At 44.9% G+C, this 70624-nt stretch overlaps 5 protein-coding genes across 7 annotated transcripts in view; 3 read left to right on the forward strand and 2 right to left on the reverse strand.

Moving 5' to 3' along the window:
- The window catches only part of LOC146662863 (ectonucleotide pyrophosphatase/phosphodiesterase family member 7-like), a 13605-nt gene extending 5120 nt beyond the window's left edge, over positions 1-8485 (forward strand). The window contains exon 5 of the mRNA XM_085417330.1: positions 8409-8485. Within this exon, the coding sequence (XP_085273456.1) occupies positions 8409-8485 (77 nt within the window). The remainder of the gene's footprint in view (positions 1-8408) is intronic.
- Positions 8486-16788: 8303 nt separating this feature from the next.
- On the forward strand, positions 16789-25896 carry LOC146662864 (DNA-directed RNA polymerase III subunit RPC4). Of its 3 annotated transcripts, none has more exons than XM_085415432.1 (8): positions 16789-17541; positions 18583-18629; positions 18701-18828; positions 18950-19068; positions 19757-19853; positions 20365-20636; positions 21544-21693; positions 24876-25896. In XM_085415432.1, the coding sequence occupies exons 1-8, from the start codon at positions 17362-17364 to the stop codon at positions 25014-25016; spliced, it is 1134 nt and encodes a 377-aa protein (XP_085271558.1). In that variant the 5' UTR covers positions 16789-17361; the 3' UTR covers positions 25017-25896. The 3 variants fall into 3 exon arrangements, with proteins under 3 accessions (XP_085271558.1, XP_085271556.1, XP_085271559.1); XM_085415430.1 differs by having other exon boundaries at positions 18701-18855; positions 24876-25894; XM_085415433.1 differs by lacking the exon at positions 24876-25896 and adding an exon at positions 21900-23629 and having other exon boundaries at positions 18701-18855.
- Positions 25897-26956: 1060 nt separating this feature from the next.
- tfam (transcription factor A, mitochondrial) lies at positions 26957-33504 on the reverse strand. The gene is made up of 7 exons (XM_085415434.1): positions 32500-33504; positions 31462-31604; positions 29097-29167; positions 28387-28536; positions 28078-28173; positions 27431-27487; positions 26957-27346 (listed from the first exon to the last, which is right to left on the reverse strand). Exons 1-7 carry the CDS (start codon positions 32580-32582, stop codon positions 27068-27070), a joined length of 879 nt encoding a protein of 292 aa, XP_085271560.1. The 5' UTR covers positions 32583-33504; the 3' UTR covers positions 26957-27067.
- A 151-nt stretch (positions 33505-33655) lies between these two features.
- Positions 33656-40375, reverse strand: ube2d1b (ubiquitin-conjugating enzyme E2D 1b). Its single transcript, XM_085415435.1, has 7 exons — positions 40176-40375; positions 38980-39043; positions 38267-38298; positions 37914-37991; positions 35711-35816; positions 35423-35516; positions 33656-35333 (listed from the first exon to the last, which is right to left on the reverse strand). The coding sequence occupies exons 1-7, from the start codon at positions 40197-40199 to the stop codon at positions 35288-35290; spliced, it is 444 nt and encodes a 147-aa protein (XP_085271561.1). The 5' UTR covers positions 40200-40375; the 3' UTR covers positions 33656-35287.
- A 12256-nt stretch (positions 40376-52631) lies between these two features.
- Positions 52632-69096, forward strand: ipmkb (inositol polyphosphate multikinase b). Its single transcript, XM_085415436.1, has 6 exons — positions 52632-53847; positions 57782-57867; positions 59582-59678; positions 60226-60398; positions 65357-65438; positions 65929-69096. The coding sequence occupies exons 1-6, from the start codon at positions 53616-53618 to the stop codon at positions 66681-66683; spliced, it is 1425 nt and encodes a 474-aa protein (XP_085271562.1). The 5' UTR covers positions 52632-53615; the 3' UTR covers positions 66684-69096.
- Positions 69097-70624: the final 1528 nt, after the last annotated feature.

Genomic DNA, 70624 nt, shown 5'->3' on the forward strand with positions numbered 1-70624 from the left:
ATCTGGTATCAAGCCGGCACTGCTGGCTGACTTCTGGCATGATAAGCCGTATGTCATCCAGATGTGGGCCAGCCCTGGCGTAGATGGCACTGTTTATGTGATGGCATGCCACATCTGGCTCGATTGTCGTTTGGTGCATGTGGCCCAGGCTCATACAAAACAGGTCTTCCCTGAGTCCGGCATCAAGCTGGTACTTCTGACTGACTGGTGTCATGGCAGAGTGTATGTCAACCAGATGTGGGCCAGGTCTGGCAATGATGGCACTGTTTATGTTCCTATTTTCCCATTTTAGTTAGAAGACCCAAATGCCATGTTGCAATACTATACTGCTATGGTAGCCAACGTTTCAAATGCAGGTTTGACAGGTTCATGAGTGTACACTTTATCCAAAACCTAGTGAGGGTTTACTCATGTTTGCCAGTGGGTGGCTGTAGCTCAGGAGGTAGAGCAGGTCACCGACTGATTGGAAGGTTAGTGGTTTGATCCCTGGCTCCTCCAGTCTGCATGTCAATAGTGTGAATGTAGTTAGGAAGCACCCAGTTTAGAGAAAATGGGTCAATGTGTAATGAGTACTTTGAGTAATCTGGGAGAGTAGAAAAGTGCTATATAAGAATCAGTCCATTCACTGAACAGAGTTTAGTCATGTTGCTTTTGCACTATTATGTTCCAGCACATGTTGTTATTACATGGCTTGATTAAGCTACACATTAGGCTGACATCTGGGGCCAGAGCTGAAACTGTTCTGGGCCAGCAGTGTGTCTGCAACTGGCTCATGGCTGCACACAACTTACACATGGCCCACATACAGCAAAGAATGACAGCCCTTTGGTGGCCCAGATCGGGTTTGCCAGAGGTAATCCGCACATGGGCCAACACAGGACCACCAGTGTGTCTGCAACTGGCCTTGTGCTGGCCCATGTGTGGGCCACATCTGGCAAACCTGATCTGGGCCACCAAAGGGCCATCATTCTTTGCGGTATGTGGGCCATGTGTAAGTACATTGTGTGGGCCATACCAATTTTGCTATGTGGGTATGAGCAAGTGCTTTGGCGACAGTGGGAAGGAAAAACTTTTAACAGGAAGAAACCTCCAGCAGAACCAGGCTCAGGGACAGGCGGGGCTATCTGCTGTGACCCGTTAAGGTTAGGTGAGGAAGACAGGACAAAGACACACTGTGGAAGAGAATCACTAATAATTTAGTGCAGTCAGGTGTATAAACACATAGTGATTGAGAAAGGTGACTGAAGAAGAAACACCCAGTGCATCATGGGAATCCCCAGCAGTCTACACCTATTGCAGCATAGCTAAGGGAGGATTCAGGGTCACCTGGTCCAGCCCTAACTATATGCTTTAGCAAAAAGGAAAGTTTGAAGTCTAATCTTGAAAGTAGAGATAGTGTCTGTCTCCTGAATCCAAACTGGAAGCTGGTTCCACAGAAGAGGGGCCTGAAAACTGAAGGCTCTGCCTCCCATTCTACTTTTAAATACTCTAGGAACAACAAGTAGGCCTGCAGAGCGAGAGCGAAGTGCTCTAATAGGGTGATATGGTACTACTGTCATGGTCCTGGGCCATGTGGGCCCAGTATTCTTAGTTCCTTGTATTTTTGTATTTCGTTCCTTATTTAGGCCATGTTTTCTGAGTTGCCCTGTTGTGTTGTTCCCTAAGTGTTTTCCCTTCGTGGCTTTTACCCCCTGTGTGCCCCTCTGTGTATCTGTGAGCCCTCGTCTCTCCTTATGTTTTATTCCATGTTCCCCCTGCCCATTATGTCTAAGTTCTCCCCGTGCTCTCTCCCCCCTGTGTGCCCTCTATGTATTTATGAGCCCTCGTCTCCCTTTGTGGTTGTTTCATGTTTCCCCAGCCCGTTATGTCTGTGTTTCCCCGTGCTCTCTCTCCTCCTGTCTGAACCTCTGTGCCTGTACATGTCATGTTCAGTTCACCCCGCCCTGTCTCGTTATGATTATCAGTGTCACCTGTGTTCCCCGTGTGTGCCCACTTTCCTCGTTTACCCTCTGTGTATTTCTGTCTGAGTCTCCCTCTGTTCGGCGTCGCGTTCTCCCTCATGCCGTGTGTGGTTCTCCCCGTGTCTTCCGGTATATGTTACTTTAGCTTTTCCCAGTTTAGTGTAGTTTTGCATTGCTTTTGTATCATCGTTATTGTTTATCACCTGTCAGCAATAAAGCTGCATTTTGAGTTTATCCCCCGTGTCTGTGAGTTTGCAATTTGGGTCCTCATCCTGCCTGCCACACGGCCGAATCATGACAACTACAAGGTCATTAAGATAAGATGGGGCCTGATTATTTAAGACCTTGTATGTGAGGAGCAGGATTTTGAGTTCTGGATTTAACAAGAAGCCAAAACAGGAGAAATCTGCTCTCTCTTTCTAGTCCCTGTCAGGACTCTTGCTGCAGCATTTTGGATTAACTGAAGTCTTTTCAGGGAGTTCTTAGGACTTCCTGATAATAATGAATTACAGTCGTCCAGCCTGGAAGTAATAAATGCATGAACTAGTTTTTCAGCGTCACTCTGAGACAGGATATTTCTAATTTTAGAGATGTTGCACAAATGGAAGAAAGCAGTCTTACATATTTGTTTAATATGTGCGTTGAAGGACATGTCCTGGTCAAAAATGACTCCAAGGTTCCTCACAGCGTTACTGGGGGCCAAGGTAATGCCATCCAGAGTAAGAATCTGGTTAGATACCATATTTCTAAGATTTTCAGGGTCGAGTACAATAACCTCAGTTTGATCTGAATTAAGAAGCAGAAAGTTAGCGGCCATCCAGGTCTTTATGTCTTTAAGACATTCCTGCAGTTTAACTCATTGGTGTGTGTTATCTGGCTTCATGGACAGATAGAGCTGGGTGTCATCTGCATAGCAGTGTAAATGTATGCTATGTCTTCTAATGATGCTGCCTAAGGGAAGCATGTATAATGTAAACAGAATTGGTCCTAGCACTGAACCCTGTGGAACTCCATAACTAACCTCAGTGTGTGAAGAGGACTCTCCATTTACATGCTAACATAACTGAGTGCAACTGACTAATACACAGAGCAGTGAAAAGTATTTTCTCTTCCAAATTTCTTATTTTTTTAAATAAAAAGAACCAGAGTAAATACAAATGCAATTTTTACAGTTTTAAATGATAATTTATTCTCCATGAATCACTACCGTACTGTGGTAAATGGGCTTGCGCTCCTGTAGGCTCACCAAATGCACGAGGCCCCGTAGGGAGCAGCTACAGAGAAGAGAAAGTGTACTTTATTGGTCCCCGTGGGGAAAATCCCTCTCTGCATTTGACCCATTCACTCAGTGAAGCAGTGGGCAGCCATTGGGCGCCCGGGGAGCAGTGTGTAGGGACGGTACCTTGCTCAGGGGTACCTCAGGGTAGCTGTTCAGGGGAATCGAACCCCCGACCTTCCGATCATGGGGCCGCCACTCTACCTACTGAGCTATCCCCTACAATGTGTGTTGGACAGCAGTCATGGGCAGAGGCCCTGGCAGCTATGGAGGTAGTCTACTGGGACATGGAACATCACCTCTCTGGTGCAGAAAGAGCCTAAGCTAGTGCGTGAGGTTGAGCGACACCAGCTAGTCGGGCTCACTTCAACGCACAGCTTGGGCTCTTCAACAGCATTCTGAGAAAGGCTAGGGTCATTGAGTCTGAATGGAACCAGATGGTGGAAACCTGAGGTGAAGGGATGATGATAACTTTAAATCATGTCCACTGATAAAAAGACAACTGACATTTTTGAGTTGAAATGACAGAAAACACACTGCAGCTTGTTCTTAGTTGAGGTAGATGATGATATCTAAATCTACATAATAATTATCACTTTGTTATCACCTCACAGATGGAGTGTCACAGTGTAACACAGATGCAGTGCCATTCCCAGTCAGTAAATATAAATGTCATTACTGTTGTTACTACAGAATGGGGGAAGTTTTATATTCCCAAACAAATCCCTTAATCCTGCCTTCTCTGCTCAGATAAGAGCACCAACCTTTTCAGATATGTGTGAGTGTCTTTGTGTAGCTTTGTCTCTCTGTCTTTTGCGTCGTAACTATTCATGCTTTTCTGTCTGTCTGCAGATTATGAGGTAAATCGTCATCATCAGGCTTTCATTGGCTTATCAGCAGTGGCTGGGTTTCTGGTTCTGATTTTTATAGTGGGAACTTCTTATACTTGGTGTTTAAGGAGAAAAGCAAATAGGTAAAGTACTATAATCATGTAATCATGGATACATCTATCAGTGTGCTTGTTGCCAAATCAATACATAAATACAATTTACATATTAAGGTCAAAACTTTAAAGCAAAGGAAACCCAAGAATTCCCCTTTAAGCAAGCAATAGTAAGGTTGGGTTTGGGGAAACCTGCAGTCAGCTGAGACTGAAAACAAAGTCCAGATGAACAGAATCAACCTTCTGGGATTTACTTACCTGGATGACTGAGCGAGCATCAAGACACCTCTCCTTTTAGTTTCTCTCAGTACTCTTTCTGTAACATTTTGGGTCAAATAAAGGTTTTCAGAGAGTAAAGAAATGACAATACTCCAGCCTAAAAGAAAGACATACATAAGAGTCACCAAGGTAACTCTGAACTTGTGATTGGAATGTGGAGATATTCTGAAGCAATAAAACAGTGAACATAAATCCTGTTAAAGTGCAAATATTTCACTGTTAATTTTGTAACAAAGCTGATGCTGCATCCTGCTATCTGACACATTCTTTTTATTTTTGTCCTCTCTTCTCAGATCCAAACCAAAGCATGCTGCTCCTGCTGGTGGTGCTGCTGCTGATGATGATGATGATGAAAAGGCTGACAAAATGCAAACTGTCTTTTAAAAATTTGTTTTACATAATAATCTAGTTTGAGAAATCCTCTATTGTTTAATACAAATGTGAAAGTACAGCACAGAAGCACTTCTTAATCAAAAATAATAATAATTCATGAATCACAGCAGTTCGGTGATTTTGTTTGTTCTCCATTTTTCATTGTAACTCTGATCATTTGTGAACATACTTAAATATACTATGAAAATGTTTCCTTCCATCTGTCCACATTCTCCCACTTATCCAATTCAGAGTTGCAACCCCTACAACCCCAACCCCACTATACAGGGAGTGCAGAATTATTAGGCAAGTTGTATTTTTGAGGAATAATGTTATTATTGAACAACAACCATGTTCTCAATGAACCCAAAAAACTCATTAATATCAAAGCTGAATGTTTGTGGAAGTAGTTTTTAGTTTGTTTTTAGTTTTAGCTATTTTAGGGGGATATCTGTGTGTGCAGGTGACTATTACTGTGCATAATTATTAGGCAACTTAACAAAAAACAAATATATACCCATTTCAATTATTTATTTTTACCAGTGACACCAATATAACATCTCCACATTCACAAATATACATTTCTGACATTCAAAAACAAAACAAAAACAAATCAGCGACCAATATAGCCACCTTTCTTTGCAAGGACACTCAAAAGCCTGCCATCCATGGATCCTGTCAGTGTTTTGATCTGTTCACCATCAACATTGCGTGCAGCAGCAACCACAGCCTCCCAGACACTGTTCAGAGAGGTGTACTGTTTTCCCTCCTTGTAAATCTCACATTTGATGATGGACCACAGGTTCTCAATGGGGTTCAGATCAGGTGAACAAGGAGGCCATGTCATTAGTTTTTCTTCTTTTATACCCTTTCTTGCCAGCCACGCTGTGGAGTACTTGGACGCGTGTGATGGAGCATTGTCCTGCATGAAAATCATGTTTTTCTTGAAGGATGCAGACTTCTTCCTGTACCACTGCTTGAAGAAGGTGTCTTCCAGAAACTGGCAGTAGGACTGGGAGTTGAGCTTGACTCCATCCTCAACCCGAAAAGGCCCCACAAGCTCATCTTTGATGATACCAGCCCAAACCAGTACTCCACCTCCACCTTGCTGGCGTCTGAGTCGGACTGGAGCTCTCTGCCCTTTACCAATCCAGCCACGGGCCCATCCATCTGGCCCATCAAGACTCACTCTCATTTCATCAGTCCATAAAACCTTAGAAAAAACAGTCTTGAGATATTTCTTGGCCCAGTCTTGACGTTTCAGCTTGTGTGTCTTGTTCAGTGGTGGTCGTCTTTCAGCCTTTCTTACCTTGGCCATGTCTCTGAGTATTGCACACCTTGTGCTTTTGGGCACTCCAGTGATGTTGCAGCTCTGAAATATGGCCAAACTGGTGGCAAGTGGCATCTTGGCAGCTGCACGCTTGACTTTTCTCAGTTCATGGGCAGTTATTTTGCGCCTTGGTTTTTCCACACGCTTCTTGCGACCCTGTTGACTATTTTGAATGAAACGCTTGATTGTTCGATGATCACGCTTCAGAAGCTTTGCAATTTTGAGACTGCTGCATCCCTCTGCAAGATATCTCACTATTTTTGACTTTTCTGAGCCTGTCAAGTCCTTCTTTTGACCCATTTTGCCAAAGGAAAGGACGTTGCCTAATAATTATGCACACCTGATATAGGGTGTTGATGTCATTAGACCACACCCCTTCTCATTACAGAGATGCACATCACCTAATATGCTTAATTGGTAGTAGGCTTTCGAGCCTATACAGCTTGGAGTAAGACAACATGCATGAAGAGGATGATGTGGACAAAATACTCATTTGCCTAATAATTCTGCACTCCCTGTATTAATGGCAGCAACATGACTCATAAAAAATAGTTTCCCACTGTGAGGCATCCCATCTTCTTTTAACAGCAGCCAGTAAACATCTGGGAACAGAGGAGAGCAGCTGCTGGGCTTTAGAGAGAGGACTGTTGTCCCTTTCTTCCCTGACAGCGGTTTCTCACTGCTTTGCCGTATTTTTCATTTCATGATGTATCAGATGTTTCGGGTTAGTCAAAGGTCTGGACTGCAGGCAGTTCAACACCTGCACTCTTCTATGAAGCTGTGCTGCTGGAATAGCTGCAGTATGTGGTTTAGTATTGTCCTGCTGAAATATGCAGGTCTCTCCTGAAAAATACGTCCTCTGTTGCTCTTAAACCTGTATACACCTTCCTGCATTGATGGCCTCTCCAGATGTGCCAGCTGCTGATTCAATGAAGGCTGAGTGCTGGTAACAAAGCAGACTCTTCCTCCCGTCTTTAGTCCAAACATGTCGTTTTGGCTGACCTCAGAACAGTTTCCCACTTTGCCTCAGTCCATTTTAAATGAGCGTTGGTCCAGAGAGGACAGCAGAGTGTCTGCATCGTGTTCACATGTGTGATCTGTGGATGGCAGAGCGAGCTGTGTTCCAGCTGAAACCCATTTCCATGACAGACTCACAGGTGTGAGTCTCTGTGTGCAAGTTTCAGCCTTGCACACAGAGATTTCTCCAGCTTTAACCGCTGGGCCCTCTTTCATTCTACTTTTAAATATCCTAGAACCACAAGTGCAGTGGAGCTGATGGGCTGGATTCATCAGGCAAGCTCACTTCAAAGAATTGCCCTACGTCAATGTGTCCCAGCTGCCAAAGGGCAAGAATGTCAAAGAACCATTAATTAAATATGCAAAGATTACAAGAAGCTTCAAAGGAAAAATCCCCTTTGGCAGTTCAGTCCATTTGACCTGCTGCAGTTTAACTGTCAGCGTCCAGGCTCTTCACACACAAGCATGCACACACATACCTTCCCTGTCATAGCTCCTCAATCCAATGGCAAAGATTTAAAACGTGATTATGAGCAGATAAGTACTGACTGATATGCCTTTTAAAGTAAATGCATTCATTCGGGGTGTATCCACTAACACTGTGCAAAACAGTTTCTCTTTCGTCCTGGAGTGTTGGTCATACTTGTATATTACTGGAAGTCACTACAAAAGCAGGAAACATTAAACTGGAGCACAGTGGATCGTTGGTAAAACTACAGCACTGTCTAAATCTTTGCTGCTCCCCTGGCTTTCTGCTCTCTGTCTGATTGTCAGCTCTGCCTGCTCTGCAGCCTCACTGCAGAACTCTGAACAGTCACTTTTCAGAGGATCTACCAGGAACAAGCTGCTGCTCACCTCCGCCGAAGGCTGGGACTACAACCTAATGTGGATAAAATGGCCCTGGATGGGGTCAAAGCCCTTTATGCTACTCCACCCTTCACCATCATCGCCAGCCCCTTTTTCAAAGCTAACAGATAAAACCAACATAAGTGGCCCCAGTAAAATCTGAATGCTTAACCGTACAGTCCCCAGGACTCACTGTACAGTGTTGGATTGTGTGTCCACAGGTGTTTGTACTTTGCGCCGTAATAAAATGACGGTAAAAGGCTCCGCCCACATCCCATCCAGGTCTTACCATGCAACGACTCTGTGAATGCACTGGAGAAGTGTAGTGGTAGAGTCCTCCGTCAGGAATGAGATATGTGTGTCGACTTTTTATTCTCCCTTAAGATTATCGTGCCATAACGCTGCCCAGAGCAGCTCTGCTAACAGGTTATGGGCCCAGAGCAGCAGGAAAGAGATCCTAGAGATCCTGTAACTGCCAAAGGAAGGGCAGCGTTTCCTGGAAAGCCGCAGGTTACCGGCAGGTGTTAAAAGTTTGGCACGATTGAGTGAGTAAGCGTTTTTGTGCATCATGAGCAGACGCACGGCAGAGTCGGGCAGTCGATATTCCCGTTTGCAGTTTGATGGAGATGAAAGGAAATATGAGATATGGGAAACGAAGTTCCTTGGTCATCTCAGACTACAAGGTTTGAAAGATGTCATCTTAAAGGCTGAGGGTGATGAAGAAGCCGATGGTGAAGATGATGACAAAAATGCAGAAGCATATGCAGAGTTGATACAATTTCTGGATGACAAAAGTTTATCGTTAGTTATGAGAGATGCAGTTGATGACGGACGGAAAGCCCTAAAAATTTTGAGAGGTCATTATGCAGGAGTGGGCAAGCCAAGGATCATAAGTCTGTACACCGAACTTACTTCTCTCACAAATGAAAAGAATGAAAGTGTGACGGACTATATTATCCGAGCAGAAGCAATTATCACAGCAGGCAGGGATAGCTCAGTAGGTAAAGTGGTCGCCCCATGATCGGAAGGTCGGCGGTTCGAATCCACTTAACGGCTACCCTGAGGTACCCCTGAGCAAGGTACCATCCCTACACACTGCTCCCCGGGCGCCTGCTTAGTGGGCTGCCCACTGCTTCACTGAGTGAATGGGTCAAATGCAGAGAAAAACAAGTAATTTCCCCATGGGGATCAATAAAGTATCCATTATTATTATTATTATTGTTAAAAAATGCGGGTGAGTCATTAACTGATGGACTTCTGATCGCAATGATAATGAGAGGTCTACCAGAGACGTTTAAACCCCTGATTGTGCACGTTACACAGAGCGAAGCAAAAATCACATTTTCAGAGTTTAAAGTAAAACTCAGAAGTTATGAAGAAACCGAGAGAATGCGTGCGGCTGTAACTGATGACAACGTAATGAGGACAAAAGTGCAATTAGACCAGGATTCTACTTCATGGCGAGCAGATGACCGAAGATCAAAGAATAATGAGATTGTGTGTTTTAAATGTGGACTAAAGGGACACACTGCAAGAACGTGCCGATCCAGAGTATGGTGCAGTTTTTGCCGGAGTAGTACACACAAAGATGCGACCTGTAGAAGGAAGCTAAGACGGGATGAAGCGAGAGGGGTTGTGGAGAAGGACTACGCGTTCAGGACGGGCTCCGAACCCCAGAGGGTCCCGGACGGCGGCCAAGAGATGCTGAATAACCAGCTACTGGTGGATACGGGAGCGACGTCACATATCTTTACGAAGATCGAGAGTTTTAAGACTTTTGATGACACATTTCGACCCGAGGCTCATTGTGTAGAGTTGGCTGACGGAAGGCGGAGCAGAGGAGCTGCAAAGCGGCGAGGAGATGCTGAGATAAGTATGATTGACAGTAAAGGACGCAGTCACAAGGTCACATTGAAACAAGCACTCTACATTCCATCGTTTCCACAGGACATTTTGTCAGTAAAAGCAGCTACTAGTAACGGAGCCACTGTGGTTTTCAAACACGGGGACAGTTTTCTTAAACATGTTGATGGAACAAAATTCCCTATATATGAACACGAGAGACTGTTCTTTATAAACACTGTGCAAGAGTTTGAAGAGAAATGTAATGGATGTTTTGATATGCAAACGTGGCATGAAATTCTAGGACACTGTAATTATGAGGATGTTCAAAATCTGCAAAATGTCGTTGATGGAATGGAAATTAAGGGTAAAATCAACAAAAATATGCAATGTGAAGCCTGTATACAAGGGAAGTTTACTCAAACTAGGAACCGAGAACCAGATGAAAAGGCCAGGGCAGCATTAGAGTTGGTACATACGGATTTAGCTGGTCCGATTACGCCAAACTCTAAAGAAGGGTTTAAGTATGTTTTGTCGTTTGTTGATGATTATTCAGGTGCAACATTTGTATATAATCTGAAAAGCAAAAGTGATACAACTCAAGCAACTGAAAGATTTATTGCAGAGGTGGCGTCATATGGGAAAATCAAGTGCATTCGTTCTGATAATGGAACTGAATTTACAAGCAGACAGTTCAGAGATTTATTAAGTAGACACGGCATTAGGCAGGAAACTTCGGCGCCATATTCGCCTCATCAAAACGGAACAGCAGAGAGGAACTGGCGTACACTTTTTGACATGGCGAGATGCATGTTAGTTGAGAGCGAATTGCCAAAGTCTTTATGGCCATATGCAGTACAAACCGCGGGAGTGATTCGGAACCGATGTTTTAACAAACGCACAGGTCAGACAGCGTATAAGATGTTAACTGGAAAAAGACCTGATCTTTCTAGAATGAAAAAATTCGGATCATTGTGCTATGCTTATAAACAAAATAGGGGAAAGCTGGATCCAAGATGCGACAAAGGTGTTTTCTTGGGATATGACAAAAATAGTCCAGCATATTTGATTTATTTCCCAAAAACCGGGAAGGTTGAAAAGCACAGATTGATAAAAATACTAAATCCCGCGACAATGGATCAACAAACACAGAGTGATCAGATGTATGAAGATGAGGTTTATGAATCCAGAAAAGATGGTGAACCCAAACAGACGAAAGATGAGGATATTCCAGATGGTAGTGAAAGCAGTCAAACTGAGTCAGAGGTTAAAACTGATGATAAAGTAGATGCTGGAGCTACACGTTATCCATCCAGAATCAGAAAGAGACCTGATTATTTGAGTGATTATATCACGGATGTGAAAGAGTGTGAAAATGAACAGATGCAAACCAGTGTTGATTATTGCTACAGATTGTTGTGTGAAATACCCACATCATTTAGCGAAGCTATTGTGTCAAGTGAGTCAAAAGAATGGGAAAGAGCGATGAATGAAGAAATTCAATCCCTTAAGGAGAATGACACATTTACTTTAACCACTTTACCAGAGGGTAAGAAAGCAGTGGGGGGTAAATGGGTTTATGCCGTTAAAAAGAACTCAGACGGATCAGACAGATATAAAGCTCGATTTGTGGCTAAAGGTTTTAGTCAAACAAAAGGAGTTGATTATGAGGAGACTTTTTCACCGACTGCTAATTTATCGAGTGTGAGAGTTTTGATGCAGAAAGTGGTTCAGGATGATATGTTGGTTCACCAGATGGATGTAAAAACCGTCTATCTACACGCACCAATAAATGAAGAAATATATATACAACAACCAGAAGGTTTTGAGACAGAATCAAGTGAGACTAATAAACTGGTGTACAGATTAAAGAAATCACTTTATGGGCTGAAGCAATCGGGTCGTAACTGGAACCAAACCTTACATGACTATTTAAGCAGTTGTGGATTTAGACAAAATATTGCTGATCATTGTGTGTATTCAAAAGAAACTGAAAGTGAAAAAGTAATCATCATAGTGTGGGTGGATGATTTACTCATTGCAGCTAACAATGAAAATGTGCTTTCAGGCGTGAAAGAAATGCTCTCTTCTAAATTCCAAATGAAAGATCTGGGGAAACTTAACCATTTTCTAGGAATAGATTTTATTCAAGAAAAAGAATGTGTCAAAATGTCACAGAAAATATATATTGAGAACATTTTAAAGAGATTTAACATGCAAAACTGTAAGCCAAGGTTAACACCCTGTGAACAGAAATGGACTCATTCTGATAAATCCGAGACATTACCAGATGTGAGGAGATATCGTGAAGCGGTAGGATGTCTTATTTATCTGAGCTATTGTACGCGACCTGATTTAAGCTATGTTGTCAGCAAACTGTCACAACACTTCAATGCGCCAACTGTTGATGATTGGACAGCAGTGAAACATGTTCTGAGGTATCTAAAAGGTAGTCGAGGAAAAGAACTGTGTTTTAGGAAATGTTCAAGTGGAAAACTAGGTCTACAAGCATACAGTGATGTAGATTGGGCATCCGATGTTTCTGATAGACGCAGTATGACAGGTTATTGTGTAAGCCTAAATGAAAATGGTCCTTTGATATCATGGAAAACCAAAAAGCAGTCAACTACAGCACTATCAACTTGTGAAGCCGAATACATGGCATTAGCAGCAACAGTTCAGGAATGTATGTATTTGACTTATTTGATTCAAGATCTTGATGAGTTTGAGTATGAAATACCTATGATATTGGAGGACAATCAGGGAACAATCGCTTTGTCAAAAAATCCAGTGAACAGACAAAGATGTAAACACATTGATGTGAAATATCATTTTATAAGGTCAGCTGTACATGAAAGGAAAGTGCTCATTGATTACTGTCCAACTGAGTCAATGGTAGCAGATATGATGACGAAACCAGTTTCAAAGTCTAAGTTAGACAAATTCTCTGTATTTGTGTTTGGAATGTAAGATGTTTTTTCCGGAGGATTGTTTTTCCCCAACCTGTGTACAAGTGGGGGTGTTGGATTGTGTGTCCACAGGTGTTTGTACTTTGCGCCGTAATAAAATGACAGTAAAAGGCTCCGCCCACATCCCATCCAGGTCTTACCATGCAACGACTCTGTGAATGCACTGGAGAAGTGTAGTGGTAGAGTCCTCCGTCAGGAATGAGATATGTGTGTCGACTTTTTATTCTCCCTTAAGATTATCGTGCCATAACGCTGCCCAGAGCAGCTCTGCTAACAGTCCCCAGGACTCACTGTACAGTTTTAGAGTAAATATAAATGATTTTAATCAAATCCAATGTCTCCACACTCATTAGATTTCAACACAGCTGAACGCTATAATCATAACACAATAATTAAGTAAGCAAATTTATTTCAAAAGAGTTTTATCATCAGGTCCTCACACTACCTCCACCATGTTTGACTGTTGCTGTAATTTCCTTGTTTCTGTAATGCTGTGTTCATTTTAAACCAGAAGTAATAAACCTACCAGAAAGTTAAATGTGGTCGTGTCAGTCCACAGAAGTTTTCCCACAATTTTGGGAGGATCATCAATGTGAGACGGGCATTTGTGTTGTTTTGGGGCAGCAGTGGTTTTCACCATTTTTGCCCATCCTGTTTGTTATTGTTGACTCTGAGTGGCATGAGTCCTGCAGTTTACTGAGTTCTTCTGTGACCTCCTGCTTCAGTTGTTGATGTAGTGTTGGAGTAATTTTGGTATGTCACTCCTGGTTGGGCTGAAGGACCGTGATGATTTTAAAGGTATGACTGAACATTTTTTGGAGGATTTCTTCGTATCAATAATAAGCTGTGTTCTGTCTGTCTCTGCAGTGTCTACTTGAACAAAATACACGAGACTCGCGTGAAATGTCACAGGTGGAATCCAGCCATGCTTTTCAGTTCTATCGTCTATATTCTCAAACCTGTCATAGCAGATCAACCCGGCGTTACATGACAGACACTTGAACACTGCTGTCTGACTCTGAAAGTAGAAGGAACCTGGAGAAACACTGTTTTTGTAGGTTGAGTTTATTTTACCTCCAACAACAGAGTTTGATATGATAAGAGTGTTTCCACATGTTTCAAGACTTACACCAAACACAGTCTTCAAAGACAATTTATGATTTAAACTATTTCACCAACGTGCATTAAAAAGTTCAGTTTAAGAGACACGAGAAACCTCAGCTGGTGCTGCATGTCTTTATCGTGTTCATCATGTGTTAGGACCAGAGCATGGCAGCTTTTAACGTGACTGCAGAACCAAGACGCTGCCTGGAGGTTATTTACTGCCACTGCTGAAGTAAACGCTTGTGTCACTTTGATGGATGCAGAACACTGAGAGCAAGCTCGCAGTCTTTCAGGTAAATGCTCACATGACTCCGTTTTGTTCTGTTCAGCAGGGTTCATCCAGCACTAGATGGGTCTCAGTAACTTATATGTGAAACATGAAGTACTTTTTAGTACTTTAGTACATTAACATGTTACTGTTACTGATAAATGTCAAGTGATTAAGACTGAAAGGAAACAAGAACATTTCTCTGGTGTCCGCGGTGTACAGTCACAATGAAACAGCTGCATTTTAATGAAGTCTGAACAGAAGCTGAACACAGCCTAACGTTTATTACATGGAAACATTTTCAGCCTTTTGTCTGTTGGACTAAAAACTAATCGTTTGCAATAAAGATGACTGGATTCTGCTAGGGTGGCTAAGTTGAAGGTGAATTCAGCTGTCCCTGCAGTATATTGGTGAGATAAGATCTCTGTCTATCCCAGCGATAGCCATCAGCTGACTTGAACCCTGACATCAGACATTATCTAGTACATTATCCAGTTTTATCCAAGTCTTGTAAAGTCATATCTTATCTGTGTAAAAGGTTACCTTTCCTAAGATACCATGAAGCAATTGTTTTTTTGAGGTGGGGCGGAGGTTGTTTTTGGGTGTCATTGTCTGTTGTGCTCTTGTGTAACTTTGTTTTGTCTCTTTCTTTTCTTTGTAGCTGCTGTGATGAATATTCAGAGGTGCTCACTGCTCTCTCAGCAGTAACGGGGTTTTGTATTAGTGTTCAGTATTGTCATTTCTTACACCGTGTATAAAAGGGATGCAATATTTAACAGTGAGGTGAGCCAAACATTTGCATTTAAGCTTCTGCTTTTATTATGTAGTTAAAAGAGGATTTCTCGTCCCTGTTTCTATAAATCTAGCTGTTCCTAAAATACCAAAATAGTTATGTTTAATACTAATTTTGTAAATCACTAGTGAATGATTGAAGCAGCATAATTTTTGTGGTCAATTGGTGCATAAATATAGTCTGTAAATCTGGAGTCAAACAAAGCTGTGAGAGGTAACAAAATATGTTTAATGCTTTTATGTCTGTTTAAAGTGATAATAAATTGTATTCTATAAATACAAAAATAGGAAATGTCATTATTTTGGTGGGTTCACGCTGTTCTGTTCGCTTTCCAATCTCATATAACGAGATGATAAACTCTCCCTTTATGTTTGCTCCACTATTGTAGCGTTAGCTTGATGCTGGAGAACCGCAACCGCCACATATGGACCTCGGCACTCATTCAAAGGAGTATCAGTCCACATTAAGAAAAAATTATTCTATTCGTAATTCTATTTGGAGAAAAAGGTTGAAATGTGGAGATAACAGCTGTACCCTCTGAGTTAGTAAAATCATACTTCAGAATCAGTTTTACAAGGAAATGATTTTGCTTTTAGCTCATAAACACAGAGTGTAGCAAACAAGGTAGTTTGTCCTGAGACAACAACAGTAATCTCCCCATTTTGACTTATTCCAGTCACAGAAGCGTTGGAGGTAGTTCGTAAGAGATTACAGGATGACCCCAACCTCAGCAGCAGGACCGCTCTCAGCATCGACCAAGTGTGTTTGAACTGTGTCTTCATTCCACCTACTTCACATACAAGGGTCAGTTCAACAGACAGAAACATGGGTGTGCCATGGGCTCGCCAGTTTCACCCATCGTGGCCAATTTGTACATGGAAGAAGTGGAAAAGAGGGCTTTGCTATCCTACCCTGGAACACCACCAAGTCATTGGTTCAGATAAGTGGATGACACCTGGGTGAAAATCAAATCTCAGGACGTACCACAATTCACGGATCACATTAACTCGGTGGACCAACACATCAAATTCACCAGGGAGGATATGAAAAGTGGCAGGTTAGCCTTCTTAGACTGTGAGATTTCCATCAGTAATGGGGGACATCTAAAAGTACCGTAAACCTACACCTACGGATCAGTATCTTAGGTTTGACTCTCATCATCCACTGGAGCACAAACTGGGCGTCATCAGGACGCTACCACACAGAGCGAACACCATCCCCACTGACACAGCAGCCAGGGAGGCAGAAGAACATCAAGAAGGCCCCGAGTAAATGTGGTTATCCCTGCTGGACTTTTGTCAAAGCTGGGAAGGCTCCTAAAGAAAGCTCCGATCCAGGAGAGAAGGACAACCGCTGCCTAAGAGAAAACCTGTAGTGATCCCGTACGTGTCAGGAGTATCGGATTCATAGATCAGGGAAACCAAACAACCTCTGACTAAGCGGATGGCACAACACAGCAGAGCCACCTCGTCAGGCCAGGACTCTGCAGCCTATTTACACCTACAGGCCAGTGGACACTCGTTCAGTGATGAGGATGTAACATCCTGGACCGGGAGGAACGCTGGTTTGAGGGCGGAGTCAAGGAGGGAAAGACCATCTCTGGTCATTTTTGTATAGCATATCATAAATATAAACATATTTATAAAAATAACTCGTGAAAAATATATTAACCACTTTCACTAAATGGCACCATGACCCACTGCTTCCGTAAAGAAACTGACATGCGTCACATTTCGTGGCTACGCAGACATCGCCATCTTGTGGTGGCTCCGGTGTAGTGCTGCTTGAGAACAATAGCAGCGAACTGCGGAAGGAAATTAGAGCCGTTTAACCGGGACAAATACAGCAGGCGGCAAAAGCAAAGCGGTGTTGCAGCCGTTTCAGCGCCTTCGTGCAGTAAGTGCGTCGTGCTTTGTTGGCACCGTTGTTTGCAATTGATTTATTTTGCATCCACCGACAGGACACTCCGTCGGTTACGGCTGAGAGGACATCTGCACGCAGTACACTGTTTATCATCACCGCGACCCAGTAACCGCGGCAGACGGTGTTGCGTTTGCAACCAGATTGGATTAACTTCCTGCTGCGATATGGCGCGTGGAAACAACACGGAGGGGAACGAGCTGCTATTTAGCTTAGAGGAGCCCCGCTAAGGATCACTGTTACCTCAGTGAAACAAACTAGTTCTGAGGCACACCGAGGGACCAGTGGGGCATGAGCTGTGGGCGCTCGGCTAACAAATACCGGATTTTAACAGCCCTATTTTCAAAATAAAAGCCGTCGTTTATTAACAGACCTGCGTGAGAAACAGCTGAACGGACACGCATTAAAAATACTGAGAGGAAGCACAGCAGGTATCGCGACATGAGCGACTCCGGGGATGCAGCAAGTGTTCCCGGCTTCTCCTCCCCGAGCAGCGGGGCTGGGCTGGGGAGAGCACTCGCGGCCCGGGTCAGGACTCTGACCTCCCCACCTCCGCCTGGAAGACTGACGTCCCTCAGAACCCGGGACCTGACGCTGGGGGGAGGCTTCAAAAAGACTAAGGTAACCGAGCACAGCCCCGGTGTTAATAATGCCGCGTGCTTATTTTGCGTGAAGTGGAAATAATAAAGCACAGTCCCGTGAGTGTAATCCCGGGGTCATAAGTCTGCTGACACGTTCACGGGCGTTCTGATGGCGTTATCGTGTTACGATGGGGGGACTCGGTGGTCATGTGGCATGTTGTGTCTCTCCTGCAGTCCACTCAGCCAAGCCCCGCCCCCTGATCACGTGTTACAGTAACACTAATACTCAGGCTATAACAACCCTGCACACATTTGTTCATTCTGATTTGTGTTTCTGTATCTGCACGCAGTTGCTGTATAAAATTCGTTTGTGTTTACTTACTCATATAGAGATGTTTGTGTTATATATACTGGAACAAATTGCTCGTTTGTGTACAAACATGATACTCGGAGAACACGTAGAAACCACACGCTCACAGTTCCAGATAAACCAACAAGTATACAACAGTGTAAATACAAAACATGTGAGTTAGGTTCGTCAGGGGCTCTGAATGGGCCATGGATGTGAAGCAGATGAAGGCAGAGAAGAAACAAGTTAGATTAAATTAGATTAGATGAAACTTTATTAATCCCTCGGGTGGCTTCCTCTGGGAAATTCTGTTTCCAGGAGCACAGCACCGACAGAAGTTACAAAAGGATGTAAGCAGAAATAGAAATATATCACATATATAAATACAGAGACATGTATGTTAAAGGTGTTATTTAAATGCTAACTTAGCACTGTGAACATTTGCAGACAGTAGCAGTCAGGACAGTGACTGCAGCTTGGTCAGTTTGGGAGTTAAAGGAAGTTTTTCTGTTTTTTTTAATGCAGGATTTGATAGAAACAGGGAAAGAGGTCAGGGTCAGCGCTACAGCTCACATTCTTGCTTTGATGCCTGTTAACTCCTGGTCAGGTTTTAAAAGTAAGGTTTATAATTCATAATAATATCCATGTAGTTGAGTAGAAAAGCATTCACACCTCGTTTGAATCCTAATGAGGACATACGTGTTTCTTTTCTCTCCTGGTTTGTACCAACAGAAAACCTTTGAGCCTAACGTCCACGCCGTGAGGAAGAGTAAAGACGAGTGAGTGACGACAGTATGAGAATTTCATCTGTGTATGCACTGTGTCATTTAATGATCCTGAACACCTGTAGGCTAAAGGAGGAGATCCACGTGGCTCCGAAAAAGGAGAGAAGAGATAGGAATGAGCGGAGGAGAGAGAGCAGAGGGAGGAGGAAGGAGCGGCCTCAGACCATCCAGTCCCACTCCATCTTTGAACAGGGTCCTGCTGACAGCGTGCGCAAAACAGGTGCACACCCACAGCCCTCTTCTCATTCTGTTGGATGTCTTTCTCCAGACTGCATTTCCTCTTCATCGCACTCAATCAGTGCTTCTGCCTACAGGCTGGCATGGTGCTACACACCTGCAGGAGTCTACCACCTCTCCTGTCTGCAAACTGCTCAAGAAAGAGACAAAGGAGGAAGAGGAAGATGAGATACTCAGTAAACTTCAGCGAGATGATGTGAGTGCTTCCTGTTTCGTTCCTGTGAAGCTTTAAAGATGAATTAAAACTGTAGTCAGGAGCCCATAAACGTTAGCTGTTCTCACTTCTCGTGTTTATTCTGGAACGTGTTCACATTGACTTGGAAATCATTGTTTTGACATATTACAACAAGTAAAAAGGTGTGAGGGTATGAACTCTCCCCCTCCTCCTCCTGTTCATGCATGTGCAGTGAAACCGCACCGATGCAGTCGTGTGCGTCACAGACACCAAAAGATTAAAAGAACCCAACAGATGCAAAGAGCTCCACTTTTCATCTTTATGGATCGACCCTCAGCTGCAGGTCAGCAGGACCTTTGCCTCAGTGCTTCACCTGATGTATTGGCAGGTCACATTTGCAGATGTGTTGGTAACGGCCGGTAAATGGAAACAAAAAACGTCACACAAGGAAGCACATTATGAGCGTTAAGGTTGCATCGTTTGTCCACCAGAGGGCACTCTCCAACCTCCCTGTTGGCAGCAGGTGTCTGTAACACCATCAGCTGATCCGCAGAGCAGGTTTATGTGTGTGAGCAGTGTTCAGACAGTTTAATGCTGTAAGAGTTTGCACCACTGACCGTCGGCCTGCGAGTGAGTGCAGTGTTTCATGACAGTCAGCTGATAATCAGCTGACCATTGGGAAACTAATGTTATGCATCTGTACCTACAGTTCATCGATGATCCGGGTCTGAGGAATGATGCAAAGCTGAAGCCCATCCAGCTGCCTCTGTGTCAGTCCAGCAGTCGCACTCTGACCTCCAGGACACGTGAGAAAACCTCCCACGCTGCACAGCGTCACAAGCAGTTCACTCAGTCACAGCACTGACGTCAGAGTTTAGGCTCTGCTGTTTCCACTTCAACAATAACGTGACTGTTAATGTGCCATGTTTGGTAAGACGTGCAGGAAATGTGTCAGTCAATGAATGATAAATGGAAAGTAATGATTCTTAATCAAAGATGGTGTGATCAGTCACGAGGAGATGTAGATGTATGAAGATCTATGATCTGTTATCACTAAATAGTCACGCTGACCTGATGAATGAGGGTAAAGCAAAGGGAAGTTAAAAAAGGAGGAGCTGAAGGGACCTGCGTGGGCAGCAGAGGGAAAGATGAGCTACCCTTTGCAGAGCTGCTGAAGGTGGAGGCCTTCATGAAGGCAGGCAGCAGAGTAGCAGAGCTCACTGACTTTGCACTGAGTGATGTGGTGGATGACAGTGTCCTCACTGAGCTCCTGCATGTCTGTCTGTGAGTAGTGATCACTCTGTGTTGTGATGGCAGGTCCAGAGAGGCCCACTGTGTTCAGACCTCAGTCCTGTGCAGGGACCAGCAGGACCGAGCGGCCTAAATCAGAGCAGCCGTCGCTGGTAGAACTGCTGCAGGATCTCAGCCTGTCCGGCAGGGAGGAGCTCTTCTTCATGCAGCTGCCCGACTGCATGCCAGGCAGAGCGTCTGGAGCGAAGGTCGACCTGGCTCCTGGGCCTGCAGCAGAGACGCCTGCAACAAAGGAGGGCAAGCATGAAGTGAAGAGGACTCCACATCTTCAAGCAAAAGTGAGTAGACGGGATAAACACATGTTAAAGGACTGACCCATCCAGATGTTTGAGCGTGATTCCTAACATCAGCCCTGAAAGCTTTGTTTGCATCTATCCATAAGCTCCTCGGCCATTTTTGTTTGCATCTTCTGCTTCCAGCCTAATACAGTGGTACAGCATGCAGTCCTCTTCCTGCAGACGTCCTTAGTTAACGGTCGCTGACAGAAACAGCTAAGCTGTGCCAGTGAGGTCAAACCTAGAGCTCAGCAGTGTTTCTGCCTGACAGCTGTACAGGTGTTTCCTGCAGCACAGAGGCGGTGAACACCTCTCTCATCACAGATATTTATGTTATGCTATGTTAATTTAATTTTACAAAATTATGTAAAGCAGCTGCTGGCGAAATTCACTGATTTGTGGAACAGATTCCAGGACTAAAATCCTCCCTTTGGATTTTGTTGCACGTCCTCGTTCATTCTCAGGTGTTTTGGAAGCGGCTGAAACAACGCTTCATCCGTGCTACCCACATAAAGATTGTTGTGGACCCAGCGCTGCCCTCCAAGGCAGCAGCAGCTACCCCCAGCAGGACGCTGCCCTGCAGACCATAAAAACATAAACAAGCTGCCGCGTACTCCCTGCATAGGTCACCAACTCATAACAGTACTAACACAACAAGCTGTTACACGCACATCCACACCGATGTCTAATTCAGAATCCCCAAATCAGCCACAGTCAGGTTCAGACACCAGGGCTCCTAACATCTCACGCGTGGCTTTGACTTCGCATTTTACCCACTGCACAGGAAACACTCAGCCTGAAACACCATCACGTGATCTGTGGTCTGCATCGTCAAGCCTCACTGAAGCACAGTGGACTGTTGTAACTGCTTCTAAAGAGTGTGCGTGTGTGTGTGTGTGTGTGCACTCAGAGTGCAGTGAAAGAGGGCTGTCCTGTGCTCTCGCAGTTCCCAGAAGGATTTCTGGGTAAGCTGCAGATCAGGAAGTCAGGAAAGGTGGAGCTGAAGCTGGGTGACATCATCATGGACGTCTCAGAGGGAGCTGCATTCTCCTTCCTGCAGGTAACGCGTTTGTGTTCTAACATTATTTTTGCATTGCAATCATTAACTAGTGTAAGCAGATCTGTCAGACCTGTGTGGTCATGGATTACATATGATGCTCAAATTTCCCACCAAAAAAAGTTCAAATAAACAAAAGGATAATATGACACTACCTTTAGTTTTACATAGTATTACAGCAGGTTTAGACATTTTTATTATTGTTTCAGTCATGTGACCTTTGCAGTATAATTTGTGAGTTACAAACACCAAAAGCTGCAGACACCGGGGACCACGAGCTGGTGAGGTGTCCTCTGGATGAATGGGGAGGGTTGCTCATCCAGTTTGGCCAGTGTCTGGTTAATGAGAGATCTCGTGTGAATAAATCTAAATGCCTCCACTTCCTCCATGACCTCTACTTTCTGTTTGTAACAGAGACTTGGCTAAGTGTCGGGGAGCGTCTCCCACCTCGTCCACCTGGATGTACACGTCTAACTCTCCTATATGGTTATGGTTAATGTTAGCTGGAACAGGTGCACCACCTTCCTCACATTCACCAATATGAATGCTGGGGTGGGGGCGGACTAGGAGACTGTAACTACTCCTGCTTAATGGTTTACTGTCACATTAGCTAACAAAAGTGAAATGGTGACGTCACAGCTCCAGCCGTGCACAGCTGGCTCTGCTTTGCACAGTTTGCATTTAACTTTGCTTTCTGTGAAATGCTTTCACATTTTTTAAAATCTCAGTTTCCGTTTTCTTCCGTCCTCCTGCTTTGCCGGTCGCACTGTGTTCTTCTTCGTTGGTATTAAATGCAGTCTTGGCAGACAGTATAGGTGATACTGCCCCATAGCTGCCTGTAGTGTATTACAGTTATAAAAACACGTATGACACGTCGACAAGTTTTTATAGTCAGTATCATGGATGTTGATGAATTGTTGCAGCCCTGCCTCCAGCTTTGACAGATGTCCACGTTTACTCAGGGCCTTGTTGACCTGATGTTCCTCCCTGCTGCTGTCTCTGTGGGGATGGTGTTCAGATTCAGAAGACTTTATTTATCCCCCAGGGGCAATTAAGAGACTGACCGTGCCGACCGTACATGCAATACACAAACATCACATTGGGGAGACAGGTAGGTAGCTGGCCGGTCAGCAGCACGAGCAGCGACCCAGAACCGAACAATGGAAAAATGCACAACATGAGGAAGGACAAGGAGGAAAAAGAACCCCCCCCAGACTGAGCTCCAACAGGGAGGTCAGTTTGAGAACAGAAAAAAATCACCTCAGCGCATAGCACATGAAAAGCTCTTAATACACCATAGAAACACATGACAAGCAACAGGGATGAGTAAAAGGAGAGAGCCGTGTAGACAGCACATCCGGGCCTGCAGCATATGTGCTGCTCCCCTTTGAGCCACCGTAAGCATCGGAGGCGTTTGGAAGGGGAGGGGGGATGAGTGTATGTCTGCATGGCTCTGTGTTGACACCCAGGTTGTGCTCCATTCAGTGACGAGGGTCAGACCTTAAATACTGATCCGAATGCTTCCTGGGGCTCATAAGTAGATTTTCTCCTGTTAGTCTTTCTGGTCTAGCAGAACTGTGCACCTACCCTTGTCTACTGGAAGGATGTTGATGTTTGTGAAGTAGTCAGACTCGAACGTCAAGGAAGGTGGTAGGGAAGCAGACTATGCCGACAGTTCAGGTTTCCAAGGTGAGCAATTTATTTACAGTGAACTTAATTTAATGTAACTTAACAAAACTTCCTCCCCAAATAAACTCTATTAACATAACATGGCTCTGGTGACACAGCTCACCTCTGCTCTCTGCTGCATCTGGTAGAGACTGGCTTTAAATAGGGCCATCAATTTCCTTCCAATTGCCCAGCCAGTACCACTCACTCAACTGAGGGATCTAAAACTCTACCCAGATGATCGAAAAACACAAAACCTCTACACACTTCTAATATGCACATTTACACAACTAAATGGCAGTATTAACGAAAGGAAAAACATTCAACAAATCCCTTTAAACCTTAACACAAACAAAAGGAAGCATCTCTCTGGAAAAACAAACCCCTCCACTTGGTTTGATCTGCTGATGTCATGTGTGACATCATCAGGACTTTAAAATGAGGAAATGCCAGGTGGGCGTTTCCCCACGCCTGACCCTCATGAAGACTGAAAAGACAAACAGAGTAAGTATGAACAAATGACTTAATCTGTAACATAATAAAGTATAAAGAAACATGTACTTGAGTATTTGTCTTAATTTGCAGAATGTTTGATTTGCCGGCAACAAAACGCTTCCACAAACAAACCCGGGATAGTGAGTGAAGCAATGTTACTTGACAAATAGCAAATACATAGAAACAGAATAATGTGTACAATGTGCAAAAAAAGGTAAACACATATGGGACAAATGGAGAGCATTGCAACTGCTCCTCTGCTTTGTCACAATGTTGTTGTCATTACTAAGTGATGTGAGTGCCTCCCTCTTGTCCATGCTGATGTTGGATGCTGGCTTTGCATTGCTGCTCTGCTTCTACAGCTGTAGCGTTGTTGTTTCTGTGGCTGGGATCAAAGTTCAACCCTTTTGAAAGGATGTGATCAGTCTGTGTCATCCTCGGTGGGGCGTCCTTCTCTACACGTTAGACCAAACCCCGAGCCTTGGCTGAATGATATCAGTCGAGCTGCCACACGAGGAAGGATCAGCTTCAGGCGTCTCACGGTGTTCTTAGTGAACGTTGGCCCTACTGTCAAAGCTGAAGACAGGAAACATTTCACTGATATTTAAAATACTTCTCACAAACCTCATGTCCTTCAGTACAGTTGATTATTATCTGAAACCTTCCAGTACACACCCTTTGATGCTTCTTCTGAAGAAGGTTGCCACATTCAGAGAACATACAGTGGCTTGCAAAAGTGTTCGGCTCTCTTAAACTTTCCCACATTTTATTGGAATTCCAGGTGAAAGGCCAACACAAAGTGGTGCACACGTGAGAAGTGGAACGAAAATCATACGTGATTCCAAACATGTGTTACAAATAAATAACTGCAAAGTGGCGTGTGCGTAATACAGCAAGCCACTGTATCTGCTCAGAGGCTGAGGAGCAGCACTGACAGCAACACACGGGCGTCCACGGTGAAGGAAAACAACCATTCATTACGTCACTGCCTATTCACACGCCATCTCTCCCTCTTTCTGCAGCAACTGGTGTCTGTGCGTCTGTGTGATGGGCGGACTGGAGATATGATGGTGCTGGGAAACGTCCATCACAAACTGGTTTTATCTCCGGACTTCCAGGCTTTACTGGGCCAAGCTGCATCACAGCAGCCTCCGGGCCCCTGAGGGTCTCCCTGCAGGTGACCCGTAGACACTGTAGGAGGAGAAACTGCAGTAAATGTGTTGGGAAGAACAGTCTGAGGGTACACTGCTGAGAGTCACCATCAAGGTAACATGCATCTGTGTTTAAATCATGTGAAGTCTTTGAAATGAATCTTTTTAAAACACAGACGTTTCCCTCTCTGGGATGAAGATATCAGCGCAGTAAAATGGGCCATGAACCATCAGCCTGCTGACCACAAGGACCGTCATAGTGTGTCACTCACACGGGCTGACACAAGGCCTGATGCAGCAGTACAGTATCTGGATGCTGAGCTGTAGTAAAAATGTCACCACAGGGTTTTTCCCATTTAAAGAGCAGCTTCTGCAATGACCCAGGATGTGTGACAGACTCCTCCCACCAGAGGATGGCTGTGGGTCTCAGACACATGGGTGTGTCTTAATGGGGACCAGTGCCTGCTGAGTGGTTGGATTCAACAACAAGTACTTAACCACCAGATGACACCACCTGGCCCTCTCTCCTCCACCCAACAGCCTGTTACTGAGTGTTGCTTTGAGTGTCCAGCTGGTATATTAGTATCAGCTGATTTGTGTCTGGTGCTAGGACATTGACCTTCGTAAATGAGGTCATTTGTAACCCGTCCACTGTACATGTGTGTATGTAGTCCAGTGCAGCAGCCTGGTCGGAGCGAGAAGCCTTTCTGTTGAACCCAGGTCTGTTTGTCAAAGTAAAACTTTATATAAACTGTTTTTGGTTGACTTTTATTTGACAGGGAAGCTTGGGGACCGTTAGAGCTTTGTTTGTTATTTTGGCATTGCTCACTGCTGACGTCAATAAATGGCTGCATAGCATTTTGAAAAGCGCTGTTTTGGCTCTTACTTTCGATTTACCCCTCGGCCACGAACGTAACAGCGTTTCAGGAAACGAGCTGAAGAACAAGCAGCCTGTCAGGACAGCAGGTCATCGTCAGTCACAGCGTTCCTCATTTGTTCGACGCATGTCTTGAGCCAGAAACTTCAAATGTTGCATGAATGTGTCACACAAAGAACCACAAAGCCCTGAAAGGTGAAGTCAGTAACACAGATCACTGAAACGCCTCGTCGTCATACGGCTGACATGTTGTATCCTGCCTGACACTGGGGGCTTCATGCACACATGCAGAATCATTTCAGGCCATGTAGAAGAAAACTGTATATGAAGGTTTACTGAGGAAAAAAAACACCATACAAGGAAAGACATAATAAAGCAGGATGAACATGGCAGCACAGAGACCTGTGCACTCTACAACACAAAGCAGCTATCAGTACTACACTATGCTCTTCATAATAACAGAACAGACCAAATGTTACCGGACGTTAGCCGAGTACAGAGTGTAAAGCAGCTGGTTTCATTCAGGGTCACGGACACACGTTAAAGTTGCTACTGAAGCAACAGGCGTGACAGTAATGACACTAAAATGCAGTCAGGTTTCTTGCATGTGAACAGCGGTGCTCTGATCTCAAGAGGAAATGTGGGACCGCCCGGAGCGCTGCGTTTAAAGCTGCACACTCACCAGCACCAAGTATGGATTTATGTCAGGTTCAGGTAGAATCAGTGGACCTTACAGGACACATTCAGACTCATTCATTGTTGCAGGATTTTGTGTGGATGTGTTGAAGTAAAAAATGCAGCCCACATTAATCCTGCAGGTGTTCTAGGACGGCAACAGGAACCCGTTTGTTCCTGTCAACACCACAGCGGTACACGTCAGCGCTCCGACGCCAACAGGCTTGCTTCATTTGGCTCTCACACTTTTAAAGTCAAACTTGGTATTTTACTACTCCATCTAAGCCTGGAGGAGTGAGTCTGCATCACAGGGAAGGACTCAAACTCACAGGTACCTTTTTTACAAATGCTGCCATCGCGGTTTATCTGGAGACATCAATGATGCGGATCTGTCTGAAGGTTATCAAAGTTCTGTCCTGTCAGCTGAGACAGCTGACTTTCAAGTCAGAGAAAAGCGAGGCCGAGCTCCGCCCGAGCCATCACAGCTCCTGTCACCTCCTCTGGACGCGTCTTATGTCTTCTTGGTGGACGGCGGGCTGACAGTTTTCGCCGATCTGCTTTTTGTGGTCTTCTTGGAGGGTTTTGACGTTCCCGTGGCTTTCTTCACAGTTTTAGCCTTCTTTGTTATCTTCTTTGTTGCCTTCTTGGCTCTTGCAGCAGGTTTCTTCTTGGTAGACAGGGTCCGCTCTCGGATCAGGTCTTCTCTTCCGATCTCCACCATGTGGTCCTCCCACGACTTCATCTCATTCTTGTAGCGAATCTTGTCATCCTCAGCGAGCTGCGTGTAGACCTGTGGCACAAATACAAATGTCAGAAGACCCGACAGCACTCATTAGCATTCCAGCTACAAGGATGAAAGGTGCGTGTTGCCGACCTGTTTCTGATGGCTGAAGAGATTCCTCCAGTCCTCCAACAGCGACTTCATCTTAGCCTGAAACAACGACAGGAGCAACTATTGGCCAAAACAACCCTGCAGTGTCTGCTTAGCTGCTGACCAACACAGAACAAGAGAAATGACTGGAGCAGCTGTCAGGGTGCTGCATCAGCACCCTGACAGCTGCTCCAGTTTCACCTGAATCTGTATTCCATCTCAAACTGGCATTTCCATTTAGTCCAGTTTCTGCAGGTGCACTTCATGTCAGAAACTCTGGCTCTGTGTGTTTGCTGATATGGAAAACGCATCCATACCATCGTCATATAAAATGACCTCATTTGTACTGGTGCTAATCTTTTTTCCGCTCACACTAGCGCCTCCTGCTCCTCACACCATCTTACAGGAGCTGATGTTACGTGGTGTTACTGTAAAGTGCAAGAGAAGCTTCCCAGCAAACATCAAACGTGACAGACGGAGAGAAGCTGCCGGGGTAACGTCCCACCGGCTGACTTCACTACACGTCATTAGTCATCTGTGCCGCGCCAGCGTGCCGGCATAAACACCAAACACTGAAACTCTGATACCTGTTGCAGGTTTTTAAATCAGGGTCACACTGACCCTGGATCAGTGCACGTGTACTTCCTGACCTGAGACGTAATTCCTTTAGCCTCCTCAAAGTGCTCCGACATGAAGATGTTGAAAGGAGAGCGAGGACGTTTGGGCTTCCCCAGGTTTGTCAACTCCTGGAAAACACGTGTGCACGCGCGCGCGCACACACACACACACACACACACACACACACACACACACACAGTAAAACTCTGCACAGTTCACATTCAGTGCCTTAGAGAGTTTGAACAGGAGAAGCTAAGGATTGAACTACCAACCCAGCAAACCCACGATGAGTGCACAGGAGATAAAAACCAGCCTGCTCTGGTCCTTTCTGTCTTTCTTACCCTCTTCTTGCGGATGGCCTTCCTCTTGGCCCTCCTCTGCCTTTTCTCCTGGGCTTGTTGCTGCAGCTGTGCAGGAGTCAGCTGGGCTTGATAGCGCTCTAGATCCACCTTGAACTGTTCCCGGGCCCGGAGAGAAGCTTCCTGAAACGGCTACCAAACAAAAGACTCGGGTCACAACAGAGAGGACTTTTCCACTTTCACCGCTGGTAACGCCGTGCTATTGTTACCTGTGTGCGACAAACACAACCTGACAGAAGCATATTTTCATTTATCACAGTTGCACGTGCCCGCCTCGAGCTACCGAAGCAGTTTATTAGGGATGCAACGGCTCGTGAGAAAAGCCCGACCCGCTCAGGTCACTCGAGTCTACTTTTCACTTTATGCCTTTGATGTTCTTCACATCTTCCTGTTTTATTTAATGAGAAAATGTTTGGAAGAATCACAGTAAATGTATAAATACAGTATAAACTTCAGGCTTTATATTCTAAACAGGCCCAAAAGTTCTGGATGACGATCAAGAAAATGTATTCTTTTAGTTAAGATGTAGAGAATGACTATCAATGTACTTCAGAGGAATTTAAGGAAACGACTTTAAACATTGTCGTGTGTGACGTGTAGTCCACGACCACAACCCGTGATGCCACGGCCCAACCATAGATCTGGTGAACTGTTGCACCCCTACAGTTTATACACACACAGAAATGAGATACCTGTTTCTGTTCTGGGCTCAGTGATCTCCACTGCTGGGCAATCGTCTTAATCAGATCCACTGCTTTGATTTCTGAAGAAAATAATGAGGAAATGTTTAATGACAACAAAAATGCATCACTAGAGGAAGGACAGAGAAACTGTGACTGATCTAGAGTGTCTCACAGAGCTGCTGCAGCCACACAGGCTCATTCACAAACTGTTCATACAGATCTGGGAGAGAGGGCCGAGCCGGGCAGCTGACAGACACCCGTGTTACATCTACAGCTCTGCACTGAAAGGGACTTTGGCCTTTAAAGGCAACAAAGTGCAGCACAACAATCTTCATAATCTCGTTTTCATGGTTGTTAGAAAAAGTCACTGAAAGTAACATCTGCCAGTGTGGGCCCGGTCTACTCTACACACCCAGACTCTGACAATTAGCCACAATTCACAGTTTAGTTTTCCATTGTTGTCCAAGACAACACTAGGGCTGCTCAATTAATCGAATTTTAATCTCGATTACGATCTGGGCTTTCAACGATCATTAAAAATGACTGAGCCGATTATTAGCCCCTCCCTCGTGCTTTACTCTCGCGCTGCTCCGTGTGGCAAATCGAGCGCACCTCTCTGCATTTCGAACACGTGTCACAACAATTAAGAGGACCCGAGGGAAGCTCGGAAAGCTCAGCAGAAGTTATTTGGAGAGGAGAGTGACTGCTGTTGGCTGAAAAGAGGTAAAAAGCTTCAGTGGTGTGGAAACATTATGGGTTCAGTCAGACGTGGATCAAGTAGACACAGTGTGTAAACTTTGCTACGGTGTCGTAGCTGCACCACAGAGCAACACTGCAAAGTTCACTAAACATAGATGTTTACATTTTTCATTTATTTCTTATATTGCAAACATTTGCACATTATTTTATAGTATTTTTTTAAAGTCATTATTCAATACATTGTTATTGTTAACCCTTTAAATCCCTGTAGAACCTGAACCGTGTAAGCTAGCGCAATAATTTGTTTTGCATATGAAACCGGAGGAGTTGTACTTACATCTGATGCCATCAGCTTGTCCTCGGTCACAGTTTCCTTCCACACATAGCTTTGCAAAAATTGCATAAAAAGGGATTTAAAAATAGCTACACAAAATGGAGCGTGCTGCTCTGACCGGCTTTAAAGGGTTAACAATGACTTTAAAAAATAATATAACATAGTGTGCAACACCACTGAAGTTGTTTTTTACCTCTCTTTTCAACCAGCGGCAGTCACTCTCCTCTCCAAATAACTTCTGCTTAGCTTTCCGGGCTTCCCTCGGGTCCTCTTAATCAGCGGTCTCCAACCTTTTTTGCGCCACGGACGGTTTATGCAATATTTTCACGGACCGGCCTTTAAGGTGTCGCGGATAAATGAGGGAGGGGCTAATAATCGGCTCAGTCATTTTTAATGATCGTTGAAAGCCCAGATCGTAATCGTGATTAAAATTCGATTAATCGAGCAGCCCTAGACAACATGGTCTGTGTGTTACTGGACAATCCTCGTGCTCTTCTTTGGACTGATCAGGTCAGTGCTGTGGTGCTCCTCACTGCCAAACACCCTGCGGCAACAAATCACAACCAGCTGCTGGAGCCGAGCCGCTGATTCTTCTCACTGATATTTTAGGAAGCATGGATGCACTTCCATGCGCCCACAGAAGTGTGCACAGGCTCTCCTCTCCCCCCTCTGCTTCACCACCGTCATACCTACAACACGACTGTGGGAGAAATTCTGGACGCCATCATGGCTGCTGTTTCCATCCCATCCAGCCGCCAACCTGGCCCCATGTGTTATCTTTATCCACGCTGTGCTGCATGCCGGTGCTTGATTCATTTCTGTATGTATATGTATGTGTTGTCGGAAGGACTGTGCAAACGCCTGAAGCCATCCCTCGTTTCTTTCTGTTTCTGGATTTCTTATTCATTTTCACTGCCTTTGCTGTAGCATTTTCAACTTTTAACTCTGACCTGTGAAGTATTCAGGCACAGAGAGGCCTCGCTCAGGGGATTAACCAGCATTGCATCTACATACACCAGGCATGAAACATTACTTCCAAACTAACAGGGTGATTGCCAAGGAGCCATTAACCATAGCAATGGCATATATGCACATGGTGTGCAGTGTGTCCGTAAAAGCAGCCATATATATACTTTATGTCCATGTAGACTGCACGTTTTAATAAATCGCCACATCTATATTCATTTTCTGTAGCAAAATACAAAGAGTAGTGTCTTAAAGCCTCAGCCCATCACTGCCATTTAACTGCTTTCATATACACGAGGTTCAAACCTTTTCCTGTCTGAATGTTTACACGTCTGCTCATTCAGGCTGACCAGCCTGCAGTGTGACAGTGCATACCTGGGTTCTGTCTGGCCATGAGCGGCTTCTGTTGCTGAACATATCTCATGTATCCGTTCAGAGGTCTCTTTGGAGGGGAGCGGGCCTCGGAGGTCAGAAACTTCACTGGGCTGAAGAATGCAGAGGGCAGCACGCTGGTACACCTGCAGGGAGGCAACATACATGAGAACAGCCATCTCTCTCCTCTCCATCACGCTTTATTCCACATGGAGTATTTCAGGGTTCAGAGCTGGACTCTAACTCATGCCTGAGATCTGTGAGGAACATTTGGTAAATGGCCTGTATTTATATAGCGCTTTACTAGTCCCTAAGGACCCCAAAGCACTTTACATATTCTGTCATCCACCCATTCACACACACATTCACACACTGGTGATGGCAGCTACAATGTAGCCACAGCCACCCTGGGGCGCACTGACAGAGGCGAGGCTGCCGAACACTGGCGCCACCGGGCCCTCTGACCACCACCAGTAGGCAACGGGTGAAGTGTCTTGCCCAAGGACACAACAACCGAGACTGTCAGAGCCGGGGCTCGAACCGGCAACCTTCCGATTACAAGGCGAACTCCCAACTCTTAAGCCACGATCGCCCCGCCCCATTTCTACTCATCATGACTGTCAGTGCATGTCTGACCGCACAGTGTGCTTGTTCACACAGCACACTGCTAACTGGGTGACACTTTACTGTCCGCGTTGAAAGAAGACAGTCAGCATTAGCCTGCAAACACTGCAGCGCTGCTATGTGTGAGCTGCAGCTACACTGCGTTTCCTGTCGGATATGAAGAGCACAGAGCAGCTAACGAAGCTTCAAAGCACTGACAGCAAACGGGAACTCTTACAAGATGTCTGCTTTTCTGTTTACCAACAGTACCAAGAACCGAAGGCCATGTTTATATTTACGGCTGCTTCATGCTACGCTTACGTATGCTACCATCACCAACACTCACTGTTCTAAAACACGATGTTCAGGGAGTTTCACACAGCAGACTGCAGTGTCTCTGCAGCTAGCTAATGCAACACATACGCCTGGGTTAGCTACCTTGCCAGAGAGCCAGTGCAGGAGAGCACACTGAAGGACTTAGCCAGCAGGCTAACACCTGCTGTCAGCAAGTACGGAGCCATGTCGGCGGGAATCAGCGCGAAAGTCCGCAAACAGGGGAGCGAAGCGCAGACGCGTTGTCTCTGTGCTCAGGCGACGCTGTGATAGCGCTGGAACCCAGGGAGCCCACGGACACGCACCACCAACTGTCTACCAACAAAACGCGCCTTCACTCTCTCCCGGTGGATTGTGGGAAAAGGTCAACTGTTTTTTTTAACTTCCTGTGTTGAAGCTTTACTTCCAACAAAGCAGCAAATCAGCTTTAAAGCACAAACAGACTCAAAGACAACGTGGTCAAAACAACTTTAAGACATCTGAAGTCATCTGATGTTCATTTTGAATTTAGACGAAACGGCGGTGTGCTTGTACGTCACTTCCGTTTCCGCCTAGTGTTCAGAGGGCTCGATGGTTGTTTATGACGAGTGTGGTTTCAAAAGGAGATTTGGTTTAAGCTGCTGTTGATTTAACCCTGTTAAAATATAAGAGCGATATAGAAACATTTACTGAGGTTTTACATGTCGTTTGATCTCTAACAGCATCTGATCTGAATGAGTCCCGGGACGTGTTTGGTGACTCTGACTTTAGTGAGACTGTCGTGCTTTTCACCTCATTAATCAAACACCACATAAATGTAACTTCTCCACTTTCAGGAGAGAAACACAACTCTGTGTTCCTCTCACAATAAGAAAGCTTTAAAAACCATTAATATTTGTAACATTTTAATTTATTGAATTATTCAGTCCCGTTTTTCCTCTTTGCATCTGTATTTCTATCCTTTTTGTTTAATTAGACATACTCTTCCTCTGTGTTATAATTTTGCAGTACAATTGTAAAACCCATTGTGTTGTGTTATGCTCGTTAAAAGTTTCTGTTGAAATAAAGTTGGAGGGGAAAAAGTGCAGTTTCTCCCGTTTCCCAGCAAAATATAAAGAGACGGATGTTGGCTTAAGACTTTTGCACAGTATGTTTGACTGTGCTTCTATATTCTCTAGTTTCATGTAACACTGCCAGCACACAGCGCAGTCAAAGTGCAATAAGAGCACCACATACAAAGTGTGTTGCTCGTGTCAACATAAAGCAGAGTTACACAATCATGTCATGATAGTAACGGTACTATTCTTTAATCCAGTACAAAATGTGCCACATGGGCCTCAGAGACACAGGTAGAAAACTTTACACAGGAACAAAAAGCAGGGTCTTTAGCCTTTGTTACGATGGAGTGCAGCTTAATGAGGACAGTGTAAAAAAGCTTCTCACTGGGCTGAAGGCCTGATTGTTGTACCTGTGGAAATCCAACGTCACAGCTACGATCAGGGGACAAGAGCACATCATTTTAATGAGAGCTTTACACTGTGATGACTCCAATCTGAGTTCAAATAGAAAAAATCATTCCAAACAGACTGAATACAATATAGGTGTTGTCAATAATAATAACAATAATAATAACAACAACAATAGAAGAAAACAGCAACACATAAGAAGTCGCTCCCATTTTCAGGACCACTGCCACAGTACATTGTTTCATTTCAATCAACTTGGTCTGCTACACCGACATCAAGACTCCTCCGTAAGCCAGCACATCGATGAAGTGACGACGCAAAGAGAACATTAGTATCAGTCAGTACTGTTGTCTGTTGGAGGGCCATACATATTTCACATTCAGCCTTCAGTGTTTCTTCCTGGCTGCTGATGCGCGAAGCAGAAAGGTGGATGACGGAGCCGCCTGAAGCTCGTGCTCCAAAGTTTTCCAGGACTTTTTCCTGTATTACAGAAAAGGGATTTGCATTTCTTTGCAATACTTCTGCATCGTCTCACACTGTGCATTACATTCTGTGTGATCTGTACCAGGGGTTCGTCTACAGAGGCTGTAAGGGACAATTAGACAGGAAGGAGACATGACGCGACTGTCCTGCTATCGGTGCTCACATGCTAATAGGTCGGTGTCCAACAGCATGCTGCTGCTTACTGTCAGAACAGCTAACTGAATGATTTCAGTAGTAACCTGGAAAGATCCACAGCACCATCAGCTCAGACAAAGAAGCAGCCAACAACAACCACACATCAGGCACAGCCTCAGCTGACTGTGCTCACAGCCAGCAGCTCCACGCTGTCCCTCATCATCTCTCCTCTCTGCAGCCAATGAAGTATTAGCCTTAATTGGCTGTGTCCAACTGGACTGGATCAACACAGCAACAGTTACAGTAATAATGTAAGGAACACAAAAGTATTGTTAGGTAAAGTAACACAGGAGTCGAGCTAAGACGTCCTGCTGCGGCCCTTCTGATCTCCGTTCACAGCACAGCTGACGTGGGCTTGTTCCCGTTTGGCATCTGGTGGCATTTCTGTCCTCTCATTTTATACTTGTACTTAAAAAGGAAAGAAAACAATCTGTAATAATCATGAATGTCACAAATGAACCGTCCGTGGTGCAATAATAACATGCCAAACGTTAAAAATGCCCAAGTATCCACTGAGTGCGCACAGGCAGGCTGTGGCCTGCTCCGAGTCCGGCTTCTTTTCAGGAAAAACAAAAACAACCCCCCAAAGTAATGTAGATGTTATCGGCCTCGGATTAATAACGATGACAACAGTTCAGTTTGGTGGAAGTTAAGTAGGATTATTTCATGAGTTCGTACTATAATTTCAGTGCGTGTTGACTTTAAAAAACAGATGGGAAAAGAAAGAAACTAAATGTCAGCCTGTCGTTTTTGCGCTGTGCTCATCTTCTTCACATGGCGTACTTCTGGGTCCATTCTTTTGCTAGTTTGTTGTATCTGAGAAGAGGAAAAGACACAAATCGATGACACCATCAGACACACTCGCTTTACTAAAGACGTTAGCATGCGCGCGTGTGTGTATTCACTTGTCTTTGTCGTTCTTGTAGATGTGAGCTATGTCAGGCACCAAGGGGTCATCTGGGTTTGGATCACACAGCAATGAACATATGGACAATAAAACTGCAAAAAACAGGTGAAAGGATCCCGTCAGTGAACTGAGGACAGTTTCATTGTCGAGTGTGTAGAAACGACACACTTCAGTTAACATGGGGCAGACGTGACGCTGTGTGGGAGCAAAGGGAGGTTCCTCGGCCCTAATCATACGATCCATAATGTCACTTTTTAAAATACAGACGACACACACATCTGATTACCTTTAGACACCGTCAGTGCTGGAGACCACTGTGACCGCAGGATGTCCAAGCAGATGCTGCCGTTGCTGTTTATATTTGGGTGATAAATCTTTGTTGTAAATGCTACCTGGATTAAAAAAATGAATGACGTTAGTAACATTCAGCGAGTGGAATAACTGAAGTGAGCAGGTCCTGAGTGACACCTTCCTCATCGTCAAGACGACTGAAGCAACTACCAATGAAAGAGCAGGATACCGTTTCCAAAGTAACCCAAGCCTGTAACGTCCACGACCCACCATGACATCGTGACAGCGACACACAACACGTCTTGCTGTGTGGAGTCTGGGCACCGTCGTGGATTTAAATCAAATTTGCAGTGCAGACTTTCAGCTTTGATTCAGTGGGCTGAACAACAATGTTACATTATCTGTTTGAAAATCACAGGCTCGACTTTCAGAGGCTCAACAGTAAGTGGACCATGAAGTGACAAACTCAAGCACAGCAGCTGTTCATTTCCTGACGGCAAACGTACATGCACACAGACACACAAACAAGCAGAGCAGTTAAAGACCAGGAGACATCCTGGGATCCTGTTAATGTCAAACTTTTGTTAAACCTTTTGAATTAAACACACAGTACAGAAACGAGCACTGCGTATTATTCACAAGGCTGGTTATCTAGATCATACTCACAAATTCTTTCTTCAGGCAAAGTTACTTAAATTCCAGGATCTGGTTAATTACAATACATCCATAATTTTGTATAAAGCTTTTACTAAACTTTTACCGGCAAATTTACAAACTAGATTTGAAATTCGAGAAAAGGTTTATAATGTGAGAGGCTTTGGAGAATTCAAATTACCCAGAACTCGAACAACCCGTAAAGGCTTTTGTGTGTCTGTATGTGGTGTGAAAATCTGGAACAGTCTGAGTTTACAATTGAAACAATGCAAAAATATTCATAGATTTAAATTTCTCTACAAACAGTTGGTCTGGTCACAGTATACTCAATGATGCTTTTAGTGTGCTCTGTAATGTCTGTCCTCTTACCATTGCTGGTATGGATTCCAAAATAGAAAAAAAAAAAAAAAAAATAAAGTGTGCGTATGTATGTACATATATGTACTTGTGTGTGTAGATATATATGTATGTATATGTATGTGTGTCTGTTACTTGTAGTTATTACTGCCTGTTACCTGTGGTAATGCAATTTATAATTTATATATTCTGTATTCAGTTATGAAGGCTCTAATTGTTGGTTGCGAGCTGCCGCTTAGATGCTTGTATCTGCCCGGGGCTGTTGATGGGTCTGTATGCAATGATGGGCGTAGCTGCGGGAAGTTTATTGTTTTTTTTTGTTGATGAGTGAGTATAGGGGTGGGATTTAATAAGTTTTCTTCGTCCCACTCCTTTTTCAGGCAAGTTTTGTTTTTTGTTTTGTGTATTTTATGTTCAATATAGGTATTTGTTGTGCCTGAAAATGAATAAATAAATGAAATGAAATGAAAGCTTAAAGCCTGCACTTCAGTCACTTCCTGTTTGATTTAAAAGCCACACTTGCTATCCCAGGTTAAGTTTAGTCTTTTTGTTTGTCAGACTTTTCTTTTGGCATCAGGATTAGTTCATGTGTGGAAAACCTGCTTAAAGAGCTTTATTCAGGTGTGCAGCCACCATGGGCCACCGATCCTCCCAGTCTCAACTCTGCTGGAGCAGTGAGCAACATTTTTCCAAAACACACGCCCTTATTTACTTATCAAATCAGCCAGTGAGCCTGGTACACGTGTCCAGGAGAGACCACTCCTAGTAGGACAGAAATGTCTCAGGACAAAAGTGAACAGTTTGTCTTCCAAGCAGGCCGCCACCGCCCTCCAGTAACTCTGACTGAATAACACATGTGTACAATATGTAAGGTAGGTTATACAATCTTCCCACCAAACACACTGTGTTTGTGCTTCTTCCTGTGTGTGTTTGCACAGTCACCCTGAACTGGTGACCCTAGACTAGCTGTGTGACAGACTAGTGACCTGTCCAGGGTGTACTCTGCCCCTCACACCATCTCACTTCCTTTCCTGCCTCGTATGACCTTAAAATGGATAAGTGGTTAAGAGGCGGCCGTGTGGATGTGCTGCTGTGTATGTATGAAATGTGGCACAGTGATGCAAGTTGTCAGCTCTGTGAGACAGGAGATCTAGCAGCATGGCAGGAGAAAAGCTTGGGGCTCTTACCTTTGGTGGCTTGAACGGGTAGTCAGTAGGAAAGTGAATTGTGAGAAAGAAAACTCCTCCTTGGTACGGACTGTCACCCTGACAAAAAAACACTTCTGTCAACACAACAGTGAAACGATTCAGGTGGAATCAGTCGGCTCGCTCCCGTCACCTTCAGCCCAGATGAACAAACCGGTTGGCACCACTTCTCATTTGTCTATATTTATTTATTTTTCTATATGAGAATAATTTCAACACTGTAACAAAGAAATGTCCCAAATATGGGATAAATAAAGCAGTGCTCATTATTTCTGATGCATTTAGTGCAGAAAACATTATGAGAGGAGAAGAAGCAAGCTTAGCGTGACACTCACCGGGCCCATTATTGTTGCCTGCCAGTGAAACACTAGGAGCAAGAAACAAAACAGAGGCACATATAAGAACGCAAGCTGTACATTCAACCAACACAATGTTCAGAGGCCATCATCCACCACGTTACACATGCTGTGTGTACAGAGCACAGTGCACACTGTGTACTGTGTCCACAAAAGACAGACAGCTGTGCTTTGTCATCAGCCTTACTCTAACTGGCTGATTACAGGGTGACTAACAGCCGTCGCTCCCATTTCCCAGTTAAAAGATAACCTATGGAGCTCATAGTTAACCCTTTGGAGAACCCCTGGCTGTCCATTCAATTTTAAATTGGTCCTAGACACAGCAACACAGTCCAGTCCTGGGGTGTCTCACTGTGAAACAGCATAGGGCATACAGTCACTTTCAGGCGATCAGGATGGAGTTCCAGCCTTCGGCAGAGGTCCGGCTTTCTAGAAGCTAGTCTGACGTCTCTGCAGAACTTCCTAGTAAATCTTTTAGGACCCTTCTTTAGCCAAATGAAACATTTTCTTCTGATATCTACTTGACTCGTTCTTCCACCGCTCTTTTTTTAAAACTGACCCTACCAAAAAATAAATAAATAAATCCTCTTGAAAACTATTTATGTTTTGCTTTAGATTGTTAAGATAAAACGTAGAATGACATTTAGGAACTATGAAGAGTCTCAAGGCCGACATGCAGGATGTGAACTCACTGTCATCCCCCACTGGTCCAGCCGAGCACTGTGCGGGAGGGTCTCTCTGCAGGTCCTGCAGCTCCTGGTCAACATAACACAAACCAGTCTGTGAGGTTTGACTGAACATCACGTGACACGGCAGTTTTAATGTGAATCAGCTGCAAATGCAGAAATCTTTTCCGTCATTAATGGCAAATACCATCCAGGTATCGCTACAGTCCCCACTAGGCCGTTAATGCAAGCGTGCTTGTGTGTGACTTTGTTTCGACAGTGCGGACCACCGAAAGAAACCATCACTGTTATATGTATGTAGTTATTATGCACTCCACACTGTATATAAATGCCACTTGTTTTGCACATATTCAACTCTGTATATTTTATATATTTTATTATTATTATTATTTTTATTTTATTTTTTTACTATTTAATTTGTAAAAATGTGTATACACACACACACACACACACACACACACACACACACACACACGTAGGAAAATATTTAGTATACACATCCAGAAATGCATACACTATTATATATTGTACATATATTTATTAGTTTCAGGTTGGCCATTCTTGTATTTTGCTCGTTTGTGTTGTTGTGTTTGCACATCTCTGTTGCTTGTGGGGCTCGCACACAAGAATTTCACTCGCATGTGCTGTGCCAGTGTGCCTGCACATGTGATGTGACAATAAAAAGTGATTTGATTTGATAAGTCCTGTCAAGCCTTCGAGAAGCTCGTCTAACGTGTTATTTCACTTTTCCATTATGACTGGTAGTCCTCTCCGTGCGCCCTCAACAGTCCACAAAGGAAGTGAACTAGTCCACACTACAGAGAACCGAAATGAACTCTGTGCAAACTTCCCTGGTCACCGCAGTCCCAGCCCTCACTACAAGCTGGACAACACAGCTTCTGACACAGAGACAGGCTAATATGGAGGGCACAAAGAGGGTAGTTAATGAGCTAACTACGCTCTTTGGTCATTTGTTAGCGAGCTAGCATGAAACTTTGGATTTGTCAGCCTGCTTCGTCCGTTAGAAGAGATGTCAGCGGCCCCATTATTATCAAAAATATGACGAAGTTTGAGCGGAGTTGTTTCAAAGCGGGGGGAGTGTAAGTTCTGTATGAATACACCTTTAGCGAAAAATAAATCCTATCGTTAGCCTCTGCTGTGCTATCTTTAGCTGGCAACCAATGCTAGCTTGTTAAACTTACCTTCTGTATTCTTTTCAGTGCCATGCTAACTGACGCAGTCCGCTCCCGTGCTCACTCCTCGCTCGTGTTGGTAGGATTATTGCTGGCCAAGTCAATGGTTGTAGTTTGTTCCCTGAGTACTTCGACAGCCGGGACGTGTTTGTGTTTTTATAAAAACCTCTTTTGTTTCCGCTTTCTTCTGTTTACGGTCGTCCCCTCGAAGTGGATCACGGGAAATGTAGTTCTGAATGTGCGCTATGCTTGTATCTCAGAAATAACCCTAACTGCTATACTTAAGGAAGTATCTGAGGTACCTTTAGTTCTTGCCTTTCAATGCTTCATCTTTTTAATCCACTACAAGCTGAACAAGTCGCTGCTGGTAGAAGAACACTCGTTTTTCTTGTTGTTCAGAAATCAGAAACATCCCACAGTTCCAACCATATACGGCTTTCACCTTCATCATGTGATGAAATGTAATATGTATTTAAAACAAAGTTTATTTGGTGGAGGACTGTCATTTGGTGACGTTTCTTTACATACACTCACTGGACATTTCATTAGGTACACCTCTCCATAACACAAACATCTAATCAGCTAATCATAGAATCATAGAATAACAATCCAATGTATTTAGGCACGTATACATGATGGAGACAACCTGGTGAAATTCAAAGCGAGCATCAGAATGAGAAAGAAAAGCACGGTGATGGTGTTAGATGGGCTGGTCTTAGTATTTCAAAAACTGCTGATCTATTGGAACTTTCCCCACACAACCATTTACAAACCAGGTCATCAGAAGACCTGATCAAACCTTAAAGTGGACTACAGCAGCAGAAAACCACACCAAGCGCAGCGTCTGTAAGAGCAGGAAACTGAGGCTACAGGCTCACTGAACTTGAACAATAGAAAACATTGTCTGTGCCTCCTTTTATGACTGCAATTTACCAGTCTTGGCTCTTGGCTCGTCAAGCAGGATAACAAACCGTGAGCTCAAATCCTCTGAAACATGAATATAGTTTCTTGAACATAACAATGTGTTCACTCAAAATCACCAACAGTCCCCAGATCAAACCGAACACCTCTGACATGTGGAGGAATATTCACATCATGGATGTGCACCCATCTCCAGCCGCGCCATAGCTGCAGCACCCTGATGAGTCTATGCTGCAAAGATTTAAGGCAGCTCTGAAGGCAAAAGGAGGTCTGACCCATTATAAGAAAGGTGTATCTAATAAAGTGTCCAGTGATGTCTTGATGCAATGATTTCACTTTGAATTTCTTTGTATAGTTAAATCACAACAGTCCCAGGGTTTTATATTGGAGTCTTGTTTATTACCAGGTGTTCTCCGTTGGGTTGCTTTGTTCTTCCTTTTATTCTCCCCCTGAAGGGAGGGAGTGTGTAATCAGCTCCATTTGTGTGTTTGTTAGCAGTCTAGCATCCACAGTTTTCAAGATATCATTTTCCAATGTAGTGTGCTGGTAGAACCCTCAAACAGCACAAACGCTGTATTACCCATGATTTCTTTATGGAACTTCACACTAAAGTTCTAGACATCGTGGGATATGAATACGTAGGTTTTATGTTAATTTTTTTCATTAAAAAAAACTTATCAGTGATACATTGTATGAAAGGTTTGGAAAGAGCAGTACAACACATAACATGTTTCCATAGCAGGCTGACATCAGCACATTGTAATAAAAACATAAAGCATCAACGTTTTAGTTTCGCTCTTGCCTTTTGGGGGAGATTTTCCTTACACCTTAGCGTCCTGTGTCCTTAGACCTTGTTGTATTTTGGTTGTGGTTACTGTTTGTATTTATGACATGTGTCCCCGGACTCTTGTTCAGTCTGTGACTGTGTTTCCTGCACTTCTCTCACCATTTCCTGATTTACTTTGATTTATTTTCCTCGTGTTTTGCTGTCGTCAGAATCAGAATACTTTATTAACCCTGAGGAAATTATGTGGTCACAGTCACTCCAAGACATTAAGAACTGACTGAACTCAATTAAATAATACAATATATTACAAAATTACAAATATATATATCCAGATATTACAGATATTAAATATATATGAATGACATTTTACTCTAAACTGTAAAACTGTTATTTGTTAAAGGATGTGCCAAAGGGTGTAAATTCTGCAGCCTGGAGGAGCTGGAGTGTGGTTCGGTGGTACATTTAGGTAATCTCACTGAACATGCTCCTGTGACTGGCCAGCAGCCAGTAGAAAGACATTAATGGCTGCCCTTGAGCCTGGTTCTGCCAAAGGTCGCCCTGTTCAAAGGGGGTTCTTCCTCCGCAGGCCACCATAGTGTGTAATGCTCAAATATCTTCTTTCTGCCTGGCTTCACCAAGTATTTAGCACTGACTCACTGCTTCAGTCTTTCTCTTCAGTCTATATTAGTTAAAACATCTTTAACCTCGACGCTGTGTAATAGTTAATATGCGAACACAAGGGTCATCTTTTATATTGAAGTTACAGGAACCCGATGAATAAATCCCACTTGGGCCTCTGTGTTGATAGACACGAAATGATGCTAAATTAGAGACGTTATGCAAGCCTACAGCATAAACACTCTCAGGGTGCCATTACCAAGAGCCTGGCCTGGACAGCATTTCTTAAACTGTTTAGGAAATGTTTAGGATGTTCATGTTTAGGAAATTTGGGGCCAATTACAGTGATAACATGAACTTTCCAACTGATACGGGTAATTGTCAGCATGATTGGGACCCTCTGAAATTATACAGGAAGATGCACAAAATCTCTTTTTCCATCTCTTTCTCAAGAAAGACAGCGACGATGTTAAACCCTCAGATATTTCAGAATGGGAATGAAATGAGAATGGGGTTTATTGCCAAATGTTGAGCAGGTTTACAACATTAGGAAATTGCTGCGGTGCTTCAGTGCAAACATACTGTCATAAATAGCACTTAAATAGACATGGAAAAAAATAAAAGTAGGGATAAGAATTAAAAGTGCTACGTGGAAAGATATGTGCATGAGATATACATGAGATATATACATGAGAATAAGAATTAAGAGTGCTACGTAGAAAGATATATACATGAGTGCAGGTGGTGATCAGTGCCAAACATGGAATGATGCAGTGACACAGCGTAGGGTCATGTGTTAGTGGCGGGTACAGTCATATGGTTATTGTTCATGTGTCCAACAGCAGAGGGGAAGAAACTGTTCTTATGGCGAGAGGTTCTGGTGCGAATGGACCGGAGCCTCCTGCCTGAGGGGAGCAGGTCAAACAGACTGTGTCCAGGGTGAGAAGGGTCAGCTGAGATCCGAGCTGCACGCCGCAATGTCCTGGAGGTGTACAGGTCCTGCAGAGATGGGAGTCTGCAGCCAATCACCTTCTCAGCAGAGCGCACAACACGCTGCAGTCTCTGTTTGTCCCTGATAGTGGCTCCAGCGTACCACACGGTGATGGAGGAGGTGAGGATGGACTCGATGATTGCAGTGTAGAATTGCATCATCGTCCGTGTTGGCAGGTTGAATTTCTTCAGCTGCCTCAGGAAGTACATCCTCTGCTGGGCTTTCTTGATGACGGAGGTGATGGTGGGCTCCCACTTCAGGTCCTGGGTGATGGTGGTACCCAGGAAGCGGAATGAGTCCACAGAGGTGATGGGGGTGTCAGTCAGGATGATGGGGGGGAGTGGGGCTGTGTGCTTCCTGAAGTCCACAATAATCTCCACTGTCTTCTGGGCATTCAGCACCAGGTTGTTGTGGCTGCACCAGGACACCAGACGTTCAACCTCCCTCCTGTAGGCAGACTCGTCCCCGTCCGAGATGAGTCCGATAACGGTGGTGTCATCTGCAAACTTGATTAGCTTGACAGACTGGTGGGTGGAGGTGCAGCAGTTGGTGTACAGGGAGAAGAACAGAGGAGAAAGAACACAGCCCTGAGGGGAGCCGGTGCTGATGGTCCGGGAGTCCGAGACATTCTTTCCCAGCCTCACGTGCTGCTTCCTGTCCGTCAGGAAGTCAGTGATCCACCGGCAGATGGGGTCAGGCACATTCATCTGGGAAAGCTTGTCTCGGAGATGGTCTGGAAGGATGGTGTTGAAGGCAGAGCTGAAGTCCACAAACAGGATCCTGGCGTAGGTTCCTGGGGAGTCCAGATGCTGCAGGATGAAGTGTAGGGCCATGTTGATGGCGTCGTCTACAGACCTGTTGGCTCTATATGCAAACTGCAGGGGGTCCAGGAGGGGGGCCGTGAGGGTCCTGAGATGGGAGAGAACTAGGCGCTCAAAAGACTTCATGACCACAGATGTCAGAGCCACGGGTCTGTAGTCATTTAGTCCAGTGATCCTAGGTTTCTTGGGGACAGGGATTATGGTGGAGGACTTGAAGCAGGCAGGCACATGACATGCCTGCAGTGAGGAGTTGAAAATGCCAGAAAACACTGGGGCCAGCTCGTTTGCACAGTGTCTGAGGGTGGCAGGAGACACGCCGTCTGGGCCGGGAGCTTTCCGAGCATTCAGACTCTTAAACTGCTTCCTCACATCTGCTTCATGAATATGAAGAGTTGTGGTGGGAGGAGGTGGTGTGAAATCCTCTTTTGTGTGGGGTGAGGAGGGGGGTGTTGTAGGTGAACGGTTTGAAGCTGGTGATGGCTCTATGGAGGGGGGAGAGGTGGGGGAATGAGTGTCCAAAGTGTCTCTATTGTTGGGGCCGTTGGAGGTGTGGAGGCTGCCTGATGGCTCGTCAAAACGGCAGTAAAAGTCGTTGAGGGTGTTGGCTAAGAGCAAGTCATCAGTGGAGTGGGGGGTTTTAGGCTTGTAGTTGGTGATATTCCTAAAACCTTTCCACACAGAGGCCGAGTCATTCTCTGAGATCTGCTGCTGCATCTTCTCAGAGTGCTGATGTTTAGCAATGTCCACTTCCTTAGTGAACCTGTACTTGGCCTCTCTGTAGCAGTCCCTGTCTCCGCTTCTGAACGCCTTTCTCTTTTCCAGCCACAGCTTTTTGAGTTTAGGAGTAAACCAGGGTTTGTCATTGTTATAACTCACCCTGGTGCGTGATGGCACAATGCTGTCCTCACAGAAGTGGATATAGGAGGTGACAGTGTCCGTAAACTCGTCCAAGCTGTTAGAAGCAGCCTTCAATGTGTCCCAGTCTGTGGTCTCCAAACACGTGCGAAGCTCCTCCACAGCCTCGTTGCTCCACAGTTTTTTAGTCCTCACGACAGGTTTGGAGAGCTTCAGCCTCTGTCTGTACGCGGGGATTAGGTGGATCATGACGTGGTCAGAAAGTCCGAGTGAAGCGCGCGGCACCGCGCGATAGGCCCCGCTGATCGTGCTGTAACAGTGGTCTAATGTCCTCTCCTCTCTGGTCGGACATTTAATATACTGCTTATATTTCGGAAGCTCATGGCTCAGATTGGCTTTGTTAAAGTCCCCAAGAGCAATGATGAGAGAGTCCGGGAATGTCCGCTCCGTGTGGAGAATCTGCTCCGCGAGTGCGCACTGAGCTGCCTGCGCATCTGCGTCTGGCGGGATGTAAACAGCGGCCAGGATGAATGAAGCGAACTCCCGCGGAGAATAAAACGGTTTGCAGTGGATAAAAAGATATTCCAGAGAGGAAGAGCAGTGCTGAGCAATCACTGTCACATCTGTGCACCAGCCACTATTGATGTACAAGCAGACACCTCCACCTTTGGACTTACCGGAGAGAGCGGCCTGCCGGTCCGCGCGCAGCAGATGGAAGCCCTCCAGCTTGAGCGCGCAGTCTGGGATGTTCTCACTGAGCCACGACTCCGTAAAACATAAGACACAGGAGGAGGCAAAGTCTCTGTTCATGCTTCTCATCAGGGCCAGTTCGTCAATCTTATTGCCGAGTGAGCGTACATTAGAAAGGAAGATCCCAGGAAGAGCAGTTCGCAGTCCGCGTCTCCTCAAACGCACGAGTGCGCCGGCTCGCTTCCCTCTCTTTCGGCGTCTCGCTTTCCTGGTCAGAGTCAGCAGTAAATCTGCCGCAGATGCGACAAATATTGGAAATAAATCCACAGGCGTTGTAGTCCTGTAGTTAAGGAGCTCTTCTCTGGTGTACGAGTATCCAGAGGAGTGCCCAGACACAGAGAAAATGCACAAAAACAAAACAAAAGTAACGCACTGAAGCACCAGGGCGACCATCCGCGGCGCCATATTTCATGACTTACTGGCTTTTTACAGGTTGTGTGCCAAGGAAAGAAAAAGCCTCATACTTTCTCACACTCTGAGCACAAAAAGACGATGTTGTTTCGATTCTCCAAAGCCACAAATGTACTTAAGTTGTATAAAACCATCGCAAACTACAGACACAAACTAGAAGACGTGCGAATACTCTAGCCTATACTGACAGCGCTGAAACAATCATCTAATACAAGTCCTGCATTCAAAGTGTTACTTTAAATACAAGTATTAAACATAATAATAATAGTATTGTAAATGTATTACAGTTTTACTCACTGCAGAAAAAATACCCGCTGTGACTCTAAGTCTCTATTATATCCTTATTGTATCATTACTCATTCAAAACTGTAAAGTAGGTTTTTATATTTGATGCAGATTAACCAAAAATATACACATTTATAATGGATTCATCTGCTGATTATTTAACTTTAAAACAAAACGCAGCAAGCGGCGGCAGGCTGCGTCCTGGCTGGTCGCACCCTGGGGGTCCGCATGGGCACTGGAAAAGTCTGAACCTCCTCCACTCCCACGCCACCGGGGAACGCCAGTGGGGGTATCGGCAGCGTCGGCCAGGACCGGATCAGAACCACCAGATTCAATCCTTTGCATCCGGCGCTCGATCCGGTCCTGGAGTTCATCCCGCTGGCTGCGAGACACTGTGGCCTGCTCCCGCTGCACCCACCAGCTCCATCCCTGGTCTGCTGTGCCCTCCTGCTTGGTTTCGGCACCACTGTAATCATCAGACGACAGACCTGTCCACATTTTTATGCTTTTCAGCATCATCTTTTATTCTCTCACGGTTGCTGTACACAATACCCAGCTGCAGCTTGCAGCCACACACATCAACAACAAACATGACATCGGTCCGAGCACAGACTTTAAGCCGGCGAGGCGTGATTGTGGATCCCGCTTAGGTGCATCCACCTCCCCTGCAGCGGCTCCACAGACCACGCCCCGCCACAATGGGAATCACACTCTTTAGCCTCCCCGGAAAAGTCTATGTCTGGGTGCTGGAAATGAGAGTCCGTCTGTTAGTCAAACCTCAGATACAGGAGGAGCAGTCCAGGTTTTCATCCAGGTCACGGAACACTGGAGCAGCTCTTTATCCTTTTGACGATACTTCAGGGTGCGTGGGAGTTTGCCCAACCAGCCTACACGTGTTTTGTCGAGGTGGAGAGGACATTTGATTGTTCAGTTTGGAGTATTCTGTGGGAAGTGCTTTGGGAGAAAGGGGTGTCTGGACTGTTGCTACCATCCGTTGGATCCTTATACAACCATTGCAAGAGCTTGGTCCACATAGCCGGTAAGAAGTCAAACTTGTTCCTTGTGGGTGTTCTTCAACATGGACAGGATTTCTAGGAATAGCCAAGTGGCAGAAGGCTTCCACTTGGGTGGTCTCAGACTCTCGTCTCTGAGATGTGGCTCTGTTGATATCATCAGGTGGTGGCCTACAGCTTACACTGGAGCAGTTCGCAGTCAAGTGTGAAGGGGTGTATTGAGAATCCAAGCACCTCCAAGTCTGAGGCCATGGCCCACTCTGGGTCAGGGACGAGTTGCTTCCCCAAGTGGAAGAGTATCTCGGAGTCTTGTTGACAAGTGAGGGGAGCAGGAGATTAAGAGGTAGATTGGTGCTGCAGCTGCAGTGGTGCAGACGCTGTACCGGTCGGCCGTGGTGAAGAGAGAGCTGAGCGTAAAAGCGAAGCTCCCGATTTACCGGTCGATCTACGTCCCTACCCTCACCTATCGTAACAAGCTATGAGGAGTGACCAAAAGAACAACACAGTGGATACAAGTGGCGTAAATGAGCTTTGTCTGAAGGGTGGATGGCCTCTTCCTTAGAGACTCTCCGCAGGTTAGTGCACGCTACACTGGTCAGGTTGCAGTACTGTGATAAAGTTTGCAGTAACACTCTATGGCTGTATCCCAATTCAGGGTCTGCAGCCTTAAAGGCCGCATTTCAAGGCCGATTACGTCACAGCGGCGCGCCGAAGGCTGTCCCAATTCAAAGGCTGCTTGAAATGCGGCCCTGAAATGCGTCCTTCATTTCCCTGAATTTTAAGGCTGTGGCAGTGTAGACTTCGTGGTCCCATATATCCCACAATTCATAGCGCGGCAGTCGGTGTGGAGAATTCTGCCGCAGACGGCAGAAGCGGAGCGGCCGAAGAGTAAACTGTGAAAAGTAAGTACTGAATATGATGTCACTTATTTATGTGCAAATGTTTAATAACGAAGAACATTAAACATTACTGTTGGCCACATGTCGGCAAAGTTATGTGACATTAGTGACGTTTGTACTAACTTGGTTTTAAAGCCTTTAAATATACGCCGTTCAATAGCTGAGCTTAATCCTACAGAGAATGATCAAAGCTCATGTAGAAACAAACAAATGAACAAAAGATTTTCTCCTTCATTTCTGTCAAACAAAGCTGTATGACACGTTTCCAGCTGTTAGTATCATGGTTGCTAGGCAACCTGGGCAGCGCAACGGAGGCTAGACCGTCCCATTTCACAAGCCTCGCACTTCCGGCCTTAGCGGTCTTTGAGTACGCGGCCCTTGAGGATCGTTGAGGCTGCGTACTTTAAGGCTGCAGACCCTGAATTGGGACACAGCCTATGTTTAACTGGTGCAGAGAAGCTGTAGTGTTCACAGTCACTTCTAGGTTACATCAAGAGTAGCAGACATTAAATCAGTCAATTACACCTTTATCCTAGCTTTGTACAGTCTGGAGGGGAAAAATCTTCCATAAACATCAGGTAACATTGGCTTTTTTCTTGTTTCTTTTTGGCATTAAAACCATTTTCAGTGGAATTGCATGTGGATCAGGAATGTCAGTGGAAAAGAAACTTTCCTGCCACTGATATTGCCCCCCTAAACAGTTTGAGTATCTACTGCCTCAGCCACCCCCACACCAATTTCAACTATACTGATATAGCACTAGTTCACAGCAGCCATGTCAAGGTGTTTTATGTATCAACCCAGGAATATTAGAGAGAAATCCCATCAATCAGATGATCTATTGTGAGCAGCAGATGGCAAATCTGGGCTGAAAAAGCTCCATTTGCAGTAGATAAAACAGGAGTGTAACCATGCTCAGGGAGGGGCAGCGAGCTGCTGTGATTGGCTGGGTGATAAGGAGAAAGAGAAGACGGAAAAAAGGAGCTTAGTGAGACCAACAACAACAAATATGAACACACCCAAACTAACACCGATGCCGGGAACTCCTCAGAGTGATTAGAAAAGAATTTCTCCCAAATTCATTTTACAGCAGGACAAATGTCCAAACTCAGAGTCTCTGTCACGAACAAGCCGCCGTGCTTTAAGCTTGACAAACATGCGTCCTCTGTAGTTAAATCTAGTTTTGACCAACTACGTCTAATCTCTAAAGCCAAACCAAGTAGGTTTGGGTCTATTACCCCAATTCTCTCTGACCTACGCTGGCTCCCATTAAATATCACATTGATTTTAAAATCTTATTGCTTACTTTTAAAATCATAAATAATACCGTGCCTAGCTATCTTACTGATCTTCTCAGCCTGTATATTCCTAGTAGCGCACTGAGATCATCAGACCAGTTGCTCTTGGTGCAACCTACCGTAGGTCACGGCTGAAGACCAGAGGTGACCGTGCTTTCCCCTCAGTTGCACCTAACCTCTGGAACAACCTCCTACAAGCTGTTTGCACATCTGACTCAATCCAGACTTTGGTTTAGCCTTCCCGGCTATCTAGAGTACGCTTCTTGTAAGTGTACTCTTATGCAAGCCCTTTTCTTCTGTTTTGTTGAACAATGTTTTGTACTGATTTTACTTTATAAGTTTTATTTTGATATCTGCTTATGCTTGGTTAATCAATGCTCTCCACTGGACCTCTGGTTTTAAATGTGCTATACAAATAAACTTGTATTGTATTGTAAACCTACAGAGTGGTCATACCAGCATTTTATTTGACTTATTTAACTTTGTTTCTCCATAGAGTTAATTATTAAATTAATTGATTGACCATTTTATAAGACACTGTATTTACTCTCCTCCTGTAGTTTGTGTATGAGTTAAATCTGGGTGCTGCAGAGATCTGACTCCTATCTACATGTTAGAAACAAACGAGTAACTGCATGATGGAGGATCACATTCTTTCGTTTATCAAATCCATTTAATGTGATCCAGCCGCTGCTGTTGAAGAATAAGCCACAGGAAGTGTCAGCAAACACGTCCACCTTCTCATGGATTACCGACTACCTAACAGACAATATGAGAATGTGAGAATCAAATCAAATCAAATCAAATCACTTTTATTGTCACATCACATGTGCAGGTACATTGGTACAGCACATGTGAGTGAAATTCTTGTGTGCGAGCTTCACAAGCAACAGAGTTGTGCAAAATACAATAATGTAAACAAGCAAAATACAAGAATGGCTACATCTGAAACTAATAAATATATGTAATATATAATAGTATATGCAAAAAAAAAAAAAAATTCTGGATGTGTATACTAAATATTTTTCTACGTGTGTGTGTGTGTGTGTGTATACACATATTTTACAATTTAAATAGAGTAAACAATAAATAAAATATATAAAAATATACAGAGTTGAGACATGTGCAGAATGTCTCAACAGGGCAGAGCTCTGTCCTGCCTGTGCAGGACAGGAGCTCCACAGTGATGTGTGTCTCCACCTACAAGAATGGTGACTGACTTCAGAATGAAGAGGACAAATCGTGTCTATCCTGAGGCAGGATGCTGATGTGGCACAATGACAACAGGCTAAAAGGAAGACCAGCACAGAGGCTCTGCTGGGGGAACAGCATCATAGCTGGTGACACCTACAGACAGACTGAAGTGATGGCTATGTGTTCATGTGACTGGCTGCACACTGGAAACATTTGAAGCTGTGGTGGAGAGGAGGTCATTATGCAAGCTTTCGACCACCCTCTGCACCACTTACAGCAGGCAGCAGAGGACCTTCTCTGACAGACTGATGGAGCTCCACTGTGACAAGGACAAATACATTAAATCTTTTATACCTTAAGCAACTCATCTGTTCTCTCCTCCACACAGTTGTCATTTATAAGTTTGCTTTACAAACGTGGACATTACAGCTTGCAGGTGAATCTTCCCCTTTTAGTACAGCTAGCCAAGTAGCAAAGATCCACTTACTGCTAAAGACAGAGAGTGAAAGTGAACATAAAACCCATTGTTGCAGCCAGAGGCAGCGTAAAGGTGATCCCTTAAACTGATGTGTAGTTTTAGTGTCCTTATTTTCCACTGGGTTATCAATTCTGTCACTAGTTAGCTAACATAAGCTAATATAAGTCAACCAACCTGGTGAGGTAACATGTTGTACTTACAGGAGATAAACTTTAAACACTTATTTCTTAAATCCAGCTTCACAGACAGAGTTACATCTATGTCAGTGTTTCAGAGCAGGGCTACATGATGTAAACAAGCCTTTATATGTTTGGTGTTTCATGACTGCACTGTCACAGCTCTGATGACTCTCCACTCCACGTGCATTCTGACTTTCATTCTTCTTCTCTCCAGAGCGTACCTCCACCTCTCTGGACGCTCTTCCACCTCTCCCTACGGATCATAATGTCACCTGCAAACATCATAGTCCACAGAGACGCCTGCCTGACCTAATCTGACAGTCTGTGCAAAGAGGAAGGAGCTCAGAGCAGATCCCAGGTGTGATCCCACCACCACCGTGAACACCTCACCACTGTCTCTCTGGCACCACCCTCACATATATCTCTGCCACTCCTGGCCTCCTCATGCACATCCTTACAGACACAGTGAAGCTCTTTCTGACCTCCTCTATAATAAACACCATATCTGTAGTGCTCTTTCTCAGCATGAAGCCACACTGCTGCTCACTGATCATCACATGTTCAAACTACTTGTTATATGTTTGCTGTGCCCAAATAAAGTGTATCTCATGTCATTACTGACTTATTTAAGCTAAAGGCATATTATTTTATACAGTTCGTTTTCTCTGTCCCATTATGTTCACTTCAGATTTGTTCAGGTTTTATGTGAGTCTATTTTTTTATTGTGATTTTGATCTTTTGTACTGTCTTCTTCAAACCACGTTCTAACTATTTTGGGGTTATACAAATACAGTTTATTTTTAGACTCGCAGTAATATCTGATTGTAACCGAAACACTGACACGCTTTTTATATGTAGTCACGTAAGAGTAAAATGTATTTCATGGAAAATGCAAATGAAGGCACGTGCTGTCGTTCGTGGATGAAAATTGATGGTTTTGCGACAGTACTGGCAAGTGTCGCAAACGTGTGGGAGGCTTTGAGCTGCTCGTTACGTAGAGGCTGCCGCCTACACTGACCTGGATATCTGTGGCCGAGGAAGGCTCTGCCGACCTCGTTTCATATCAGTGCTTTAGGACTGCGGTACAGCGCGCGGACCTGTTTGCAGCTGCAGGGCCCTCGTGCTGAAGGCTTTGAACAGCAGCGGTGTGTCCGCGAGGACGGACTGTTAGCAGCCTAATGGGCTGGATCGATAACAAGGCCGGGCTGAGGACAGTTATCGTGTCATGTCTGTGTGTCTCTGATCACGCCGCGTGTCCGACTCGCTGCTGCGTGGAACAGGGTCTCTGTGTCGTGCACCTCCGTTTACTCCGACATCAGTATTTACTTCTCTGAAGCAAGGAAGTGGAGCTGGCGGAACTCGGAGAACGTGAGACCGGAAGTTGTGTGACTTGACCGCCATAATAAAAGCCCTAAGAAGTTTTGTTTACGCTTATAAATGGCTTCTGGGGTTAAACAGAGGAGTACAACTGGAACAAAACTACAGCCAACTTGTCATTTGTAAAATAACGTTTAGTCCTTTGCCAGTGCCGTGTATCCCGAATGATCTATCCACGTTGGTCGGCTTTATTTTGGAGTGTGCGAGCGGAAGTCGCCCTTGGCTCTGCGTGCGCTAACACTGGTAGGAAGTGGGATGTGGCCAGGATGTATTTATGCTGCTGTCCGAGATGTGAGAGTCAGTAAATCAGCTCTGCCTTTAGAGCCCGTGTTCCCCGGCGCTCACAGCGGGGGTACGCTCACTGACGCTGCCCGTCAGCGTGGTTCGTGTCAGGGGTCGAAGCAGCGGCCGCAGCCGCTGTGCTGTCCCCGCCTGGACGGCACCGTGCCCGGGAACAGTTTGTTGAATTTGCGCGTGGCTGTAGCCTGAGCTTTACGTAATGACAGCATGTGAATGACACGTTTGGCTTGTGACTTTCTTGCCCAGCACTGCACATCCACGGTTTTAAACACATGTCAAGAACTCAGCCTCAGATGATGATGGAGTCCTCTGTCGCGCTCGGCAGGCTGGAGCTGGCCCACAGCTCCTCCGCGGGTGGGGTGACCTCTCGGCTCCCCGGAGGCGCACCCCCTAAAGAAAAGCCCGGCCAGCCACCCTCAGGGCTCCAGAGCCAGGCTCACCTGAACGGCTGCGTCCCGCTGTCACATCAGGTGGCGGGTCACAAGTATGGAGTGGATAAAGTGGGTAAGTCAGCTGCGGACACGACTCTGATCACCCTGCACTTACAGGTCCTGCCACAGAACCACCTCTGTGCTCGCCTTCGTGTGACTTCATGTTAGCTGGTTATTCAAACGGAGATCTGACTTAATCCTGACAGGTGTTAACGCACCTTTACATGCAGACACTCACTCCTTTGTTTGTCCTCATAGAATCCGCGCTCACCAAAGAAGAGACATCAACTGTTTAGCAGACGTGTGTCTAATGTCCATGTGTGCAAACAGCGAACTTACACACTGGACCTTTTTTCAGTGTTTCCATGATAGGAACACATGTGTCAGTTTCTCTTTGCAGTTCTCTCTGTGCTTTGCAAACGTCGCGCTCTACAGTATCATTTGGAGAGTTCGTTGAAATGCCAAAATTCAGAAAGTTGTCCATCGTCCCGTTTGCTGCAGTGTAGGGGTGAGCGTTATACACTCAAAATTATAGCACAACATTTCAGGAAAACATATTTTCTGTATGTGTGATTAGGGATGGGTATCGATAAGATTTTCACGATTCCGATTCCATTTTCGATTCTGTTTAACGATTCGATTCTTTATCGATTCTTTTTAAAAAAGGAGAACACTAAGGTCGATTAGCTCAGAACTTTGTTTTATATCGTCTCTTTGAACAAGATAGAAATGTAGGAGTAACATGGCCTTACAAACCCAACAGTGAGATCTTAATGATCCAGCCTACGGCTCTTCAATGGGGCGTCCCAGGGTCCCCAGGAAAAAAAAATGTAAATGTAAAATAATAAAATAAATATTCTTCTGTAGCAATAACAAAGTATAACATAAATTATTCTGTAGCAATTACACAAGAATATCCAGAAATGTCCCTGCCTACAATTAAACACATTCACTTACTGAAAATCATCTGCTGTGGCAAATGGGTGCAAGCCTTTGACCACAAACTTAGTCACTGCTCGGTGACATTCGTCTATCCTGGCCTGAAAGGAGACGCTGCCGGCAGACTGCAGCGAGAGCTGCCAGCATCTGAGCCAGACTCTGTCTCTCATCATGGTCACTAAATGCACAGTAATGGTTTTGTAATAAGGCAGATCGCGCTAACATAATATGCACTGTTAGCTGATTATTTACCTGCCGCATTAACGGGAGAGGACGTGCAAACGTTACCGCTGCTGCTGGTTGAGATTCACGAGTCCAGAATTAAAAACACGACATTCATTTAAGGTCATCGCGTGTTTTGTGAGCAAACGCTTTTGCATATTCGTAGTGTTTCCTCCCTTAAATGAAACATCCACTTTGCAAGTATTGCAAGTTGCCCTGTTGTCATCCGTTCTCGTAAAGTCTAACCAAACTTTTGAGCGTTTGAGCCGCTTACGCGCCGTGTTTCCTGCCAGGTAAATGACGCTCCGCAACGTGATGACGTCATTCGGGGCGACTGGAATCGATAAGGGAATCGTTTGCAAAAATGGCAAACACTTCCAAGGAATTGAAACAGTGGGAACCGGTTCTCAACAAGAACCGGTTTTCGATACCCATCCCTATGTGTGATACAATGACTGGAGAACACTTTGATGATGGTTGCAGGCAGAAGCATTTATAAGTGTCAGTATCCTCCTTTCCCAGTGACTTACTGTCACCAATGACATATTTCCTAATTTGAAGTATGAATCAAGTTCCCAGCAGGGTCATAGTGCAACAGTAGTGACACAGCGTGAGTCAGCTGTAGACACAAGTGTAGCCTGAGCAGTTTTGTTGTTTTTAGGTGTGCAACTACTGCTGAACACTTCAGCTTGAGCTCGACTCTGAGATACCTGGACTTGTCTTAGTGTTGCCAACACATGGGATTACTTTACCAGTGTTATCAGGGTATGAAAGATGTGTACCTGTAATACTGGAGACACTTTTATATGACACAGTTACAGTCAGACAGAAATGGATGGATTTTGATTAGTTGCCAGCTTCACACGAATCAATATGACTGTTGATAGTATTATTACAAATATATCCAACAGAGTAATTGTAAAGGTGTCCCACAGCCTGTTTCACAGCAATGGTTGTGCAGCGGTCTTTGATCACGTAGGCCACAGGCATCGTACAGCCGCGCTCTGTCCACCTGACGTAGTCGCGTCTTCACAGCTCCATCACTTTGAGATTTTGCTTTAAGAAAGACGTTTTTCATGCAGCTGCACGTCTCTTGTCAGTTCAGCTTCTCTCTGTGTTCCTCATTCATCACTCCATATCTGCTGCTGTGTGGTTTCACAATCACCAAATATTTGAGATTGGCTTCTTGCAGCCTGAAACATTGTGCTTGAGAACCTCCTGCTCTGGATGAGTACTGAGAGTACTTTATTTATTTATTTCCTGTAAATCAGACGTTTATCTGTTTATTGGATTATTATTTAGGTACAAGGGGCAAAATCCCATCACTAGATATCAGTACATTGCAGATTGGCAGTGAGTGTATGCTGTCAGTCTGCTGTTTACCTCAGCTGTCAATATGTGTCCACGTCTGTCTGCCCTGAAGGAGGCTGTAAAACTCTGGAGTCAGTGAAAGTGTCCAGCGACAGCGATACTGAGCACTGCTGTTTTTGCAGCTGTTAGCTGACAGTGGCTCTAACATCACTGGAACTCTCATACGATACGAGTGTATTCAAGCTGTTTGTCAGAGGAAGAGTGTGATTCTCAGGACTCAAGCCTGACATAATGTTAGCTCCGAATCAGATGTTGTTGTTTGGCTGCTCACGTTCAGGTGTGTCGGCTCACATGGATGATTTACTGCCAGTCAGTAACTTGTTAATATGGGGAATAAATGAAGATGTTTACGCAGTGATTATGCTGATCAGGCTGGCTGACTCGGATATTTGTTTTAAACAAATAAACAAACAAACGTGTGTGTGTGTGTGTGTGTGTGTGTGTGTGTGTGTGTGTGTGTGTGTGTGTGAACCTCTTTAATCTGAATATTGTTGTGCACTATCAGTGAGGCAGCAGAGTAACATCGGCGTGTTCGGAGGTCGAGCAGGTCAGCTGCTGATCAGGTCGGTGGTTCGATCCCTGGCCCCGCCAGTCTGCATGTCAAGTATCTTTGGGCAAGTTACCAACCTCAAGAACAGAATGAATATTAACAAAGAGCACTTAAGCTCCAGCTAACGGGCGTAGAAAAGGACTGCTGCGGCTTTTGACAGTTGTAGAACAAGTTGAGCTTGTATAATCTCCTCCCACTGTGTCTTCAGGCCTCTGCTGCTTCTGTGCTGTTGAAGGTGTTTTTGCAAACGATTCCTCTGCCACTGTCCAGGTTTCAGGTCTGAGCTGCTGTGAACACGAACAACACGAAACAGTCTCCATAAGATTCTTCGTCATGACCGGAAATATGTTTGGTTTAAGTGAGGTTTGCATAGACTGTACCACGTGACACACACCCACTGGCTCTGAATTCCCTGAATGCCCTGCCCTATTCTCACAAGCCGACTTAATTGTAGTGAGCCGGAGGGTTAAAAGGACACGTTTGACTGGATGTTTGCATTCTGAATACGTTTTCTTGGCCTGTGTGAAATAGCAGGTCTGTGCACATTTTCTTGATGGTGGTTATTTTCCTCTGTGCAGGAAACAGCCCGTCATTGTCCAAACACAACACATTCCCACCAATAAAATACCAGCAAACTGTAAGAGACTGTGTTTGTGACGTGTCAAAGAGCTCGTATTTGTCATGTGTGTAAATGTGGTGAATCATTAAGTGTTGTACTTTATTTTTCCTCTCTGTGCGTTTCTGTCAAACCTTTGATTTAAGAACTTTATCATAAAGCTCAGTGCTGAATGAATTGTTTATGGTTAAACTGTTAAGGTGTCTTTAAACCGTCGTCTTACTGTGCAGCACCTGGAGCCATCGGCCTTTCACACAGATTATTTTTGTAAGTTTCCACTTTCAGTGCCGTCTTTTGTGTTTCTTGCAGGTATTTTGCAGCATCCAGATGGAACAGTCCTCAAACAGCTTCAGCCTCCACCCAGAGGTCCACGAGAGATGCAGTTTTACAGCATGGTACACACACACACACACACACACACACTGTACCGGGTCACATGGTCGCTTTGAAAATGGCCCAAAAAATAAAAACAACATTTATGTCTCAAAATATTGTTTTTAAACTTTGTGTGCTATGCTTTCAAAATAAAACTGGGATATTTTAAGGAGATTAGCAGTAAACATGTTTCTGGTGATAAAGTTAACAGACTTATAAATGCTGCTGAGTAAGTACATGAAGGGCATTAACAGCCTTGTTTTGCACCTCTGCTGTCACAGAGGACGCAGGTTTACAGCGTGAGTCACAGACGAGCACCAGAGTAGCCTGGGCAGTTTTTTGTTTGCTTGGTTTTTTCCCTCCTATATTTCAAGTGTAACTTAGGCTACGTTCACTCTGCAAGTCTTGATGCTCAATTCCGATTTTTTGATCAAATCCGATGTTTTTGTCTGCTCGTTCACAGTACAAATAAAATGCGACAGCAAACGCGCTCTAGTGTGAACGCTCAAAGCGGCCGCATGCGCAAAAGAAGACGTCACACACAGCGCGCTCTGTTTAGACCCAGAGCAACAGTATTGTTTGACTGACGGCCTTAATATAAAGACTTCGGACTTCACGTTTCCCAGTTTTTGCTTTAAGTTATTTTGTTATTTACATAATAATGTAGATAATTTAATAATGATCCTTGTTGCTGTTTCAGAGGAGCGGTGCTTCAAAGGATAGCTGCAGATTTCTGTCAGAATCTGCAGATTATACAGAACAAATAAAATGTTCACGTTGTTCCCAACAGTTTCACTGGAGGGCCAGGAAGGTTCGCGATGTCTTCTCCGGCGCTGATAGTTGGCGTCCGTCTTGCGTCAGTGACGTAAAAGACGGATTTAATGCGACGTGACCATCAAGCAGCAGTCGCTTTCTAAAACATCAGATATGTATCTGATTCAGCACCACATACGAAAGTGACCCAGATCGGATTTGAAAATATCGGATTTGTGCCGTTCACACTGTCACCATGATGGATATGAGTCGCAGAGGGTCAAAGAAGTTGGATTTGATGCGCTTTCACCTGCAGTGTGAACGTAGCCTTTATGACTTCACACTTGAACTCAACCTTGTGACCTTCAGAAGCTGCACGATGCTGTCTCACAATAAAGCTGAAATATGTTCTACCCAGGCTGTTGGATCTCGGGTGGAGCTGTTTAACCAGCTGCTTAAAGTTCCCCCGGGGTCACCGGGTCAGATGTAGCTCGTGGTCAGTTGAGCCGGTGTTGGATGGATGAAGAATTATCAGTACAGGCAGCCACAGTGAGCTGCTTCACTGTTTTCTTTAGAGCTGTGTCAGGACGGAGTCTGAGGCTAACGTGTGGCTGTCGTTTGACGGGATCCCAGCAGCAGGCCCACACTGACCAGCATCGCTCCCAGTTTCCAAAACTTTACTGAGCTCAGGAGGCAGTGTCATCAAACACATGCTTGCTCTCTGTTTTTTAAACAGTCCCAGTATCAACAGATGTAGCCACCCTTCGCTTCCAGTACACTGACCTCTTTGCACTTACTATAAAGAGCCTGAATATTATTTTCGTCGTGGGAGGCACTAATACCAAAGAAGATTGTTCAGTTCTTTGCTGCACCATCTTCCTTTTCTTCATGCCGTCCTGAGAGATGATTTTAGTTACTGTAAAAGCTTTGGCAGGTACTTATTCACATAGAGATAAACCATCGTATGGCATTCTGTCCTAGGTTTATGCAGAGGACTGCTGCGATCCCTGTCTTCTCGAGCTCCAGACTTATCTGCCCAGATACTACGGCACCTGGTCCTCTCCTGACAGGCCCAACGGTAAGGCCGTACTGTGGCATCACACAGACAACAGCTAGCATTAGCCGCTACGGACAAAAGACAAAAAAAGCTAATAGTGAGTTTAACTGTCTCCTCTCTGCACACACTGTTTACCTGCGTGTAAGCAAAGATGTCTCAGATCAGCAAACAGAAACCTGAGAGCTTCGGACCCAGTGTACGCTGGGACCTCCAGCTCCAAATACCAGTACAGACACTGACATTTTACTGTAACAGGAAACGGTCAGTCTCTCAGTAAGGATCTGTAGCTGTCCGCAGAGTCAAAGAGAAAACCACTGTATGTTAGAGCCTCGATGAGAGCTGTGAAAGCTTCAGCACGTGATTCGTGTTCATCCTGGTGCATCCAGATGTGATTGTTGGTGTAGGTGTTGCACTGCGGGTGTGTCTTCATATCATTGTATTCTTACATGAGGTAGATTTTTTAAAATAAAACTCACGCTGATATGCCAACAAGCTCCGTGAACGTTCAGCATTTCACCAACAATCAGACAAAACGAGACAAACTAACAGCTTCTGTTGTGACTGACAGACCTGTACCTGAAGCTGGAGGATGTGACTCGTCACTTCATCAAACCCTGTATCATGGATGTGAAGCTGGGCCAGCGGAGCTATGATCCGTACGCCTCACAGGAGAAACGGGAACAGCAGATCAGAAAATACCCGCTGATGGAGGAGATCGGGTTCCTGGTGCTTGGCTTGAGGGTGAGTTTGAGTCATGGTGCTGTGACAGTAAAAGCACGCACAGGCCTGCAGATCAGTCGGTGTGAAAAGTCCAAATGCAGAGTCTTTGTGTGACGAGCCAAATATCCCCCCGAGTGTTTCTGTAGGAGTTAAGAAGGTGAGTAGAAGGTGCAGTCGAATATCACTGGTAACTGTGTGAGCACCTCTCTGAAAGCAGTTTGTGGAGGAGAAACATCAGCAGTGATCTTAGAGAAGCAGCTGTTGCTGCCCATCACTCTGGAAACACCGAGAGAGAACGTTTGGTAATGAGAGGAAACAGCTGCCAGTCGGAGTGGAGGCCCCGGCAAGTTCACCCCAACATCAGTGCACTGCTCCAAAAACCCAAGAGCAACATGGCTGCCATCAGACCTCAGTCAGCATGTTAAATGCTGACATTCATGACAGTGCAGTTGGAAAACGACCAACGCCGCTGTCAGCACGCCGGTGGAGGGAGGACGATGGGCTTGTTCTGCAGGCTGTGGGTCTAATGTGTTGACTGATCTTATGACTCGCACATGTTTCAGTGTCTTTCGTGTCAGAGAAGCTGAAGGTGCTTAGTATGTAAAATGCAACTGTGCATTGACTCGGCTGTAAAAGTTGCATCTTTTTACCAGCACGTTTAGACACCTTTGCTAGTTACATCTGCTAAGACGGCTGCTTGCATGCAAACAAAGAACGTGCATGTAGAAAGGCTGGTGTTGGTTCCAACACAGACTCGCATCTTTATTTTCACAGTATTAGTAAAGCTGATGTCTGCAGGAGGAAATATCTTTGCTGCACAGGGTCACAAATCACTACAATCAGGAAAACGAGTAACGTTTGTCCTGAGAAATGCCGTGGAGTGGACCTGGAAATGGGTTAATCTTTAACCCTGTAATAAATCAGCTGAACAGTGCGTGGCGCTTCCATGTGCATGCACACACAGTCACACCCACTGTCCACACCAAACCAACAGATAAGAGGAACGACAGAGACAGCTTATCTGTTTGAAAGAGAGTCACATAGCGAAACCTTTATCAGGTCGATCAGTTTCCATTACAACTTGTCATCGTCATCATCCGCAGTAGGAGTGCTGGTTAGGGCTAGAGTGTGATAGTGATACAGCCAGCGTTGGGCTTCATGCTCACTCTGATACTGTCCTTTGTTTGTCTTTGAACAGATGTTTAAAAGCATTCATCTGAATGTGCCACACCGCTGAGCTCTGACTCCAGGACTGCATTCAGTGTTTCCACACCTCCAGCTTCTTTGCTGTGGTGTGAATGTGTTGATGATCTTTGCAAACTTGTTTTCACTTCTCCTCTTATTGGTGTGATGTGTCTGGGTCAAAGGCCAGAGAGCCATGAAGTGCAAAGGCCGCCAAACAAGTTTCTAGTGAAGAGCCCACTTGTTCTGTGTCTGGGGCTAATCTGAGGTGAGCATAAAGTACAGAGGCTCATGTAGACTGAACTAATGGTGACACGAAGGTTGGATTTTGGGGCTTTTCCCCAAACTTTCTATTTAGCACCCTTTAACCCTGTAACACCAGCTCTGTCACATTAGATACATTTTCTCCCCTTTGCTTCTGTCTGTTTAAGATCAAATGTAGCAAAAATGAGACGCACACACATACAGAGATGTAAAAAAATGAAATCCCTGTGCGTGATCCTCTGCCAGAGGCCTGGGAGCTTTAGGGTCCTGTGCAGTATCTTTGCTGTTTCTAGGACTGCGTCCTTCATGGTGGAGATCTCAGATGTCGTTCCTCGGATCTGTTGAAGGTCTGGTCCTCATCACCCAATGCAGATCTCGGTAACCAGGGCGACATTTGAGCCGCTATGGCTTCAGTTATGTCTCGCTCACAGTGGATACAGACGGCCGGTCGGTTTACAGGGTGAGAGAGGTTGCGGTATGAAAGAGGGGAAGGATACGTGTGATTCAGTGCTGAGACGTCATGAATGTGTTTTGCAGAAATGAGTAATAAGTTTCTAGATGATGTGAAGAGTGTTTAGCATCGACCGATGGGCTGACGGAGCAGCAGCTTTATAGCTCCACACCCTTTGTAAACGGCTCATAAAATGTGATGTCTGCATGTGGACTTTAGCTGAGTGCTCAGTGTTTATCATGTGGTGTCTGCAGAGAAGGCTTCTGTACAGAACAATGGGACACTGCACAGCAAACATGTCCCAGGGAGCCAAAGAAACCTGTTTGTGTTGGTCTAAAGTATGAGGCTACGCATGTTTTACTGAGGTCAGTTAAACAAACATGTTTGCAGTGTCCATGTGAGTGTATGAGTATCACATGCACTGCCATTTATATAGTTCTTTTCTAATATTACTGAACACTGCAAGAGCAGTTTCCATCATACAGCCCAGTTTGATCTTAGGTGGGCCGGACCAGTGAGAAGCTCCACACATAATAGATATTTTTTAATATAAGAAAAAGAATATGTCTCGGTTTATTTTGGTAAGTAAATGAAAGAAATCTGTCAGCACCACTCTTTAGGCTTAAACTGTAAGTAATAAAAGTGTAAACTTTAGATAACATTATTTATGCCCGAACTGGAGATTCATTCTGGAATTACAGAAATCTAATTCCTAATGGCTCTGGTGTAATATGAATGGGGAAGGTCTGGAGTAGGGATACAGATGTTGCTTGAACCCATGTTGGCCCCGCCCACTAATATTCAGGTTGAAATGGGGAACACGGCTAACGAGGAAAGGCAATAAATAATTCACCACAGCTCATTCTCCCAAACGTTAAACTTCGGTTAGAGCAATAACAACAGCGTGTTCACAGGACTGAACGTTGGACTTCATCACCAAACGTCATGTCTGTGTGTAGGTTGTTGTACTGCCCTCTGCTGGTGACAAACACCTTAGTGCAGCTTTAAACCAAACACTGATTATTCAGTAAAAATAAAGTTCTATTGTAAAAGCAAAAAGGTTTAAAAATGCTAATCTGGGAAACATTTTACAATAACATCACACTAGTTACACCGTGTACAGTAGGGCTGCAACGATACACAAAATTCACGGTTCGATATTTTTTCGATACAAAAAAATGTTCGTGCCTTTTTAATTTGTCATTTATTAAAATTATAAATATATATTTTAACTCAAAAGTACAGTTTTTAAATTTAATGTTGCTGAAACAAAGTAATAAAAAAATTAATCTATCTGATCGAGGAATCACTCATCTTTGGAAAAGAGAGTTTATTACAGAGAAATGTCTCTTTCAAAATAAAAGCTATACTATCCGCTTCTTCTGGGCTATATTCTCAGCAGCATATTAAACATATCAGGTCCCCATAAGGAGAATCCTGTGCTAATGGCTGTCTAAATGACTCGGGTAAAGTTTGTAGCATGCGTGCTTGTTGTCTGCTTCCACTTGTCTTTGCACTAGGATGCTGTCGGAGTAAATGTGCAGTCATATTCGTTGTGTTCCCACTAGTGCTGTCAGCCTTAATCTGAAATGACGTTAACGCCATAACACGGCAAATCTCCGTTAACGAGCTACCACGGATCGCCCCGTGCGTGGGCCTGGACGGCCAACACGCTAACGAGCTAACTGCGCTAACACACTAGCTCCCACCCATGTAATTGAGCATTGCGTGGCACATCCAACATACTGTTTTAATTTAGTCCATGACTCGCTTACCTTCAGGGTCATACATCACATGAAAACCAAAATAATTCCAAACGTCAGATCTGAATGAGGGTGGGGGAGGTTCAGTTTGCCATGTTGCAACGAGCTTAGCTTCTGTCTGCTAGCTTGTCCTGCGCTCAGTGAATCTGCGTTCGACTACTCCGCCTAGGCTGCACTGTCGAGCGCAGATCCACTGAGCGCTCCACACAGACAGCATCGTCAGAAGGAAAGTTGATAAAATAAATTAAAACTTTTGTATTGTTCGATACATATGCGTACCGAACCGAAAGCACTGTATCGAACGGTTCAATATCCATACGAGTATCATTGCACCCCTTGTGTACAGTTATCACTGCTGGTAATCGTCACAGTCATAATCATATGAGTGTTTATGAAAGCCATACTATGGAGGAGTAATGCTGTATAAATGATAAATTAAGCTTTTTCTAATACCTTAGTAATGCTAAAGTTAGAGTGCTCTCTATAGACTGATTCTAAATGCTGTAAACATTCATCAGCATTACAGTGGCGCTGTATGCTACTGACAGGAGCGGTGTGGGTCTGCATCATCACGATCTGCTACCATCAGAGGTTAGCGCACTGATCTGAGGGCGTTCCTGTCTACTTCAGTTGTTTACGTAGAGAGGATGCTGCTGTTTGCTGATCACTCTCTTCCTGATGACGGAAACAGAAGACAGCATGTCTTATTATGCTAAAATAAATCTCTGACAGCTGATTCAGTTAGCTTGGCTCTAAATGCATTTTGAGGGTTGTTTTTAATTTGTGGAATCTTTGTCATGGCTGTCTTGATTTTTAGATTGTAGTGAATCCCCTTATAGTTCATGATCATGGGATTGCAGACGTAAAAGGCTCCCAGCATGCATTGCATGGGTTTGTGGACAGAAATGTCAGTCTGAAAGAGCTGCTCAGTGTTTGAGTCGCGGCTCTGAAGCTGTGTCGGTATGTAACTCTGCATTCAGCACATTAACAGAAGCGTCTGAGCTCGAACCACTGCTGCAGAGTTACACGCACGCACACACATTTGTGTAGTTCTGGGCCACTAGGTGGAGGCAGCCTTCAGGTCCCGTTCTCTCATTGGCCCACTGTCTTCAATCAGTTTGAAATCCATCACAAAGTCCTGACCGATCAGGCCTCGTCACAGCTCACAGATGTTGTTGTGCCGTCTCAGCAGGAAATCCAGGAACATTCTGGTTTGCTGCCAGCTGCTGAATAAGTGACTCTGAGAACAGTGACACTGTGTTTCAAACCAAAACTAATGCAGACGTTTGTTTTAATGTGAGATTTTCTTGTATTCTCAGGTGTACAAGGTGTGCACGGACACTTTCGACTCCTATGATCAGCATTATGGAAGAGGATTGGTTAAGGACACTCTTAAAGATGGTATGTATGTGTGTGAGACTGTATGTTTGATGAAATTTAAACAGGGCCTTTACTCCTCCACGCAGCATGTCCTGAAGCCCATATCATGCTGTAGTTTGTTGAACATGACATTGAATGCTCCTCCACATTCACCCGATCTCAGTGCTGGGATGTGGACGCTGTGTGAGTCTGTGCCAGTCAAAGGCAGGTCTGAAGGAACAAAGGGGCTCCAGCCTGATATTGTTAAACCTCGTTTGTGTCTCTCTCATTTCTTCCTGGAACCTTGTTAAGATTCAAACATGCAAAATAGGATTTTGTACCATTTTTCAGCTGATGTGAAACTTCTGATCGGGCCTGTGTTAGCATGGTGTACATATCAGTGTGCAGCGTGATTACAGTAATGTGTTACAGTGGCACACATAGTGGAGACACAGGCTGCGCTTGAGTTATTGTGTGTTATTGTTATTATTATTGGTGTTATTGTTTTTGAACGTCTTCTCCTGTCCACCAGGCTTGTCTAAATTCTTCCATAATGGAGTTAGCCTGAGGAAGGACGCCGTGGCGGCGAGCATCCGCAGAGTGCAGCGGATCCTTCGCTGGTTCGAGTCCCAGCACCAGCTGACTTTCTATGCCAGCTCCCTTCTGTTTGTCTACGAGGGCCTGCCCTCCTCTGTCTCTTCATCCTCCCTGTCGTCCCTCCTCAGCAGTCCATCCATCAGCCCCACTGTGATGTTAAAAACACCCACGTCTTTGTCATCAGGTGAAGGCGGCACAGAGCGGAAAGTCCGACAGGGAAAGCTGGGGCAAGGAGAGGAAGTGGCCGAGTACAACAACAACAACATCCAGGTGGCAGAGCACTGGGACTACAGCCTGGACGCTGTTTATTCCAATCGCAGGAAAGGTGAGGACGGTCACAGGGGAGACGGTGGTGCTGTGAGCGCCGTGTCTGGAGACGGCGTCTCAGCACCGGGTGAGGAGGACAACTCTGCATGGAAACAGTCGCGTGAGCTGCAACGACCACCTAATGGGAACGGAAACAAATCCCAACTGCAAGAGAAGGATGTGGACAGAGAGGACGGCAGGAGGAGCGGGGAGGAGGCGGAGGACCGAGGAGGCGACGAAACGGAGAGCGGCGCAGGAGACGTGGAGGTCAGGATGATCGACTTTGCTCATGTTTTCCCGAGTGAGAGCCAGGATCACGGCTACATCTACGGCCTGAAGCGCCTGCTGACGGTGCTGGAGCAGATCCTGTGTGATGCAGCGTAGAGCTCGCTCAAACAAACCCCGCCTCCTGCTGAAACGACGAAGCATCATCTCACCTGACTGTGTGTGTGCAGTGGAGGCGACTGGGCAGCTGTGTTCAGCACGACATGCACTAACCAACCCATGAAGGCATTAGGACCTCACACGCCGCGTCTGCAGCTCACTGATGCTCACACAGGGTCACCTGACCTCAGCGATCAGTGGTTTGAGTATCTGATGCCACGGCCAGTGAAACTGTGACGGCACGTAGTGTAAAAGGATGGGAAGGTGTCGACCGTACCTCTGATAACGCTGGCTCTGCGGTGTCTCGCTTTCAAGAGCGAGCTGCAGACCACAGATCCACCCACCACCTCAGTCCTGATGTTTCCGGGCAGCTGTGCAGACGGAGGGATTTTGTTGTTCCTGGATTCACAGGGTCAGGATTGTGGTGACTTCTATGCAGTCTGTCTGTAAACTACCTAAAGCTCCACTGCTCATGCTGACACTTCCTGATCATCTTATCATTCACAGGGCTTAACTGGATTCATTTATGTTTACAGTGTGGCGTCAGATTCCTAAACCAGGGCTGGAAAGCAGACGTGAGTCAGGGATGAGGCGGGCCTGCTCCACCGTTGTTGTTCATACCACTGTCTAAACATGTCTAACTCAGGTATTTACTGTAAGAAACAGCTTAATGTTAGTGCCACCGTGCTCCTCATCCCGTCTCAGCCATGGCTTGTTTGATCTTGGACACGATCGAGCTCATCGATGTCGACCTCGGCGTTGACCTGTCGTCTTTCACCGTGGCTGCTTCTGTCCTCGTAAACGTCGAGCTGCCATATCATCCTTCCAGACGCCCGTCTGCTTTTCTCTACATTTGGATTTGTCGTGATGACTCCAGTGCCATTGTTCTGTTGTTAGCTTAGGTCAGTGATTTTAAGTTGATCGTGTGAGGAATTCATTTCTAACTGGGTAACAATTGGAAAATCAGCCATTATAACTGTGAAGGGATCGTGTGTGTGTGTGTGTGTGTGTGTGTGTGTGGCTGGCTGGCTGGCTGGCTGGCTGGCTGGCTGGCTGGCTGGCTGGCTGGTAGAAGGGACGTGCTGCACTGATTAATACACGATGTGCTTGTGGTATAAGCTGAGATGATTCCCTAAGGATAGTTTTAAGATTGTAGGAAAAAGCTCTGTGCGTGATCCCAACTCGTTCTTACATGACTCTCAGCTGAGGGCAGCTTTGTGTTTGTTAGTGCTTTGGTAGGATGGAGCCTGCTGCAGACGACTGTATCACACCAAGTTCAGGCCCCAAAGCTGCTCCGGGTTTTCTTGCAGTCCTTGGTCTTGGTAACGAGGCTAATATTAAAAAAGAAAGCTGGAAATAGTGTTTTAGAAATGGTGATGCAGCTCCGGGAACAGGAAGTCCCCGCTGGATGTGGGCGAGAACGAGTAGTAACAGTCGAAGACTGCTTTTCTTAAAAATGTGACCTTTTGTCACGATCTCAAAGTTTATTTAAATTGTCAACGAGTATTTTTTTATCTCTTGTAAATTCAGTGCTGAAATATCTGCTTCCTGTCTTTTATTTTGGAATCTCAGCCCCTCCTGTCTTTGACCTGGAATGGCAATAATCCCCCTGCTGATATAAGGCAGCGTTCTGGAAAAGCGTTCGGCGGTGCTCGTGATTGATGCTGTTGCGTTGTGTGAACGCTGTGACGCTGAGACCGTCTCGCCTCGGCACCATAACTCCAGCTGAATCACATGACATAAGGAAAATCTCAAAATCCTGATGTTTTGTAAATGAAACTGATGAAATGTGTTTGAACTGTAATGTGAACCAAAAGCAAAGGTTGACACTTTTCTCTGACTTTGCTTCTTTTTTATAATTTCCATTGATTTTAGGTTAATCTCTTAAAGGATGTTTACGGGAATTTTTTTTTTAAGCGCTGCCTTATTTTCTGGTAACACATCTGGATCATGATCATTGTGGCAGCTTGTGACTCTGGGCCTGCTGTGTCGTGGCTAACTAACAGAAAGGCATTGCTTAATCGTTAACAGAGTCAGGGCGTGTCCCTGGGCCCGGCGTCTCGGTGCAGGCAGGCAGCTTTACCAACATCACGTCCGCTTTGTTCCCAACATGAACCTGATGACACCAGCGTGTTGGTCTGCTAACACTGGTCACAGGTTTGTGACATTTCTCATCTTATTCCTGCTTCACTTTACAGCCAATCAGATGAAGCATATCATATTGTCTCTGTCGTTGTTGTTGTTTTCTTCCTTCACTCATTTGTGCATCGATCTCTTACAGTACTTTAGGTGCAAACTGAAAAAGTCCGAATCACTGACTAAATTGTAACAACAATCTGCCTAATTACCCAAATTTATTCATTTGCATCTCAACTGTAATATAAAGTCAAAGTGAATAAAAACTTTAATCTGCTTTGAGTGCTTGTCTGCTTTTTAAAACAAGACTGCATTGTTCATCTTAAAGAGCTTTACATATGACCTTTGCTCTAACAGGAAGGTAAGATTCAAAATGTTGAAAATAAAGTTGACATATCGAATCAAACTCTCTGTTTAGTGAGTTAGAAGAAGGAAATGTGGATGCAGAGTGCTGTTCTGAATCTCTTCAGGAAAAAGAGCTTCGGTTCAAAGGTTTAATCTGCTCCTGAGCCTCATTTGTTCAGGTATGTTTACATCAGGCTCCAACCATCCTTCAGCCTGGTTTTACTTTTCAGGAACTGGAAGTCACAATGAGGCAAATCCAGGATGTTTTTTGCACACTGGCATACACCACATTTAATTTTGAGGCTTACTCCAGTGAACATGTAGCAGCAGAGGGAAAGTGAAGAGTCACAGCAAACTGCAGAGAGGAGAAATTTAGGCCAGCATGAGCTTCATCATGTGATCCTCAGTTAACATGAGGGTGTTCTGATCTTTTCAGCCAATCAGAATCATTTTGGCAGTATTTGAGTTTTCGTGTGACATGGGAAGACCTCTGGTAATCTCCTACAATGTTCAGTGGGGGCGGTCGTGGCTCAAGAGTTGGGAGCTTGCCTTGTAATCGGAAGGTTGCTGGTTCGAGCCCCGGCTTGGACAGTCTCGGTCGTTGTGTCCTTGGGCAAGAAACTTCACCCGTTGCCTACTGGTGGTGGTCAGAGGGCCCGGTGGCGCCAGTGTCCGGCAGCCTCGCCTCTGTCAGTGCGAGGCTGTAGCCCAGGGCAGCTGTGGCTACAATGTAGCTTGCAGTGTGTGAATGGGTGGATGACTGAATGTAGAGTAAAGCGCTATACGAATACAGGCCATTTACCATTTCAGCTGGACAGAGCTGCAGACACAGGAGTACCATTAAACCTGAGATGGGTTTAATGAAAGCTTTAAATACAAACTGTGGTTCACATTAACTGTCCTTTCATCCAGCACAGTTATTGAGTGATAACACTGATTTACTTAAGTGTGTTTGTGTCACTTGAAGGAAACTGAGATGTGAGGCTGATGACTGAAAGCTTGCTGTGAGCACTTCCTGTGGAGCAGCTCCTCTTTCAGCACTGGACTGAACGTGGACGGTCCCTGTACCCTAGGACTCTGAGCTCTTAAATCGTCTTTGTGGAATTATAAAATGGTCTGAATTTTCATTTACTGGATTTGTATGATGAAGAGGCTGAAGAAAAGAGATTAGAGGCGACAAAAACAGTGCAACTCCCTCTGTCCATTGTTTTTTCAACAATAAACATATAAACAGTTTGACGAGCTGCGTCTTTCCTGACACCAGAACACAGCCATGCTGCCTGATTACTACATACTCCTGTTTTTGATTAAAATGGTTAGGACAGAACCTTTTTTCTTTAACCATTTTAGCAATATAAGAGATATTTTGATAATTATTTTTAAATCGAAAAACTGTCTTGCAGTGCAGTGCTTGGTTTTGGACTCCGTATTTGAAACTAGCCGCTCCAATCTTAATCGTT

This window comes from Rhamphochromis longiceps, linkage group LG8 (assembly GCF_057381845.1).
Source record: "Rhamphochromis longiceps isolate RC_006_pf linkage group LG8, R_longiceps_female_GT1.1, whole genome shotgun sequence".
NCBI lineage: Eukaryota > Metazoa > Chordata > Actinopteri > Cichliformes > Cichlidae > Rhamphochromis > Rhamphochromis longiceps.

Coding starts and splice junctions, on each gene's coding strand:
- LOC146662864 (XM_085415433.1), top strand. CDS start 17,362: ATGAGCGACTCCGGGGATGCAGCAAGTGTTCCCGGCTTCTCCTCCCCG. Junction 19,854..20,364: donor CACTCTGACCTCCAGGACAC/GTGAGAAAACCT, acceptor TTGTGATGGCAG/GTCCAGAGAGGCCCACTGTG. Junction 21,694..21,899: donor CTGCATTCTCCTTCCTGCAG/GTAACGCGTTTG, acceptor TTATTGTTTCAG/TCATGTGACCTTTGCAGTAT.
- ube2d1b (XM_085415435.1), bottom strand. CDS start 40,199: ATGGCACTGAAAAGAATACAGAAG. Junction 38,299..38,979: donor TGGACCAGTGGGGGATGACA/GTGAGTTCACAT, acceptor TCTTGCTCCTAG/TGTTTCACTGGCAGGCAACA. Junction 35,817..37,913: donor ACCCGTTCAAGCCACCAAAG/GTAAGAGCCCCA, acceptor TTTTTAATCCAG/GTAGCATTTACAACAAAGAT.
- ipmkb (XM_085415436.1), top strand. CDS start 53,616: ATGTCAAGAACTCAGCCTCAGATGATGATGGAGTCCTCTGTCGCGCTC. Junction 59,679..60,225: donor CTCTCCTGACAGGCCCAACG/GTAAGGCCGTAC, acceptor TGTGACTGACAG/ACCTGTACCTGAAGCTGGAG. Junction 65,439..65,928: donor TAAGGACACTCTTAAAGATG/GTATGTATGTGT, acceptor CCTGTCCACCAG/GCTTGTCTAAATTCTTCCAT.
- tfam (XM_085415434.1), bottom strand. CDS start 32,582: ATGGCTCCGTACTTGCTGACAGCAGGTGTTAGCCTGCTGGCTAAGTCC. Junction 31,605..32,499: donor TGCACTGGCTCTCTGGCAAG/GTAGCTAACCCA, acceptor GCCTCCCTGCAG/GTGTACCAGCGTGCTGCCCT. Junction 27,347..27,430: donor TCTTCAGCCATCAGAAACAG/GTCGGCAACACG, acceptor TTTGTGCCACAG/GTCTACACGCAGCTCGCTGA.